The following is a 72,089-nucleotide window of genomic DNA, read 5'->3' as shown; positions in this document are numbered from 1 at the left end:
ACACATAATTGCAATATGTACTGACCAAAAAATAATGACAATATGAACATTCTCCTGTTGCAATGAAAAACACACAAAAGTACAAAGGACCTATAAACTATAAAGTGAGACATAAATATCCTCTTGAAACTGATCCACATTGATCATTTATCTGTTTTATATGACAGAAGTTGAACCACATAACCCTCATCCAATCACAACACCAGGATTTTACATTTCTCATCACCTTCTGCCATCCTACCACTCTAACTCCCATCCTACCACTCTACCTCCCACTCTAACTCCCATCCTACCACTCTACCTCCCATCCTACCACTCTACCTCCCATCCTACCACTCTAACTCCCATCCTACCACTCTAACTCCCATCCTACCACTCTACCTCCCATCCTACCACTCTAACTCCCATCCTACCACTCTAACTCCCATACTACCACTCTAACTCCCATCCTACCACTCTAACTCCCATCCTACCACTCTACCTCCCATCCTACCACTCTACCTCCCATCCTACCACTCTAACTCCCATCCTACCACTCTAACTCCCATCCTACCAATCTAACTCCCATCCTACCACTCTAACTCCTATGTAACAAATCTAACTGCCATCCTACCACTCTAACTCCTATCCTACCACTATAACTCCCATCCTACAGTGGTAAATGGTTTTGTTACATCCTACCAATGTAAAGGCAGCGTACTATACAGTACAGTGAACCGAGTGCCATTTTGGAAGCAGGCATGGTGAAGTTGGTGTGCGGTCGTTTAGATGAAATACAGTTGAAGTTGGAAGTTAACATACACCTTAGCATTTAAATACATTTAAATACATTTAAATTCAGTTTTTCACAACTCCTGACATTTAATCCTAGTGAAAATATTTGGTAGCATTGCCTTTAAATTGTTTAACTTGGGTCAAACGTTTCGGGTAGCCTTCCACAAGCTTCCACCAAAACGTTGGGTGAATTTTGGCCCATTCCTCCTGACAGAGCTGGTGTAACTGAGTCAGGTTTGTAGGCCTCCTTGCTTTTTCAGTTCTGCCCACAAATTTTCTATAGGATTGAGTCCAGGGCTTTGTGATGGCCACTCCAATACCTTGACTTTGTTGCACTAAGCCATTTTGCCACAACTTTGGAAGTATGCTTGGGGTCATTTGGAAGACCCATTTGCGACCAAGCTTTAACTTCCTGACTGATGTCTTGAGATGATGCCTCAATATATCCACATAATTCTCCTGCCTCATGATAGCATCTATTTTGTGAAGTGCACCAGTCCCACCTGCAGCAAAGCACCCCCACAACATGATGCTGCCACCCCCGAGCTTCACGGTTGGGATGGTGTTCTTCAGCTTGCAAGCCTCCCCTTTTTCCTCCAAACATAACAATGGTCATTATGGTTCCATTTTTGTTTCATCAGACCAGAGGACATTTCTCCAAAAAGTGCAGTTGCAAACCGTAGTCTGGCTTTTTTAAGGCAGTTTTGGAGCAGTGGCTTCTTCCTTACTGAGTGGCCTTTCGGGTTATGTCGATATAGGACTCGTTTTACTGTGGTTATAGATCGTTTTGTACCTGTTTTCTACAGCATCCAGCATCTGCTGTTGTTCTGGGATTGATTTGCACTTTTCGCACCAGTGTACGTTCATCTCTAGGAGACGGAACGCATCTCTTTCCTGAGCGGTATGACGGCTTCGTGGTCCCATGGTGTTTATACTTGCGTGCTATTGTTTGTACAGATGAACGTGGTACCTTCAGGCGTTTGGAAATTGCTCCCAAGGATGAACCAGACTTGCGGAGGTCTACAATTCTTTTTGAGGTCTTGACTGATTTCTTTTGATTTTCCCATCATGTCAAGCAAAGAGACATTGAGTTTGAAGGTAGGCCTTCAAATACATCCACAGGTACACCTCCAATTGACTCAAATTATGTCAATGAGCCTATCAGAAGCTTTTAAAGCCATGACATCATTTTCTGGAATTTTCCAAGCTATTTAAAGGCACAGTCAATGTGTTGTATGTAAACTTCTGACCCATTGGAATTGTGATACAGTGAATTATAAGTGAAATAATCTGTAAACGATTGTTGGAAAAATTACTTGTGTCATTCACAGAGTAGATGTCCTAAACGACTTGCCCAAACTATAGTTTGTTAACAAGAAATGTGTGGAGTGGTTTAAAAACAAGTTTTAATGACTCCAACCGAAGTGTCTGTAAACTTCCGACTTCAACTGTATGAAATGGATGTTGAGAGGGCTCTGCTCAGGGAGAGAGACTGAAGAGAGGAAGTGCTTGCTGCTCGACGCAATTATCTGCCCTGAGTGACACAAAGACTCGTTTTTATTTTCCGAGTTTATTCGCCACGTGCCACAGGATGCAACAGGTGTAAAACAGTACAGTCAAATTCTTACCTTGAGAGCTCTTTCCCAACAACGCAGTGATAACAATAATAACAATAATAATAACAATAATAATAATAATAATAACAATAATAATAACAATAATAATAATAGAGATAATAATATACAATTTAATTTTTAAAAATACAACATGATAATGCAATTATACATGTATACCAGTGTCAGTACCTTATTTAATGTGCAGGGGTACTAGAGGGGTTGGATATACAGGTCAGTACCAGTATCTTATTCAATGTTCAGGGGTACTAGAGGGGTTGTATATACAGGTCAGTACCAGTATCTTATTTAATGTTCAGGGGTACTAGAGGGGTTGGATATACAGGTCAGTACCAGTATCTTATTTAATGTTCAGGGGTACTAGAGGGGTTGGATATACAGGTCAGTACCAGTATCTTATTCAATGTTCAGGGGTACTGGTGGGGTTGTATATACAGGTCAGTACCAGTATCTTATTTAATGTTCAGGGGTACTAGAGGGGTTGTATATACAGGTCAGTACCAGTATCTTATTCAATGTTCAGGGGTACTGGTGGGGTTGTATATACAGGTCAGTACCAGTATCTTATTCAATGTTCAGGGGTACTGGAGCGGTTGAGGTGGGTATATGCATAACAAGTGTCTGGTAGTAGGAACATATAAATACTTATGGTAATATACTAATGAAAGGAGTAATTGCGACAAGTAGCAGGATAAATAAATAAACACTAATGATAATGGCAATCAATAATCAGGTAATAGCAGCATAACGGAAGATCAAATCAATAATAATTTTGTGCGTGTGTGAGTGCGTGCGTGTGTGAGTGCGTGCGTGCGTGTGTGCGTGTGTGTGAGTGAGTGAGTGAGTGAGTGGGTAGAGATCTGTGGATGATCATAGAGTCCGTGTGGATAGTCTGTGGGAGAGAGAGAGCAGGAGCTGCTAGCAGTTCTGTTTCTTATTTTACTCCTTCCTGTCCTCCCTTTCCTTCCTCCAGTATCCTGGAGACATCATTGGGGAGGCAGGGTAGCCTAGTGGTTACAGCGTTGGACTAGTAACCGAAAGGTTGTCGTTCTGCCCCTGAACAGGCAGTTAACCCACTGTTCCTAGGCCGTCATTGAAAATAAGGATTTGTTCTTAACTGACTTGCCTAGTAAAATCACATTTAAAAATCCTTTCCTCCTAATCTGGTGCCATCCTTTTCCTCTCGCCATCATCTCATGTAGCCCTGGAGCTGCCCTCTATAACATGCTACAGGAACCTGGAGCAGCCCTCTATAACATGCTACAGGGCCCTGGAGCTGCCCTCTATAACATGCTACAGGGCCCTGGAGCTGCCCTCTATAACATGCTACAGGGCCCTGGAGCTGCCCTCTATAACATGCTACAGGAACCTGGAGCTGCCCTCTATAACATGCTACAGGAACCTGGAGCTGCCCTCTATAACATGCTACAGGGTCCTGGAGCTGCCCTCTATAACATGCTACAGGGCCCTGGAGCTGCTATATATAACATGCTACAGGAACCTGGAGCTGCCCTCTATAACATGCTACAGGAACCTGGAGCTGCCCTCTATAACATGCTACAGGAACCTGGAGCTGCCCTCTATAACATGCTACAGGGCCCTGGAGCTGCCCTCTATAACATGCTACAGGAACCTGGAGCTGCCCTCTATAACATGCTACAGGGCCCTGGAGCTGCCCTCTATAACATGCTACAGGGCCCTGGAGCTGCCCTCTATAACATGCTACAGGGCCCTGGAGCTGCTATCTATAACATGCTACAGGTCCCTGGAGCTGTCCTCTATAACATGCTACAGGGCCCTGGAGCTGCTATCTATAACATGCTACAGGGCCCTGGAGCTGCCCTCTATAACATGCTACAGGGCCCTGGAGCTGCTATCTATAACATGCTACAGGGCCCTGGAGCTGCCCTCTATAACATGCTACAGGGCCCTGGAGCTGCCCTCTATAACATGCTACAGGGCCCTGGAGCTGCCCTCTATAACATGCTACAGGGCCCTGGAGCTGCCCTCTATAACATGCTACAGGGCCCTGGAGCTGCCCTCTATAACATGCTACCTGGAGCTGCCCTCTATAACATGCTACAGGGCCCTGGAGCTGCCCTCTATAACATGCTACAGGGCCCTGGAGCTGCCATCTATAACATGCTACAGGGCCCTGGAGCTGCTCTCTATAACATGCTACCTGGAGCTGCCCTCTATAACATGCTACAGGGCCCTGGAGCTGCTATCTATAACATGCTACCTGGATCTGCCCTCTATAACATGCTACAGGGCCCTGGAGCTGCTATCTATAACATGCTATCTGGAGCTGCCCTCTATAACATGCTACAGGGCCCTGGAGCTGCCCTCTATAACATGCTACAGGGCCCTGGAGCTGCCATCTATAACACGCTACCGGGCCCTGGATCTGCTCTCTATAACATGCTACCTGGAGCTGCCCTCTATAACATGCTACAGGGCCCTGGAGCTGCTATCTATAACATGCTACCTGGATCTGCCCTCTATAACATGCTACAGGGCCCTGGAGCTACAGGGCCCTGGAGATACCCTCTATAACATGCTACATGCTACCCTGCCACCCCAAATGAACCAACAGCATCACCTAGGACTATATGTTCTCTACCAGACTCATGGGTAGAAAGTTTAGCGTAGCATCAGGTCCATCCAGTATGCATAATAATACAGTCCACACTCAAAAGGCGATTACTCAAATGTGTTTCATTTTGGAGTATAGGCTAGACCAATTACGTACCAAAGACATATTTTTAAAATTTAAAATTAGGCTATCTATTATTTTAAGGGCACAATCATTATTATTTTTTTCGTTTTTTTTTTTTCGGTCTCCTATATAGGCTCTAATAGTACGGGTGTTTTGAATGAATCATCACCTTAGAAAGCGCTGTCCATTTTGTTGTGTGAGGCTTTGACACACCATCCACAACGACCATGTTTTACACTCAGTTTGGACCTGTGGTTGAACTTCTTTCTTCAAATTGATCAATCACAGTGAGGTGAGTTTTAAAAACATGATAATGTATTGATAAGTGTTTGATGTGATTTTCATTGATATCAGAGTGGTTAGAGGGACAATAGAGAGCTGAGTATCAGGCCATTAGTGACCTGATGGGTGTTAGCCAGTTGGGTACAACCACAGCATGTCCAGAGTGCATAAAAGGAGATTACCGTGACTCAACATTTAAAAAAATTGAAAAAAGTAACCGTGACTCAGCGGTCATGTGGAATCTTACTGCGGTCATGACTCATGACTGCCGGTGTGACGGTAATAGGTAACCGCAACAGCACTACTCTAGGATGAGTCAAAAGTCATGACAGGAACTAAAGATGAGTCAAACGTCATGATAGGAACTAAAGATGAGTCAAACGTCATGACAGGAACTAAAGATGAGTCAAACGTCATGACAGGAACTAAAGATGAGTCAAAAGTCATGACAGGAACTAAAGATGAGTCAAACGTCATGATAGGAACTAAAGATGAGTCAAAAGTCATGACAGGAACTAAAGATGAGTCGAATGTCATGACAGGAACTAAAGATGAGTCAAACGTCATGATAGGAACTAAAGATGAGTCAAAAGTCATGACAGGAACTAAAGATGAGTCAAAAGTCATGACAGGAACTAAAGATGAGTCGAATGTCATGACAGGAACTAAAGAGGAAGTCATGGGAGGTTCTCACTGAGACATTACATTTGACATTTTAGTAATTTAGCAGACTCTTTTCTCCAGAGCGACTTACAATTAGTTAAGCTATATTCTTCAAGAATCAATGGGTAAATATCAAGAACGGAAACAACCAAATTAACAGATACCCAAAACTCAGACTGTTTTTGCATCTAAAACGCTGTTTATGAATTTGAGATTGATTAGATTGCCTCACTTGCCCTCCGTTGTATCCTGTATCCTGTATCCTGTATCCTGTATCCTGTGCACTTAACAAATAAACGTTGAAACTTAAAAACATGTACACCAAAACAAGTGACGGGGCTGTCGTTTTGTGTTTTTCTTTTGTCCATATCCCAGACTGTAGCTTTAATGCAGCGAGACAGACAGACAGACAGACTCACAAAGCTCTATGGGATGAGTAAACGTGATATCGGAGACCAAACGGTAATGGGGAGGAGGATCTCGTTCCGCGGTTCCAAACAGCATCAAAACTCATTAATAATGAATGACGTCATGCATTAAACACAGGTTGTGGCATCTCAAATGGCACCCTATTCTCTATATAGTGCACTACTTCAAATGGCACCCTATTCCCTATATAGTGCACTACTTCAAATGGCACCCAATTCCCTATATAGTGCACTACTTCAAATGGCACCCAATTCCCTATACAGTGCACTACTTCAAATGGCACCCTATTCCCTATATAGTGCACTACTTCAAATGGCACCCTATTCCCTATATAGTGCACTACTTCAAATGGCACCCAATTCCCTATATAGTGCACTACTTCAAATGGCACCCAATTCCCTATACAGTGCACTACTTCAAATGGCACCCTATTCCCTATATAGTGCACTACTTCAAATGGCACCCTATTCCCTATATAGTGCACTACTTCAAATGGCACCCAATTCCCTATATAGTGCACTACTTCAAATGGCACCCAATTCCCTATATAGTGCACTACTTTTGAAGTAGCTACAGTCTACTTTTTAAGTAGTGCACAATATAGGGAATAGGGTGCCATTTGAAGTAGTGCACTATATATAGGGAATAGGGTGCCATTTGGGACGCGGTCATAATCGGTGCATCGTTCGGTTTGTAATCTCTGTTTTCCGGAGAGTCGTTGTTTGGCAAGACACAAAACAACTCATCTTCTTCATAAATTCTCCATGCCTTTTTGATAGGAGAATAAATTATCTATTATTCATCACAAGTTAAAGGGTGACGTCTTGATGTAGACGTGTCAGACGAAAGCACGGTGCGTTTGTAGTCAGTGGTACATCTGTTTCTCCTCACCCTCACAGAAACAGCCAACTCTTCAGTGATCTGTCATTGTAACATACACCCCAGGGCACCAAAGAAGAAGAAGCACTGTTCAAGTATAGAGATGGAGTCGTACATTAAAAAAGGATCTACAAATACTATTTTTCTTCTCTTTATATTCTTCTTATTCTTCTCGTTATATTCCAGATGTGTGTGTGTGTGTGTGTGTGTGTGTGTGTGTGTGTGTGTGTGTGTGTGTGTGTGTGTGTGTGTGTCAAGAGGGACTGTGCTTAACCAACAGTAGCACAGGAAGGACATTTTCATCATAGCACAGGAACCCCGGGGGGTGGTTGCTCAAATGATGATATGATATTGTGTGAAACACTAGTGTCCACTCACACGCAGGATAATATAATCCTCATTACCATATCCCATTCCAACATAATCATACAACGAATTGGGCCAAAATCACAGTCTATTCTTAAGAGACAAAAGATATTTGAATGAGGAAAAAGAATGTGTGGTGGTGTTACATGTAGAGTGGTGGTGTTAGATGTAGGGTGGTGGTGTTAGATGTAGGGTGGTGGTATTAGATGTAGGGTGGTGGTGTTAGATATAGGGTGGTGGTATTAGATGTAGGGTGGTGGTGTTAGATGTAGGGTGGTGGTGTTAGATGTAGGGGTGGTGTTTGATAAAGGTTGGGGTGATGTTAAATATAGGGTGGTGGTGTTAGATGTAGGGTGGTGGTATTAGATGTAGGGTGGTGGTGTTAGATATAGGGTGGTGGTATTAGATGTAGGGTGGTGGTGTTAGATGTAGGGTGGTGGTGTTAGATGTAGGGGTGGTGTTTGATAAAGGTTGGGGTGATGTTAAATATAGGGTGGTGGTGTTAGATGTAGGGTGGTGGTATTAGATGTAGGGTGGTGGTGTTAGATGTAGGGTGGTGGTGTTAGATGTAGGGTGGTGGTGTTAGATGTAGGGTGGGGGTGTTAGATGTAGGGTGGTGGTGTTAGATGTAGGGGTGGTGGTATTAGATGTAGGGGTGGTGGTATTACATATAGGGTGGTGGTGTTAATGTAGGGTGGTGGTGTTAGATGTAGGGGTGGTGGTATTAGATGTAGGGGTGGTGGTATTACATATAGGGTGGTGGTGTTAGATGTAGGGTGGGGGTGTTAGATGTAGGGGTGGTGGTATTAGATGTAGGGTGGTGGTGTTAGATATAGAGTGGTGGTGTTAGATGTAGGGTGGTGGTATTAGATGTAGGGTGGTGGTATTAGATGTAGGGTGGTGGTGTTAGATGTAGGGTGTTGGTGTTAGATGTAGGGTGGTGGTGTTAGATGTAGGGTGGGGGTGTTAGATGTAGGGTGGTGGTGTTAGATGTAGGGTGGTGGTATTAGATGTAGGGTGGTGGTGTTAGATGTAAGGTGGTGTTAGATATAGGGTGTGGGTGATGTTAAATATAGGGTGGTAGTGTTAGATGTAGGGTGGTGGTGTTAGATGTAGGGTGGTGGTGTTAGATGTATGGTGGTGGTGTTAGATGTAGGGTGGTGGTGTTAGATGTAGGGTGGTGGTGTTAGATGTAGGGTGGTGGTGTTAGCTGTAGGATGGTAGTGTTAGATGTAGGGTGGTGGTGTTAGATAAGGGTCATGGTGTTAGATGTAGGGGTGGTGTTTGATAAAGGTTGGGGTGATGTTAAATATAGGGTGGTGGTGTTAGATGTAGGGTGGTGGTATTAGATGTAGGGTTGTGGTGTTAGATGTAGGGTGGTGGTGTTAGATGTAGGGCGTGGGTGATGTTAAATATAGGGTGGTGGTGTTAGATGTAGGGTGGTGGTGTTAGATGTAGGGTGGGGGTGTTAGATGTAGGGTAGTGGTGTTAGATGTAGGGTGGTGGTATTAGATGTAGGGTGGTGGTGTTAGATGTAAGGTGGTGTTAGATATAGGGTGTGGGTGATGTTAAATATAGGGTGGTAGTGTTAGATGTAGGGTGGTGGTGTTAGATGTAGGGTGGTGGTGTTAGATGTATGGTGGTGGTGTTAGATGTAGGGTGGTGGTGTTAGATGTAGGGTGGTGGTGTTAGATGTAGGGTGGTGGTGTTAGCTGTAGGATGGTAGTGTTAGATGTAGGGTGGTGGTGTTAGATAAGGGTCATGGTGTTAGATGTAGGGGTGGTGTTTGATAAAGGTTGGGGTGATGTTAAATATAGGGTGGTGGTGTTAGATGTAGGGTGGTGGTATTAGATGTAGGGTTGTGGTGTTAGATGTAGGGTGGTGGTGTTAGATGTAGGGCGTGGGTGATGTTAAAAATAGGGTGGTGGTGTTAGATGTAGGGTGGTGGTGTTAGATGTAGGGTGGTGGTGTTAGGTGTAGGGTGGTGATGTTAAATATAGGGTGGTGGTGTTAGATGTAGGGTGGTGGTGTTAGATGTAGGGTGGTGGTATTACATGTAGAGTGGTGGTGTTAGATGTAGGGTGGTGGTGTTAGATGTAGGGTGGGGGTGTTAGATGTAGAGTGGTGGTGTTAGATGTAGGGTGGTGGTGTTAGATGTAGGGTGGTGGTGTTAGATGTAGGGGTGGTGGTGTTAGATATAGGGTGGTGGTGTTAGATATAAGGTGGTGGTGTTAGATGTAGGGGTGGTGGTGTTAGATATAGAGTGGTGGTGTTAGATGTAGAGTGGTGGTGTTAGATGTAGAGTGGTGATGTTAGATGTAGAGTGGTGGTGTTAGATGTAGGGGTGGTGGTGTTAGATGTAGAGTGGTGGTGTTAGATGTAGGGTGGTGGTGTTAGATGTAGGGTGGTGGTGTTAGATAAGGGTCATGGTGTTAGATGTAGGGTGGTGGTGTTAGATGTAGGGTGGTGATGTTAGATATAGGGTGGTGGTGTTAGATGTAGGGTGGTGGTGTTAGATATAGGGTGGTGGTGTTAGATGTAGAGTGGTGGTGTTAGATGTAGAGTGGTGGTGTTAGATAAGGGTCATGGTGTTAGATATAGGGTGGTGGTGTTAGATGTAGAGTGGTGGTGTTAGATAAGGGACATGGTGTTAGATATAGGGGTGGTGGTGTTAGATATAGGGGTGGTGGTGTTAGATGTAGGGTGGTGGTGTTAGATATAGGGTGGTGGTGTTAGATATAGGGTGGTGGTGTTAGATGTAGGGTGGTGGTGTTAGATATAGGGTGGTGGTGTTAGATATAGGGTGGTGGTGTTAGATGTAGAGTGGTGGTGTTAGATAAGGCTCATGGTGTTAGATAAGGGTCATGGTGTTAGATAAGGGTCATGGTGTTAGATATAGGGGTGGTGTTGTTAGATATAGGGGTGGTGGTGTTAGATAAGTGTCATGGTGTTAGATAAGGGTCATGGTGTTAGATAAGGGTCATGGTGTTAGATATAGGGGTGGCGTAATGCTGTTTGTGACCTAAATGGGATCCTATAACCTGGTGTTCTACTTCTGGCCAGGGCCCATAGGGATTTCTATATAGGGATTTCAATATAGGGAGTATGGAATACACAATGAGAATATGGGAATGAGGATATGGACAAAATGAAGTCGCTGTGATCTCAAGAGGACAGGGAGGGAAAGAGAAGATTGGACAGATCTTAGTGTAGAAGCTACCAGGATAACTTACAGTATAAGGTTTAAGGTATATTTAAGCAATAAGGCCCGCGCGGGGGGGGGGGGGGGGGGGGGGGGTTTATGGCCAATATAGCAGGGCTAAGGGCTGTTCTTAGTCACCATGCAACACGGAGCCATATTCCACAAACCCCCGAGGTGCCTTATTGCTATTATAAACTGGTTACCAACGTCATTAGTGCAGTAAAAATAAATGTTTTGTCATACCCGTAGTATATGGTCTGATATACCACGGTTGTCAGCCAATGAGCATTCAGGGCTCCAAACACTCAGTTTATAATAAGCTAAACGTCCTCTCACTGAAACTGCGTTTATTTTCAGCAAACTTAACATGTGTAAATATTTGTATGACCGTTTAACAAGATTCAACAACTGAGACATAAACTAAACAAGTTCCACAGACATGTGACTAATAGAATAATGTGTCCCTGAACAAAGGGGGGGGGGGGGTCAAAATCAAAAACAGTCAGTATCTGGTGTGGCCACCAGCTGCATTAAGTACTGCAGTGCATCTCCTCATGGACTGCACCAGATTTGCCCGTTCTTGCTGTGAGATGTTACCCAACTCTTCCACCAAGACACCTGCAAGTTCCTGGACATTTCTGGGGGGAATGGCCCTAGCCCTCACCCTCCGATCCAACAGCTCCCAGACGTGCTCAAAGGGATTGAGATCCGGGCTCGTCGCTGGACTTGGCAGAACACTGACATTCCTGTCTTGCAGGAAATCACGCACAGAACGAGCAGTATGGCTGGTGGCATTGTCATGCTGGAGGGTCATGTCAGGATGAGCCTGCAGGAAGGGTACCACATGAGGGAGGAGGATGTCTTCCCTGTAATGCACAGAGTTGAGATTACCTGCAATGACAACAAGCTCAGTCCGATGATGCTGTGATACACCACCCCAGACCATGACGGACCCTCCACCTCCAAATCGATCCCGCTCCAGAGTACAGGCCTCGGTGTAACGCTCATTCCTTTGACGATAAATGCAAATCCGACCATCACCCCTGGTGAGACAAAACCGCAACTCGTCAGTGAAGAGCACTTTCTGCCAGCCCTGTCTGGTCCAGCGACGGTGGGTTTGTGCCCTTAGGCAACGTTGTTGCAGATGATGTCTGGTGAGGACCTTCCTTACAACAGGCCTACAAGTCCTCAGTCCAGCCTCTCTCCGCCTATTGCGGACAGTCTGAGCACTGATGGAGGGATTGTGCTTTCTTGGTGTAACTCAGGCAGTTGTTATTGCCATCCTGTACCTGCAGGTGTGATGTTCGGATGTACCGATCCTGTGCAGGTGTTGTTACACTTTGTCTGCCACTGCGAGGACGATCAGCTATCCGTCCTGTCTCCCTGTAGCGCTGTCTTAGGCGTCTCACAGTACGGACATTGCAATTTATTGCCCAGGCTACATCTGTAGTCCTCATGCCTCCTTGCAGCATGCCTAAGGCACGTTCACGCAGATGAGCAGGGACCCTGGGCATCTTTCTTTTGGTGTTTTTCAGAGTGAGTAGAAAGGCCTCTTTAGTGTCCTAAATTTTCATAACTGTGACCTTAATTGCCTACCTTCTGTAAGCTGTTAGTGTCTTAACAACCGCTCCACAGGTGCATGTTCATTAATTGTTTATGGTTCATTGAACAAGTATGGGAAACAGTGTTTAAACCCTTTACAATGAAGATGTGAAGTTATTTGGATTTTTATTAATTATCTTTGAAAGACAGGGTCCTGAAAAAGGGACGTTTTTTGCTGAGTTTATATGGCTCTCCGCAACAGAGCACTAGAGGTAAAATAGGAAAGGAAAAACTCCAACCACTCAAATGTGAAATTATAGATCATATATGGAAGTTATTATATAGCATAACTATGGCTTAATTACTTAAAAGGCACATGAGACACACACAAGCAGACATCCTTGCAAACCATAGTATATTACAGTAACATTAGTACAACCAAACTATATGATAGAAGCCATAGTATTTTACAGTAACATTAGTACAACCCAACCATATGATAGAAGCCATTGTATTTTACAGTAACATTAGTACAACCCAACCATATGATAGAAGCCATAGTATTTTACAGTAACATTAGTACAACTCAACCATATGACAGATGCCATAGTATTTTATAGTAACATTAGTACAACTCAACCATATGATAGACGCCATAGTATTTTACAGTAACATTAGTACAACTCAACCATATGATAGATGCCATAGTATTTTACAGTAACATTAGTACAACTCAACCATATGATAGATGCCATTTTGCTGACATGAAAAAATAACAATCAAGCAATGGTTAGAGGACGAACGCTGACCAAACTTCAAACATCAAAAGCTTCACCTAATTGAATTCAGCATTTCTCTGAGGCATATCCTCTTTCAACTTGATCTCACGAGTATGTCTGTACTCTGTAAAATGTCTGTTTTGACCCAGAAAGAAGGACTCTGAGTGAGTGTACATCAGTAGACTGGAGGCAGCTATCCCAGTCATTGGTCCCTCGGCCTCGGACGTCTCTGGTCCTCTCCGTTAGTGGCTTTTCTTAGCTTCCCACTAATGACTGTTGACTTGAATTGAAAGGTCACAATACACATGAAATGTAACTACATAAACCCAAGCACTCACAACTAACAGTTACATTTCTGCTGACACAAAATCCTTTGCAAAGAGGAAGGGAAAACACGATCACTGGTACAAACACTCAAATCAAAAGGTTTATTGTGTTCAAAACAGAGTTTTGACAGGAGTTTTGACAGGAGTTTTGACAGGAGTTCTAACAGGAGTTCTAACAGGAGTTCTAACAGGAGTTCTAACAGGAGTTCTGACAGGAGTTTTACAGGAGTTTTGACAGGAGTTCTAACAGGAGTTCTAAGCAGTTGTGGGTGAACAGGGAATACAGGGGGGACGAAGGGTCTTGGGTGTTTGTGAGGAAACTGTTGATGTGAGCCACGACCAGCCTTTCAAAGCACTTCATGGCTACCGACGTGAGTGCCACAGGGCGGTAATCATTTAGGCAGGTTACCTTCACTTCCTTGGGCACAGGGACTATGGTGGTCTGCTTGAAACATGCAGGTATTACAAACTCAGTTAGGGAGTGCTTGAAAATGTCAGTGAAGACACTTGACCCGCACATGCCTTGAGTACATGCCCTGGTAATCCATCTGGCCCAGCGGCTTTGTGAATGTTGACCTGCTTGTTTGATGGATCGTCTGAGGGCAAAGCAGGATTTCTTATAAACGTTCGGATTAGTCTCCCGCTCCTTGAAAGCGGCAGCTCTAGCCTTTAACTCAATGCGGATGTTGCCTGTAATCCATGGCTTCTGGTTGGGATATGTACGTACAGTTACTGTGCGGACAACGTCATCAATGCACTTATTGATGAAGCTGATGACTGAGGTGGTGTACTCCTCAACGCCATTGGATGAATCCCAGAACATATTCCAGTTCTGATAAGAGTTCTGACAGGAGTTCTGATAAGAGTTCTGACAGGAGTTCTGATAAGAGTTCTGACAGGCTTTTGAATATGTGCTTCTACCAACACAACCTCCAACAAGATCCATGTCTATTTACTCTTGGGTCTGCTGAGCTCAGACATTAGATTCTCGTCAGAATAAATTATAGCTCCTTGACCATCACATCATTGGCATGTTGTTCTTCCTCCATGCATCTTCCCTTCCCACCGTGTACTATAACCAAATCCTTGTCAGTTAGGAAGGAAAAACACCTGGTCTCTCCATCAGACCTGGGTTCAAATATCCTTTATTTTTACAAGCTCAATCAAGCATAAAGCTAAAGAATTTGAAATAAAAAAATACTATATACTTTAAACACAGGTCTCCACAACATCCTAATGCCTCAATCAGAGACGGCCTGGGTTTATAGAGGATCATCAGTAGCCATTAGGGAGGGAGGCTTGTTGATGAATGGAGGGGCAACTATACACACCACCTCTCAACCCGTCCTCACTCCCCTAAACCACCTCTCAACCCGTCCTCACTCCCCTAAACCACCTCTCAACCCGTCCTCACTCCCCAAAACCACCTCTCAACCCGTCCTCACTCCCCAAGGATGCACAACTGACTGGGTTTGCTTGAGTTCCACCACGGCTGCCCAATATCTAATTCGTCCATAATTAGAAAATACGACTTTATCAACTTCCTGTTTTACTCCACGGAACCCAAGCCATTACTAACGATGTTTGGGAATATGTGTCTGTTCAATTAGAACTTGTTATTGGGACTAATTGGTTAGAATCATCCCCAAGAGCACGACTGTTCAATAGCCGTTAAACCTATAGCATTTTATTATCAACCCAGAGCCATTAGCAGTGGTGGTAGGTTCATGTCTAAATTCATCTCTAAATGGCCTCAGGGTAGGGGTTTACAGTGCCAGTCTAAAGTTTGGACACATCTACTAATTTATTTTTACTATTTTATACATTGTAGAATAATAGTGAAGACATCAAAACTATGAAATAACACATATGGAATCGTGTAGTAACCAAAAAAGTGTTAAACAAATCAAAATATATCATATATTTGTGATTCTTCAAAGTAGTCACCTTTTGCTTTGATGACAGCTTTGCACACTCTTGGCAGTCTCTCAACCAGCTTCATGAAGTAGTCACCTGGAATGCTAGGAGCTTCCACATATGCTGAGCACTTGTTGGCTGCTACTCCATCACTCTGGAGGTACAACTCATCCCAAACCATCTCAATTGGTTTGAGGTCAGGTGATTGTGAAGGCCAGGTCATCTGATGCAGCACTCCATCACTCTCTTTCTTTGTCAAATAGTCCTTACACAGCATGGAGGTGTGTGTTGTGTCATTGTCCTGTTTAAAAATAAAGTATAGTCCCAATAAGCGCAAACCAGATGGGATGGCATATGGCTGCAGAATGCTTTGGTAGCCATGCTGGTTAAATGTCCCTTGATTTCTAAATCACAGACAGTGTCACCAGCAAAGCCCCATCACACCTCCTCCATGCTTCACGGTGGGAACCACACATGCGGAGATCATCCGTTCACCTACTCTGCGTCTCACAAAGACACGGCGGTTGGAACCAAAAATATCAAATTTGGACTCATCAGACTAAAGGACAGATTTCCGCCCGTCTAATGTCCATTGCTCGCGTTTCTTGACCCAAACAAGTCTCTTCTTCTTATTGGTGTCCTTAATTATTATAACGTTATCATCCTAACATACACGCTTCAGACGTTACGAACTACGCGCAAAGACAACAAAAAAACCTAGCTAACACACCGTGGGATTGCCTTCACTCCAAAAGTGTGTTGCTATGATAATAATCCCTGTTACAACAGTTCTTAGCCACGTAGTTCCGTTTGTCTTACCATTTCCCCGCATAGCGAACACGTAAACAACGACACAGTCTGAAAGGGTAATTGCCAGTTACACTGTATATGTGACTCCATTATGGATTTTAATTTGATTTATCCTTTTTTAACTCGGCAAGTCAGTTAAGAACAAATTCTTATTTACAATGACGGCCTACACCGGCCCAACCTGGACGATGCTGGGCCAATTGTGTGAATTCGAACCAGGGACTGTAGTGATGCTTCTTGCACTGAGATGCAGTGCCTTAGACCGCTGGGCCACTCGGAAGCCCATTAATTATTTATTCATTATACCCAATCCCTAATACCCAATCACTAATACCCAATCACTAATCCCTAATACCCAATCACTAAAACCCAATCCCTAATACCCAATCACTAATCCCCAATCACTAATACCCAATCACTAATACCCAATCCCTAATACCCAATCACTAATACCCAATCACTAATACCCAATAGCCAATCACTAATACCCAATCACTAATCCCTAATACCCAATCCCTAATACCCAATCACTAATACCCAATAGCCAATCACTAATACCCAATCCCTAATACCTAATAGCCAATCACTAATACCCAATCACTAATACCCAATAGCCAATCACTAATACCCAATAGCCAATCACTAATACCAAATCCCTAATACACAATCACTAATACCCAATCACTAATGCCCAATCACTAATACCTAATAGCCAATCACTAATACCTAATAGCCAATCACTAATACCCAATCACTAATACTCAATCACTAATACCCAATCCCTAATACCCAATCACTAATACCCAATAGCCAATCACTAATACCCAATAGCCAATCACTAATACCCAATCCCTAATACACAATCACTAATACCCAATCACTAATACCCAATAGCCAATCACTAATACCCAATAGCCAATCACTAATACCCAATCACTAATCCCTAATACCCAATCACTAATACCTAATAGCCAATCACTAATACCCAATCACTAATACTCAATCCCTAATACCCAATCACTAATACCCTATCACTAATACCCAATCCATAATACCATTCCCTAATACCCAATCACTAATACCCAATCACTAATACCCAATAGCCAATCACTAATACCCAATCACTAATACCTAATTCCTAATACCTAATCCCTAATACCCAATCTCTAATACCCAATCACTAATACCCAATCCCAAATACCCAATCACTAATACCCAATAGCCAATCACTAATACCCAATCACTAATACCTAATCCGTAATACCCAATCACTAATACCCAATCTCTAATACCCAATCACTAATACCCAATCCCAAATACCCAATCACTAATACCCAATAGCCAATCACTAATACCCAATCACTAATCTCTAATACCCAATCTCTAATACCCAATCACTAATACCCAATCCCAAATACCCAATCACTAATACCCAAACACTAATACCCAATCACTAATACCTAATCCCTAATACCCAATCACTAATACCCAATCTCTAATACCCAATCACTAATACCCAATCACTAATACCCAATAGCCAATCACTAATACCCAATCACTAATACCCAATAGCCAATCACTAATACCCAATCACTAATACCCAATCACTAATACCCAATCACTAATACCCAATCACTAATACCTAATCCCTAATACCCAATCACTAATACCCAATCACTAATACCCAATCACTAATACCCAATCACTAATACCCAATAGCCAATCACTAATACCCAATCACTAATACCCAATAGCCAATCACTAATACCCAATCACTAATACCCAATCACTAATACCTAATCCCTAATACCCAATCACTAATACCCAATAGCCAATCACTAATACCCAATAGCCAATCACTAATACCCAATCACTAATACCCAATCACTAATACCCAATCACTAATACCCAATCACTAATACCCAATAGCCAATCACTAATACCCAATCACTAATACCCAATAGCCAATCACTAATACCCAATCACTAATACCTAATCCCTAATACCCAATCACTAATACCCAATAGCCAATCACTAATACCCAATCACTAATACCCAATAGCCAATCACTAATACCCAATCACTAATACCCAATCACTAATACCCAATCACTAATACCTAATCCCTAATACCCAATCACTAATACCCAATCTCTAATACCCAATCACTAATACCCAATCACTAATACCCAATAGCCAATCACTAATACCCAATCACTAATACCCAATAGCCAATCACTAATACCCAATCACTAATACCCAATCACTAATACCCAATCACTAATACCTAATCCCTAATACCCAATCACTAATACCCAATAGCCAATCACTAATACCCAATCACTAATACCCAATAGCCAATCACTAATACCCAATCACTAATACCCAATCACTAATACCCAATCACTAATACCCAATCACTAATACCCAATCACTAATACCCAATAGCCAATCACTAATACCCAATCACTAATACCCAATAGCCAATCACTAATACCCAATCACTAATACCTAATCCCTAATACCCAATCACTAATACCCAATAGCCAATCACTAATACCCAATCACTAATACCCAATAGCCAATCACTAATACCCAATCACTAATACCCAATCACTAATACCCAATCACTAATACCTAATCCCTAATACCCAATCACTAATACCCAATCTCTAATACCCAATCACTAATACCCAATCACTAATACCCAATAGCCAATCACTAATACCCAATCACTAATACCCAATAGCCAATCACTAATACCCAATCACTAATACCCAATCACTAATACCCAATCACTAATACCTAATCCCTAATACCCAATCACTAATACCCAATCACTAATACCCAATCACTAATACCCAATCACTAATACCCAATCACTAATACCCAATCACTAATACCCAATCACTAATACCCAATCACTAATACCCAATCACTAATACCTAATCCCTAATACCCAATCTCTAATACCCAAACACTAATACCCAATCTCTAATACCCAATCACTAATACCCAATCCCTAATACCCAATCAGTAATACCCAATCACTAATACCCAATCACTAATACCCAATCCCTAATACCCAATCACTAATACCCAATCAGTCATTTGTTTTCAGTTAGAAGCTTATTGTTTTGTATTTTAGTTGTTTCCTTTCTACCCTTCTCTCTAGTGTGTACTCTTTAATGGCCAATTGTGGATTTAAAAACTATTAGACGAGTGGGAAAGAATATGGTGAAACTTTCTCTACAGCTAAACCCATGAATGAGTACACATTTATCTGGGTAGAGAATGGGACTGCAGAGCCCAGTCTGTAGCAAGATAGATCCAGCTGGTGCCACCCAGAGCCCTGGGCATGGTGCATGCGTGGTTCAGACCCCAGTCCATCTGGCTGTCAGGAAGCAGAGGGCAGTGCCAGTTCATAGCAGAGCCAATGTGTCACCATGGGGCCTCATTTATCAATCAGGAAACAAAATCAGAGCGTAAATCATGCGTGGGAAAATGTCCGTGCAAAGTGTGAGATTTATCAATATGAACTGCTGCTTGCGAGTTTCAGTAAATTTGCACACGGCCTGTGACCATACGCACGTACGGTGCCAAGTGGTGGAACAAGGGAACTGCTTGTCAAGCATAGAATGGGGAAAATAAATGTTGAAAATGTCTGAAATTATCAGGGTAATAATTAAATACTTTTTCGATTTCATTGTATTTCCATTGCGAATTCAATCGACATATCTTGACAGGCATATATTTTGACCACATCAGTAAAAAAAAAAAATCTGATAATTATCTATATAAAGTATAGTCATTGGTAAAACTTGAGTGAAAGTGAAACTATTGTGTAAATACCATGAAAGACAGAGATGTTGAGAAATCGACTGAGAGGCTGATCTCAGCGTGTTTTTAGATACAGGTGGGACTTTTTGTTGTTACTGCAGAAAGTGAAGATTGTCTCATCAGATATCGTTTCCCAAAGCCAATCATATAGTATTTTTGCGAGGATTTAAGACCTACTTTTGAATGGCAAACACATGCCATTCCGGTGCACATCCAAGTGCTATCCACCCTTGAGTTTCTGGCAATAGGCACTTTTCAAAAGGAGCTTGCCGATCGGCATCTCACAGCCCTCGATGAGGGCAATGTTTTCGATGCAATCATCAGCATACACCATCGCACAACAGATTGAAGTCAAGAGGGGTTTCTTTGCCATGGGTTCCCAAATACGAACGGAGCAACAGACGACACCCATATCGTCATAAAAGCTCCATCCCAAAATGAGTTCAACTCTTGTCAACAGAAAATACTTCCACTCTTAATGTGCAGGTGATGCGGGAAAAACACTACATGACCAAAAGTATGTGGACACCTGCTCATCAAACATCTCATTCCAAAATCATGGAGTTGGTCCCCCCCTTTGCTGCTATAACAGCCTCAACTCTTCTGGGAAGGCTTTCCACTAGGGGACATATTTCCATTCAGCCACAAGAGCATTAGTGAGGTCAGGCACTGATGGTTGGCGATTAGGCCTGGCTCGCAGTCGGTGTTCCAATTCATTCCAAAGGTGTTCAATGTGGTTGACGTCAGGGCTCTTTGCAAGCCAGTCAAGTTCTTCCACACTGATCTCAACAAACTGTTTCTGTATGGACCTTGATTTGTGCACGGGAGCATGTCAATGTGTGTCTATGGAGATTGCATGGCTGTGTGCTCGAAATAGCCAAATCCACTAATCTGAAGACGGTGTCCACATACGCTGCTGAATGTGGTGGCTAGCTGGCCAGGTGGAACGCACGTTCATTCTGTTGAGGAGGGGTGGCTTATTGGTGAGGATGGATGGCTTATTGGTGAGGATGGATGGCTTATTGGTGAGGATGGATGGATGGCTTATTGGTGAGGATGGATGGCTTATTGGTGAGGATGGATGGCTTATTGGTGAGGATGGATGGCTTATTGGTGATGATGGATGGCTTATTGGTGAGGATGGATGGCTTATTGGTGAGGATGGATGGCTTATTGGTGAGGATGGATGGCTTATTGGTGATGATGGATGGATGGCTTATTGGTGATGATGGATGGCTTATTGGTGAGGATGGATGGCTTATTGGTGAGGATGGATGGCTTATTGGTGAGGATGGATGGCTTATTGGTGAGGATAAATGGCTTATTGGTGAGGATGGATGGCTTATTGGTGAGGATGGATGGCTTATTGGTGAGGATGGATGGCTTATTGGTGAGGATGGATGGCTTATTGGTGAGGATGGATGGCTTATTGGTGAGGATGGATGGCTTATTGGTGAGGATGGATGGCTTATTGGTGAGGATGGATGGCTTATTGGTGAGGATGGATGGCTTATTGGTGAGGATGAATGGATTATTGGTGAGGATGGATGGCTTATTGGTGAGGATGGATGGCTTATTGGTGAGGATGGATGGCTTATTGGTGAGGATGAATGGCTTATTGGTGAGGATGGATGGCTTATTGGTGAGGATGGATGGCTTATTGGTGAGGATGGATGGCTTATTGGTGAGGATGGATGGCTTATTGGTGAGGATGGATGGCTTATTGGTGAGGATGGATGGCTTATTGGTGAGGATGGATGGCTTATTGGTGAGGATGGATGGATTATTGGTGAGGATGGATGGATTATTGGTGAGGATGGATGGATTATTGGTGAGGATGGATGGATTATTGGTGAGGATGGATGGGTGGATTATTGGTGAGGATGGATGGATTATTGGTGAGGATGGATGGATTATTGGTGAGGATGGATGGCTTATTGGTGAGGATGGATGGATTATTGGTGAGGATGGATGGATGGCTTATTGGTGAGGATGGATGGCTTATTGGTGAGGATGGATGGATTATTGGTGAGGATGGATGGATTATTGGTGAGGATGGATGGATTATTGGTGAGGATGGATGGATTATTGGTGAGGATGGATGGGTGGATTATTGGTGAGGATGGATGGATTATTGGTGAGGATGGATGGATTATTGGTGAGGATGGATGGATTATTGGTGAGGATGGATGGATTATTGGTGAGGATGGATGGATTATTGGTGAGGATGGATGGATTATTGGTGAGGATGGGTGGATTATTGGTGAGGATGGATGGATTATTGGTGAGGATGGATGGGTGGATTATTGGTGAGGATGGATGGATTATTGGTGAGGATGGATGGATTATTGGTGAGGATGGATGGATTATTGGTGAGGATGGATGGATTATTGGTGAGGATGGATGGATTATTGGTGAGGATGGATGGATTATTGGTGAGGATGGATGGATTATTGGTGAGGATGGATGGATTATTGGTGAGGATGGGTGGATTATTGGTGAGGATGGATGGATTATTGGTGAGGATGGATGGGTGGATTATTGGTGAGGATGGATGGATTATTGGTGAGGATGGATGGATTATTGGTGAGGATGGATGGATTATTGGTGAGGATGGATGGATTATTGGTGAGGATGGATGGATTATTGGTGAGGATGGATGGATGGATTATTGGTGAGGATGGATGGATTATTGGTGAGGATGGATGGATTATTGGTGAGGATGGATGGATTATTGGTGAGGATGGATGGATGGATTATTGGTGAGGATGGATGGATTATTGGTGAGGATGGATGGATGGATTATTGGTGAGGATGGATGGATTATTGGTGAGGATGGGTGGATTATTGGTGAGGATGGATGGGTGGATTATTGGTGAGGATGGATGGATTATTGGTGAGGATGGATGGATTATTGGTGAGGATGGATGGATTATTGGTGAGGATGGATGGATTATTGGTGAGGATGGATGGATTATTGGTGAGGATGGATGGATTATTGGTGAGGATGGATGGATTATTGGTGAGGATGGATGGATTATTGGTGAGGATGGATGGATTATTGGTGAGGATGGATGGGTGGATTATTGGTGAGGATGGATGGATTATTGGTGAGGATGGATGGATTATTGGTGAGGATGGATGGATTATTGGTGAGGATGGATGGATTATTGGTGAGGATGGATGGATTATTGGTGAGGATGGATGGCTTATTGGTGAGGATGGATGGATTATTGGTGAGGATGGATGGATTATTGGTGAGGATGGATGGATTATTGGTGAGGATGGATGGATTATTGGTGAGGATGGATGGATTATTGGTGAGGATGGATGGGTGGATTATTGGTGAGGATGGATGGATTATTGGTGAGGATGGATGGATTATTGGTGAGGATGGATGGATTATTGGTGAGGATGGATGGATTATTGGTGAGGATGGATGGATTATTGGTGAGGATGGATGGATTATTGGTGAGGATGGATGGATTATTGGTGAGGATGGATGGATTATTGGTGAGGATGGATGGATTATTGGTGAGGATGGATGGATTATTGGTGAGGATGGATGGATTATTGGTGAGGATGGATGGATTATTGGTGAGGATGGATGGATTATTGGTGAGGATGGATGGATTATTGGTGAGGATGGGTGGATTATTGGTGAGGATGGATGGGTGGATTATTGGTGAGGATGGATGGGTGGATTATTGGTGAGGATGGATGGATGGATTATTGGTGAGGATGGATGGATTATTGGTGAGGATGGATGGATTATTGGTGAGGATGGATGGATTATTGGTGAGGATGGATGGATTATTGGTGAGGATGGATGGATTATTGGTGAGGATGGATGGATTATTGGTGAGGATGGATGGATTATTGGTGAGGATGGATGGATTATTGGTGAGGATGGATGGATTATTGGTGAGGATGGATGGATTATTGGTGAGGATGGATGGATTATTGGTGAGGATGGATGGATTATTGGTGAGGATGGATGGATTATTGGTGAGGATGGATGGCTTATTGGTGAGGATGGATGGATTATTGGTGAGGATGGATGGATTATTGGTGAGGATGGATGGATTATTGGTGAGGATGGATGGATTATTGGTGAGGATGGATGGATTATTGGTGAGGATGGATGGGTGGATTATTGGTGAGGATGGATGGATTATTGGTGAGGATGGATGGATTATTGGTGAGGATGGATGGATTATTGGTGAGGATGGATGGATTATTGGTGAGGATGGATGGATTATTGGTGAGGATGGATGGATTATTGGTGAGGATGGATGGATTATTGGTGAGGATGGATGGATTATTGGTGAGGATGGATGGATTATTGGTGAGGATGGATGGATTATTGGTGAGGATGGATGGATTATTGGTGAGGATGGATGGATTATTGGTGAGGATGGATGGATTATTGGTGAGGATGGATGGATTATTGGTGAGGATGGGTGGATTATTGGTGAGGATGGATGGATTATTGGTGAGGATGGATGGGTGGATTATTGGTGAGGATGGATGGGTGGATTATTGGTGAGGATGGATGGATTATTGGTGAGGATGGATGGATTATTGGTGAGGATGGATGGATTATTGGTGAGGATGGATGGATTATTGGTGAGGATGGATGGATTATTGGTGAGGATGGATGGATTATTGGTGAGGATGGATGGATTATTGGTGAGGATGGGTGGATTATTGGTGAGGATGGATGGATTATTGGTGAGGATGGATGGGTGGATTATTGGTGAGGATGGATGGATTATTGGTGAGGATGGATGGATTATTGGTGAGGATGGATGGATTATTGGTGAGGATGGATGGATTATTGGTGAGGATGGATGGATTATTGGTGAGGATGGATGGATTATTGGTGAGGATGGATGGATTATTGGTGAGGATGGATGGATTATTGGTGAGGATGGATGGATTATTGGTGAGGATGGATGGATTATTGGTGAGGATGGATGGATTATTGGTGAGGATGGATGGATTATTGGTGAGGATGGATGGATTATTGGTGAGGATGGATGGATTATTGGTGAGGATGGATGGATTATTGGTGAGGATGGATGGATTATTGGTGAGGATGGATGGATTATTGGTGAGGATGGATGGATTATTGGTGAGGATGGATGGATTATTGGTGAGGATGGATGGATTATTGGTGAGGATGGATGGCTTATTGGTGAGGATGGATGGATTATTGGTGAGGATGGATGGATTATTGGTGAGGATGGATGGATTATTGGTGAGGATGGATGGGTGGATTATTGGTGAGGATGGATGGATTATTGGTGAGGATGGATGGATTATTGGTGAGGATGGATGGATTATTGGTGAGGATGGATGGATTATTGGTGAGGATGGATGGCTTATTGGTGAGGATGGATGGATTATTGGTGAGGATGGATGGATTATTGGTGAGGATGGATGGATTATTGGTGAGGATGGATGGATTATTGGTGAGGATGGATGGATTATTGGTGAGGATGGATGGATTATTGGTGAGGATGGATGGATTATTGGTGAGGATGGATGGATTATTGGTGAGGATGGATGGATTATTGGTGAGGATGGATGGATTATTGGTGAGGATGGATGGATTATTGGTGAGGATGGATGGATTATTGGTGAGGATGGATGGATTATTGGTGAGGATGGATGGATTATTGGTGAGGATGGATGGATTATTGGTGAGGATGGATGGATTATTGGTGAGGATGGATGGATTATTGGTGAGGATGGATGGATTATTGGTGAGGATGGATGGATTATTGGTGAGGATGGATGGATTATTGGTGAGGATGGATGGATTATTGGTGAGGATGGATGGCTTATTGGTGAGGATGGATGGATTATTGGTGAGGATGGATGGATTATTGGTGAGGATGGATGGATTATTGGTGAGGATGGATGGATTATTGGTGAGGATGGATGGATTATTGGTGAGGATGGATGGATTATTGGTGAGGATGGATGGCTTATTGGTGAGGATGGATGGCTTATTGGTGAGGATGGATGGCTTATTGGTGAGGATGGATGGCTTATTGGTGAGGATGGATGGATTATTGGTGAGGATGGATGGATTATTGGTGAGGATGGATGGATTATTGGTGAGGATGGATGGATTATTGGTGAGGATGGATGGATTATTGGTGAGGATGGATGGATTATTGGTGAGGATGGGTGGATTATTGGTGAGGATGGATGGCTTATTGGTGAGGATGGATGGATTATTGGTGAGGATGGATGGATTATTGGTGAGGATGGATGGATTATTGGTGAGGATGGATGGATTATTGGTGAGGATGGATGGATTATTGGTGAGGATGGATGGATTATTGGTGAGGATGGATGGATTATTGGTGAGGATGGATGGATTATTGGTGAGGATGGATGGATTATTGGTGAGGATGGATGGATTATTGGTGAGGATGGATGGATTATTGGTCTTCTCTTTGGAGTGTGTTTTCATTTTTACTGGTCAAGCCACAACTGAGCGAGCCAAATAAAACCTTTAGGTTGAACTCAATCTCTGACAGTAGCAACTCTATTTCAGTCTGAGAAAAGAAAAACAAACTTAGCTTTGTTAGGTTGCGACGTTGTCTTTCATGGTACAGTGTTGTATATCCCCATAGGCTTTAAAGGGATGATTTTGACCATATATGGTTAATTAGGTGCATTTCTAAATGCAAATTGCCAAGGTCTTGTACAAGCACTGAGGCTGAGAACAATTGGTATTTATCAATGGTTATCTCCTACCGGTGTGCATGCTCGTAGGATTGTTGGATAAATCACACTTTTTCTATGCATACCAACATTTAAAAAATCTATTCGGAAGTATTTTAGAATGGTTTCTACACAATATTGATAAATGAGGCCCCAGAGCTGCTAGGGCCATCATGGCTGCTAGGGCCATCAGGGCTGCTAGGGCCATCAGGGCTGCTAGGGCCATCATGGCTGCTAGGGCCATCATGGCTGCTAGGGCCATCATGGCTGCTAGGGCCATCATGGCTGCTAGGGCCATCAGGGTTGTTTGAGAAATCAGGGTTGATAGGGGCATAGGGTTGCTAGGGACATCAGGGATATTAGGGCCATCAAGGCCATCAGGGTTGCTAGGGCCATCATGGTTGCTAGGAACATAGGGTTGCTAGGGACATCAGCGTTGCTAGGGCCATAGGGTTAGCTATGTAGAGGGGCACTGTGGACCATGTTGATCATTACTTTATCTATCCACAATGCACTGCACGTGTTTATCCCCTGGTCATGTATCCCTCCTCTATCCCCTGGTCATGTATCCCTCCTCTATCCCTGGTCATGTATCCCTCCTCTATCCCTGGTCATGTATCCCTCCTCTATCCCCTGGTCAGGTATCCCTCCTCTATCCCCTGGTCATCTATCCCTCCTCTCTCCCTGGTCATCTATCCATCTATCCCTCCTCTATCCCCTGGTCATGTATCCCTCCTCTATCCATCTATCCCTCCTCTATCCATGTATCCCTCCTCTATCCCCTGGTTAGGTATCCCTCCTCTATCCCTGGTCATGTATCCCTCCTCTATCCCTGGTCATGTATCCCTCCTCTATCCATCTATCCCTCCTCTATCCATGTATCCCTCCTCTATCCCCTGGTTAGGTATCCCTCCTCTATCCCTGGTCATGTATCCCTCCTCTATCCCTGGTCATGTATCCCTCCTCTATCCCCTGGTCAGGTATCCCTCCTCTATCCCCTGGTCATCTATCCCTCCTCTCTCCCTGGTCATCTATCCATCTATCCCTCCTCTATCCCCTGGTCATGTATCCCTCCTCTATCCATCTATCCCTCCTCTATCCATGTATCCCTCCTCTATCCCCTGGTTAGGTATCCCTCCTCTATCCCTGGTCATGTATCCCTCCTCTATCCCTGGTCATGTATCCCTCCTCTATCCATCTATCCCTCCTCTATCCATGTATCCCTCCTCTATCCCCTGGTCAGGTATCCCTCCTCTATCCCCTGGTCATGTATCCCTCCTCTATCCCTGGTCATGTATCCCTCCTCTATCCATCTATCCCTCCTCTATCCATGTATCCCTCCTCTATCCCTGGTCATGTATCCCTCCTCTATCCCCTGGTCAGGTATCCCTCCTCTATCCCCTGGTCATGTATCCCTCCTCTATCCCCTGGTCAGGTATCCCTCCTCTATCCCCTGGTCATGTATCCCTCCTCTATCCCCTGGTCAGGTATCCCTCCTCTATCACCTGGTCAGGTATCGCTCCTCTATCCCCTGGTCATGTATCCCTCCTCTATCCCCTGGTCATGTATCCCTCCTCTATCCCCTGGTCAGGTATCCCTCCTCTATCCCCTGGTCAGGTATCCCTCCTCTATCCCCTGGTCATGTATCCCTCCTCTATCCCCTGGTCAGGTATCCCTCCTCTATCCCCTGGTCAGGTATCCCTCCTCTATCCCCTGGTCAGGTATCCCTCCTCTATCCCCTGGTCAGGTATCCCTCCTCTATCCCCTGGTCATGTATCCCTCCTCTATCCCCTGGTCATGTATCCCTCCTCTATCCCCTGGTCAGGTATCCCTCCTCTATCCCCTGGTCATGTATCCCTCCTCTATCCCCTGGTCAGGTATCCCTCCTCTATCCCCTGGTCAGGTATCCCTCCTCTATCCCCTGGTCAGGTATCCCTCCTCTATCCCCTGGTCAGGTATCCCTCCTCTATCCCCTGGTCAGGTATCCCTCCTCTATCACCTGGTCAGGTATCCCTCCTCTATCCCCTGGTCAGGTATCCCTCCTCTATCCCCTGGTCAGGTATCCCTCCTCTATCCCCTGGTCAGGTATCCCTCCTCTATCCCCTGGTCAGGTATCCCTCCTCTATCCCCTGGTCAGGTATCCCTCCTCTATCCCCTGGTCAGGTATCCCTCCTCTATCCCCTGGTCATGTATCCCTCCTCTATCCCCTGGTCAGGTATCCCTCCTCTATCCCCTGGTCAGGTATCCCTCCTCTATCCCCTGGTCAGGTATCCCTCCTCTATCCCCTGGTCAGGTATCCCTCCTCTATCCCCTGGTCAGGTATCCCTCCTCTATCCCCTGGTCAGGTATCCCTCCTCTATACCCTGGTCAGGTATCCCTCCTCTATACCCTGGTCAGGTATCCCTCCTCTATCCCCTGGTCATGTATCCCTCCTCTATCCCCTGGTCATGTATCCCTCCTCTATCCCCTGGTCAGGTATCCCTCCTCTATCCCCTGGTCAGGTATCCCTCCTCTATCCCCTGGTCAGGTATCCCTCCTCTATCCCCTGGTCAGGTATCCCTCCTCTATCCCCTGGTCAGGTATCCCTCCTCTATCCCCTGGTCAGGTATCCCTCCTCTATCCCCTGGTCAGGTATCCCTCCTCTATCCCCTGGTCAGGTATCCCTCCTCTATCCCCTACAAAAAAAAAGACCAAAATGTCCTTACGTTGATTACCTTTTGCAAATCCAATCCGTTTTCCATGTTGATTTAATGTCATCGCATTGATTTTTTTGTGGTTGGGTAGAGGGTAGCTATCCCAGTGGGGAGTAGGGAGGGAGCCCTGGAGGGAGCCCTGGAGGGAGCCCTGGAGGAGAGGAAGAATCAGAACACAATTTGGTCACGTGGAAAGGATTCACAGGCCTTAAGACATATGGAGGACTATGGCGACTTCCTGTAACTATTAACATTGGCACCGACTATATCACACCCATGCGGAGAACCATGTACATTCACAAGCTGGCGAATAACCAACGTTCCACCAAAAGGTCACAGATAACTGACCAGTTCCATCAGCTGTAAATCTGGTGAGGAATATTCTACTGAATATCTACTGTATCATATGGAGAGTCATTCAGATCAATTATCTGACAGCAGGTTTCCCATTTTTTTTTTTTTTTTTTTTCATATACTGTGTCTGAAATGGCACCCTGTTCTCTAATATAGCACAATGCTTTTGACCTGACCCCTATAGGTCATAGTCAAAAGTTGTGCACTGTATAGGGGACAGGGTGCTATTTCAGACACAACCATCTTGAGAGGATTTGACTCATCGGATTTGAATATTATCATAATTACCAGGGCTTTTATTTTGATTATTCTATTCTGTATTTTTAATTTGTTTTGTGAATATTCATGTGAGATCATAGCCGGATCAATCTGCTGATTAGGTGAGGTCATCATTACGACTCGGACACCAGTGGTTAAATGGTAAAGGCTAGTAGTACAGCTTAAAACAAGTCTTCGTACACACACACACACACACAAACACAGGCACGGGTGCGTGCACACACACACACACACAAACACAGGCACGGGTGCGTGCACACACACACACACACACACACACAGGCACGGGCACGTGCCCACACACACACACACACACACACGGGGGAGCACACACACACAGGCACGGGGGAGCACACACACACACAGCACACATATTATAAATACTTTATCTGAATCCACAAATCATACTCGAGAAGGATTTCCAAGGTCTTTGTATGCATGGACAGAGAAACCATCAAATATCCAGGCTACCCATAATACACACCGACACCGAGAGTGGTAAAACAGCTTAATGAAGTGGTTGTTTTTTTTTGCTGAGGGCTATAACAGTAGCGTAATGTTTACCTGTCTGTGTCGGGGCCTCTACATCTCTCGCTCCTCCTGTTATGTGTTCTAGACGATTTACACTGGAGCCTGTCGCGTCACCTCGCTCACTGTATCATTCATTACATCAGTGCTGCCAATGCTTAAAGGAAAACTCTACCCAAAAACGATATTTTGGTATTCGTTTCATTGGTCCAAAAACTTTCCAAAAGATTAGTTTTGAGGTGGAATTTCCCTTTAAATAGATAGACAATCATACAGACGGACATGTTTTTCCAGTGACATTTCACCTGAAAGAACAACTAAGATTATCGCACTGCACAGCACCAATGGCTTCTTCTTAGACGGACAGTGTGTGGGGGAAAAACGTCATGCCGCATTTCATTTTTATGGGACTTCCTACGCTAGGCTAATGTCTGTGTTCAAAAGATAATTGCCATCTTTCTCATTCCCCCCGCATCCATTTGTGCTGTATCAGTTTCCGTCTCGTCTTTGAACTCCCATGTTGTTATTTTGCCTTTCCACTAAGCCGCTGTGTGGCCTTCAGAAAGCATGACTCATCATTGCAATGCAAAACGCCAACCAAGCAGCAACAGTAGCAACTAGCAAAAACAAAAACAAAATGGCCACCTATAGAGAACCACATCCTGCAAGGTCAAGAGTCAAAGAGGCTCCTTATCCTTCATCACACAGCCCACACAGTATAATGCATTCCTCTCTCTCTCTCTCTCTCTCTCTCTCTCTAATGTACCTCAGCCTACTGTTATTGCTTTAGGAGGGAGGATTTAATTGTGTACCTATTGGCCATGGCGATAACTCATCTCCTCTATGCAATGAATGGTTGTATAAGGACGATCTCAATGGCGCATGTTTATTCACGGTAGTCCGTGAGGGCGAGAGAGAACAGTTAGAGACCCAGCTTTTACAACTGGAGGAAAGAAATGACAGTGATGTGAAAAAGTACCCAATTGTCATACATGAGTAAAAGTAAAGACGCCTTAATAGAAAATGACTCAAGTAAAAGTCACCCAGTAAAATACTACTTGAGTAAAAGTCTAAAAGTAGCCTGATTTTAAAATGTACTTGAGTACAGTGGTGGAAAAAGTACCCAATTGTCATACTTGAGAAAAAGATATACATCAGAGTGTATTATTTTAAGTCTGCTTAGTAAGTACGCAGGGAAATTGTATGGGAGTAAAAAGGAAATATTTTATTTAGGAATGTAGTTGAGTAAAAGTCGAATCAAAATATAAATAGTCAGAAAGTTAAGTACAGATAGCACATAAAACGACTTAAGTAGTACTTAAAAGTATTTTTTTTACCAAAGTACGTTATACCACTGAGAAAGAGACTGACTGTCAAGGATCTTCTTGTTGGGAACACACGGTTCAGTCTTTAGTACAACATCTGAATGAATAAGCAGACACAGAGTTTCAGGGCGTAGGGTTGAAAAAGATCAACCCACTTGGTTAATTAACGCTAATACACAAAGCTATGGAGCAGCCTTCGGCGGTCTGGATGGCTGTGTTGGAGCCTGCAGATGGAGACCGGACACACAATTCAACATCTGAATGAATATGCAGCTCAGAGAGATTCAGAGGGTTGGAATGGTCCAAGAGAACGACTTCACTGACGTACCTGGTTAAATAATGGCAATACATAGAGAAGTGGTAGCAGCCTTTCAGACGGTGGCACACAACATCTGAACGTACATTTTAAATAAGATTTAACACGTGTCTTGGTGACACTAGTATGGTTTCATAACTCCCATCCTCGCCCCCCCCCCCCCAAGGTTGTGTTCTTTTTCCTACTCCGGCACTAGTTATCTGAATCAACTGTTCAGTTTATGAGACGCTTGAATCACGTCTTGTTACTGCTGTGATAGAATAAAACACGTGGAATCTGATGAGAGGCACTCTACCATTTGTTTCAACTGTGCGCTCTAAGTCCAACACGAGAATTTAAAGAAAATATCCAAAATCCATTTAGTGCTTTTAATATTTCTGAATTCATAACAGCTTTTAAGTGTTCTAAGCATCCTGTCAGGCAACTGAGAATTCTATATGTTATCAGCCTGAGGTATTTCACAAGGACCTTTCCACTGTAAACTTGGCTGCTTGGCTGTTAATTGGTGTTTAGCGGTCATTGAGTTATTTCATTGCTCTAAACAACTTATATCTCACTGAAACACATTTCCTCCGGGTTGTAGTATACAAAGCCTTCCGCTTTCAGAAAATTACGCAAATTATGTTCTGAATCTGTCTGCAAAATCGTAATCCAACTTTCTTGGAAACCGGAGGCTTGTATGTATTTTGGTTCCAGGAACGGTTGTGACTGAGGAAAACATGAGTGATTTTAATCTGGTTCTTATTTATTTCAGTTCAGTTCAGGGCTCAGACACAAACCAATCATCAAACAGCTTGACTCCTTACGTTTCCCGGAGTTGACTTTCAGGGTGACGCTCAATGAAGCGCAACAGCGCCATCTAGCAGACCGTTTGTGGAATTGCTGCATGTGTCAGCAATTCCACAAACGGTCTCCTAGGTGGCGCTATTGCGCTGCATTGCTTTTTTTTCTCACTTTACTCGAGCAGAGGTCTACGTCGCAAAAAACACAGCAATTTAGTATTGATCAGCCATTAAAGCACTAGAAGGCAGATGAGTAAGATATGCTGATACCAAAGCACTGTGTGCAGTCTCTCTATCTTTATCCCTCTTACTGACAGTTGTGGCTGCTTCATGTGATGTATTGTTGTCCTCTACCTTCTTGCCCTTTGTGCTGTTGTCTGTGACCAATAATGTTTTGTACCCTGTTTTGTGCTGCTACCATGTTGTGTTGCTACCATGCTGTGTTGTCATGTGTTCTATATTTGTATTTAATTTATTAGTATCTTTATTCCCAGCCCCCGTCCCCACAGGAGGCCTTTTGACTTGCCTAGTTAAATAAAGTAAATAAAAAGATATCCTGACACTGACCACAAGCAGGCCTAGCTCATGAGGACCTGCTCAACAGTAGGGTTAGAACCAAAACCTGCACACACAGAGCTCCCCAGGAGAAGGGCCAGCCCTGCTTAAGGCTACACAATGAAAGTGAATGTGTTCCCACTGTCCAGATACTCCATGAACTTCATCAACGCTCCAACAAGATCTGGGACAGATATATATATAACCACCATATATCTCCCTCTCTCTCCCTCCCTCAGTGAACATCCATCTCTCACCCTCCCTCAGTGAACACCCACTTCTTTCTCTCTCCCTCGTTCCCCCTCAGTGAACCCCCATCTCTCCCTCCCCCCTCAGTGAACCCCCATCTCTCCCTCCCCCTCAGTGAACCCCCATCTATCCCTCCCCCTCAGTGAACCCCCATCTCTCCCTCCCCCTCAGTGAACCCCCATCTCTCCCTCCCCCTCAGTGAACCCCCATCTCTCCCTCCCCCTCAGTGAACCCCCATCTTTCCCTCCCCCTCAGTGAACCCCCATCTATCCCTCCCCCTCAGTGAACCCCCATCTTTCCCTCCCCCTCAGTGAACCCCCATCTCTCCCTCCCCCTCAGTGAACCCTCATCCCTCCCTCCCCCTCAGTGAACCCCCATCTCTCCCTCCCCCTCAGTGAACCCTCATCCCTCCCTCCCCCTCAGTGAACCCCCATCTCTCCCTCCCCCTCAGTGAACCCCCATCTCTCCCTAGCCAAAATGAGCACATTTGTTTTTGTGACAGAGGGATGTCCTCCATCCTGGTGCTGTCTCCTTTATAAACTCCATGGCAGCTGCATGGTGTCCAGTGTGAGCGTGTGTCACCGTCATTACTAATTTATCCCATCTTTCCATACAGAGTCCTGACAAGCCACCTTTGCCACTTGTTCACTCGATATACCCAACATATCGGGTTCCTCCACCAAGATCCTATTCCAGTTTCTCCCACCTCTGCCATCATCCCAGGGCTGTGGTGACAGGACTTTGCTCTTGTTTTTCTACTTATTTGTATTGTCATTGGCTTTGTAATCCTATTTGAAGTGTGACAACAACAACATGACTTTTAGGATGGATATACTCTTTTATTTACTGTTGGTTGTCGGCAAGGCTGTTTCTAAGAAAGGTGAGCTTTTTCCATTTAATATATATATAACATTTGCCTCAGCAAATTCAGTTACAACGCTCACAGAGCCTTCGGGAAGTATTCAGACCTCTTAACTTTTTCACATTCTTTTTTTTTTTTACATTACAGCCTTATTCGAAAATAGATTTAAAAAAAAACACACATATATATATATATATATATATATATATATATATATATATATATATATATATATATATATATATCAGCAATCGACACAATATACCCCATAATGACAAAGCGAAAAACATGTTTTTTTAAAAAAAAACATCTTTGCAAATGTGTTACAAATTAAAACCAGAAATACCTTATTTACATAAGTATTCAGATCCTTTGCTATGAGACTCGAAATTGATCTCAGATGCATCCTGTTTCCATTGATCGTCCTTGAGATGTTTCTACAACTTGATTGGAGTCCTCCTGTGGTAAATTCAATTGATTGGACATGATTTGGAAAGGCACACACCTGTCTATATAAGGTCCCACATTTGACATTGCATGTCAGAGCAAAAACCAAGCCATGAGGTCAAAGGAATTGTCTGTAGAGCTCCGAGACAGGGTTGTGTCGAGGCACAGATCTGGGGAAGGTTACCAAAAACATTTATGCAGCATTGAAGGTCTCCCTCGGGGGAGAAGGGCCTTAGTCGGGGAGGTGACCAAGAACACGATGGTCACTGTGACAGAGCTCTATAGTTCCTCTGTGGAGATGGGAGAACCTTCCAGAAGGACAGCCATCTCTGCTGCACTCCACCAATCAGGCCTTTATGGTAGAGTGGCCAGACAGAAGCCACTCCTCAGTAAATGGCGCTTGACAGCCCGCTTGGAGTTTGCCAAAAGGCAACCAAAGACGCTCAGACCATGAGAAACAAGATTCTCTGGTCTGATGAAACCAAGATTGAACTCTTTAGCCTGAATGCCAAGCGTCAAGTCTAGAAGAAACCTGGCATGATCCCTACGGTGAAGCATGGTGGCGGCAGAATCATGCTGTGGGGATATTTTTCAGCGACAGGGACTGGGAGACCAGTCAGGATTGTGGCAAAGATGAACAGAGCAAAGTACAGAGAGATCATTGATGAAAACCTTTGGGACACATCTCTGAATGTCCTTTAGTGGCCCCGCCAGAGCCCGGACTTGAACCCGATTTGAACATTTCTGGAGAGACCTGAAAATAGCTGTGCAGCAACGCTCCCCATCCAACCTGACAGAGCTTGAGAGGATCAGCAGAGATGAATGGGAGAAACTCCCCAAATACAGGTGTTCGAAGCTTGTAGTGTCATACCCAAGAAGACTTGAGGCTGTAATCGCTGCCAAAGGTGCTTCAACAATGTTCTGAGTAAAGGGTCTGAATACTTATGTAAATGTGATTTTTTTTTTTTGAGATTTTGAAAAATGTATAAAAACCTGTTTTTCTTTTGTCATTATGGGGTATTGTGATGTCATTATGGGGTATTGTGATGTCATTATGGGGTATTGTGATGTCATTATGGGGTATTGTGTGTAGATGGATGAGGGGAAAATATTATTTAAATCCATTTTAGAATACGGTTGTAACGTAACAATGTGGAAAAAGTCAAGGGGTCTGAATACTTTCTGAATGCACTGTATATGTGTGTTGTAAGTAACTGTTACTAATGTGTAAATTATAAACTAATACATAACAGTAAACTAATTACAAAACCCTCAGTCTACACTATATATAAAAAATATATAATCTATAAACTACACCTTTTACTCATCTAACTTATATTTCACCAAGGGGTGAAATGTGGTGGGATCCTCTCTGCCTCTTCCGGCAACATCTCCAGCCCCAACTACCCAGGTCTGTACCCGTACAACATGGAGTGTGTGTGGCTGATTGTAGTGGCCGAGGGGTCCTCTGTCCTGCTCACCTTCCACGACTTTGAGTTGGAGTATCACGTCACCTGCTCCTATGACCACATCAAGATCTATAACGGTGTATCCGAGGATGAGGGGAACCTACTGGGGACGTTCTGTGGTGTCATGTCCCCTCCTCAGTTCACCTCCTCCTGGAATGTGATGTCGATCATTTTCCACTCCGATCGTCATGTGACTCACAGAGGGTTCTCTGTGAGCTACAGGAAAGGTGAGCTTTTACTTTCTCACACAGGATAACCAAAGCCATTGATATGCATGTATGGCTTTGCTGAGTACAGCCACTCAAACCTCACAGTACCCACAACTAGGAACAAGACAAGGTCTTGAGTAGTTGAATCAGGTGTTTTAACTTAGAGCTGGGCTGGAACAAAATCCTGCACACCCTGTCTCTCTCTCTCTCTCTCCCACCAGACATGTGTGGTGGGGTCCTAACCGGTCTGTCTGGCATCATCTCCAGCCCCGGCTACAGTCCAGATACCCTGTACAGCAACAACGCCGACTGTTCCTGGACGGTCCATGTATCCAACCGCAGCGTGGTCAGTCTGGTCTTCCTCGACTTCCAGGTACGTTCTCTAACATGTAAAGACAATCGATGTATCCCAAATGGTACCCAATTTAATCTATATAGTTCACTACTTTGGGCCAGAGCCCGTGCACTATATGGGGAATAAGGAGCCAATTGGGATGCACATACTGGAAGTTTCTAAGTATCCCGACTGGGTCATAAATATGACAAAATGAAAATGTAATTCATTCCCTCCAGCTGGAGAACAACGAGGGCTGTAACTTTGACTTCGTGGCTCTCTTCGACGGCCCCACCATCACTCACAGACACCTGGGGAACTACTGTGGAGGGGAGACACCTCCTAAAATTGTTACTACCTCCAACCAGCTGCTGGTGGTGTTCAAGTCTGACTTCAACATCGGGGGACGAGGGTTCAAGGCTTACTACTACTCAGGTAGGTAGGAAGCTGGAAGTCGTATACTACGGGTTTACAGATCACTAAATCACTCCCTCGTGGCTAAAATCACTCCCTCGTGGCTAAAATCACTCCCTCGTGACTAAAATCACTCCCTCGTGACTAAAATCACTCCCTCGTGACTAAAATCACTCCCTCGTGACTAAAATCACTCCCTCGTGACTAAAATCACTCCCTCGTGGCTAAAATCACTCCCGCGTGGCTAAAATCACTCCCGCGTGGCTAAAATCACTCCCGCGTGGCTAAATCACTCCCTCGTGGCTAAATCACTCCCTCGTGGCTAAATCACTCCCTCGTGGCTAAATCACTCCCTCGTGGCTAAATCACTCCCTCATGGCTGTCCTGTACTATACTGAGGTCCACGGGGAGGGATTAAACTGTCCTGTACTATACTGAGGTCCACGGAGAGGGATTAAACTGTCCTGTACTATACTGAGGTCCACAGGGAGGGATTAAACTGTCCTGTACTATACTGAGGTCCACGGAGAGGGATTAAACTGTCCTGTACTATACTGAGGTCCACGGGGAGGGATTAAACTGTCCTGTACTATACTGAGGTCCACGGGGAGGGATTAAACTGTCCTGTACTATACCGAGGTCCACGGGGAGGGATTAAACTGTCCTGTACTATACTGAGGTCCACGGGGAGGGATTAAACTGTCCTGTACTATACTGAGGTCCACGGAGAGGGATTAAACTGTCCTGTACTATACTGAGGTCCACGGGGAGGGATTAAACTGTCCTGTACTATACTGAGGTCCACGGGGAGGGATTAAACTGTCCTGTACTATACTGAGGTCCACGGAGAGGGATTAAACTGTCCTGTACTATACCGAGGTCCACGGATAGGGATTAAACTGTCCTGTACTATACTGAGGTCCACGGGGAGGGATTAAACTGTCCTGTACTATACTGAGGTCCACGGGGAGGGATTAAACTGTCCTGTACTATACTGAGGTCCACGGAGAGGGATTAAACTGTCCTGTACTATACTGAGGTCCACGGAGAGGGATTAAACTGTCCTGTACTATACTGAGGTCCACGGAGAGGGATTAAACTGTCCTGTACTATACTGAGGTCCACGGGGAGGGATTAAACTGTCCTGTACTATACTGAGGTCCACGGGGAGGGATTAAACTGTCCTGTACTATACTGAGGTCCACGGGAGGGATTAAACTGTCCTGTACTATACTGAGGTCCACGGGGAGGGATTAAACTGTCCTGTACTATACTGAGGTCCACGGAGAGGGATTAAACTGTCCTGTACTATACTGAGGTCCACGGGGAGGGATTAAACTGTCCTGTACTATACTGAGGTCCACGGGGAGGGATTAAACTGTCCTGTACTATACTGAGGTCCACGGAGAGGGATTAAACTGTCCTGTACTATACTGAGGTCCACGGAGAGGGATTAAACTGTCCTGTACTATACTGAGGTCCACGGAGAGGGATTAAACTGTCCTGTACTATACTGAGGTCCATGGGGAGGGATTAAGCTGTCCTGTACTATACTGAGGTCCACGGGGAGGGATTAAACTGTCCTGTACTATACTGAGGTCCCCGGGAGGGATTAAACTGTCCTGTACTATACTGAGGTCCACGGGGAGGGATTAAACTGTCCTGTACTATACTGAGGTCCACGGAGAGGGATTAAACTGTCCTGTACTATACTGAGGTCCACGGGGAGGGATTAAACTGTCCTGTACTATACTGAAGTCCATGGGGAGGGATTAAACTGTCCTGTACTATACTGAGGCCCACGGGGCGGGATTAAACTGTCCTGTACTATACTGAGGTCCACGGGGAGGGATTAAACTGTCCTGTACTATACTGAGGTCCACGGGGAGGGATTAAACTGCACATTCACTGACACCAGGACTGTATTCGGTAGGGAGAAAATGTTTTGAAACAGGAAGGTACTAGCAACACATTTTTTGTTACATTTTGGCTACTGTGTGACCTACTTAAGACAACCCTGTTTTGCCTCGTATGTCCATCTGACAGGTGAATGCCAGCAGGTGCTGTCTGTACCAAGTGCGAATTTCACCAGCCCCCACTACCCTAACATCTACCCAAACAACATCAACTGTCACTGGACCATCAACCTGGCCGGGGGCTACCGCATCAAACTGTTCTTCAACGCTATGGAGCTTGAGGACAGGAACAGCCTATCAGACGAGTGTGACTATGACTCTGTAGCAGTGCATGATGGGAGCAGGGAGACAGCCCCATTGCTAGGGCGATGGTGTGGCTCGGAACAACCCGGGTCTTTGATTTCTAAGAGCAACAACATGCTGGTGGTCCTCAGTACAGACAGGAATTATGCTTATAAAGGGTTCTCTGCTTCCTATGTTGGAGGTGAGTGTCTGAACTGAAGCACGGCTGGCCGAAAGCTATCCAAACTATCAAGTTTATACTTGTTTAAATCATTCAAGAGACAAATGCAATTACAAACGTGTGTGTGTTCGTGCTTGTGTTACGTCTCCACCTCAATCCCAGTGGTACCAGTTAACATCAGCTGTACGAGGACAGAGTTTACCATCCACATCTCCCAGCAGTCACTGCCTGGGCTGGAACGTGAGAGCATCTATCTGGGGGACCGCTCATGTCCCGCCCAGCTGACACCTACCACCTATAAGATACTGGCACGTTTCGAAAAATGTGGCACTGCAGGCCAGGTAACTAAATACCCACTGGTTGATTCAAATTGTTTCCATTTTAATTCAATTGCATTGAGCCAACGTGGAATAGACGTTGAATTGTCATCTGTGCCTAGTGGGTAGAGACGCATGATGATGATGACGTCAGTTTATAGCGGTTAAAATTTTTCTTCTTAATTTGTCAATTTTATTGAAGCAACAGGACAGTGTGTAAGGGAATTAAGGATACTAGAGGATGTGACAAAATAGCAGTGGGACCGGGATTTGATCCCACACGGTCACAAGCATATGTTGTCTGTTTGTTGTCCATCTGTATAACCCTTAACCTCTAACCCCTGACCAGCCACGGCGTAACATCACCATGCTGGTGAACACGCTCTACATCGACTTCTCCGACGGGAAGGGGAGGAGCATCCAGGAGTACGAGGTACAGTGCGACGCCCAGCGCAAGATGGCCACCATTCACATCGTCTCGGCCGAGGAGCGCCAGAGGATGAACGAGCTGGCCCGACGCCAAGCAGAGGGGTCTGGGGGAGGGGGAGGGAAGGAGGCAGACCCAGAGCCTCACGACCCCAGTGATATAGTGTTTATTAGCATCTGTGTGCTGGCTGTTGTACTGATGGTGATCGCTGTAATCTGGCTGGTACTGCTTTAGTAGAGATGGGGGTACGAGGAGAGAGAAGAGGGCAGAGGTGGGCGACGCAGTCTGTGAGCCAGGACACGTTGAGGTTTATAATGAAAACTGACAGATATATTTTTCTAATAAAATGTCTATATTGCTCATTTCAATTGTACCAAAACAATTATTTAATATTGTCGCCGCTCTTGGCATTCATAACGACATTCAATAAAAACACAGGCAGAGATCAACATTTGATTTACTTCAATATATAAAATCTAAGATGAATACAAAACAGCTCAATTAAAAGAGGTAGGCCTAATTCATACGATTAATAACCGTGTGCTCCAACTGTCTTTCACCATTTTATAAAAAGGCACCAGTCCAGTATTTGCCAGAATGTCCCAGGTTTCCAGACAGGTGTTCGGGGCTAAGTGGCCAGCTATATATATATATATATATATATATATATATATATATATATATATATATATATATACACATACAGTACCAGTGAAACGTTTGGACACTACTCATTCAAAGGTTATTCTTAATTTTTTACTATTTTCTACATTGTAGAATAATATTGAAGACTTCAAAAGCATGAAATAACACATTGAATCATGTAGTAACCAAAAAAGGTGTTAAATATAAGATTCTTCAAAGTAGCCACCCTTTGCCTTGGTGACAGCTTTGCACACTCTTGGCATTCTCTCAACCAGCTTCATTCTCAACCAGCACCTGGAATGCATTTCAAATAACAGGTGTGCCTTGTTAAAAGTTGATTTGTGGAATTTCTTTCCTTAATGTGTTTGAGACAAGGTAGGGGTGGTATACAGAAGATGGTCTTTTACCAAATAGGGACAAGTCCATATTATGGCAAATAAGCAAAGAGAAACTACAGAAATTAATTACTTTAAGACATGAAGGTCAGTCAAGACGAAAAATGTCAAGAACTTTGAAAGTTTCTTCAAGTGCAGTCGCAAAAACCATCAAGCACTATGATGAAACTGGCTCTCATGAGGAACAGGAAAGGAAGACCCAGATGTATCTCTGCTGCAGAGGATATGTTCATCAGAGTTAACTGCACCTCAGATTGCAGCCCAAATAAATGCTTCACAGAGTTCAAGTAACAGACACATCTCAACATCAACTGTTCAGCGGAGAGTGTGTGAATCAGGCCTTCGTGGTCGAATTGCTGCAAAGAAACCACTACTAAAGGAAACCAATAAGAAGAGACTTGCGTCGGCCAAGAAACACGAGCAATAGCCATTAGACCGGTGGAAATCTGTCCTTTGGTCTGATAAATCCAAACTTGAGATTTTTGGTTTCAACCGCCATGTTTTTGTGAGACGCAGAGTAGATGAACGGATGATCTCCGCATGCGTGGTTCGCACCGTGAAGCATGGAGGAGGAGGTGTGATGCTTTGCTGGTCAGTAATTTATTCAGAATTCTTATCCAGCATGGCTACCACAGCATTCTGTAGAGATACGCCCTCCCATCTGGTTTGCGCTTAGTGGGACTTTAATTTGTTTTTCAACAGGACCCAACAGACCTCCAGGCTGTGTAAGGGCTATTTGACCAAGAAGGAGAGTGATGCATCAGATGACCTGGCCTTCACAATCACAATCACTTCTCAACCCAATTGAGACGGTTTTGGCATTTGTTTTTTTACCTTTATTTAACTAGGCAGGTCAGTTAAGAACAAATTATTATTTACAATGACGGCCTAGGAACAGGGGCAACATGGGCTTTGTTAAGGGGCAGAATGACAGATTTTTACCTTGTCAGCTCGGGGATTCGACCTAGCAACCTTTCGGTTACTGGCCCAACGCTCTAACCACTAGGCTACCTGCCATCCCAAAATGAGTTGGACCGCAGAGTGAAGGAAAAGCAGCCAACTAGTGCTCAGCATATGTGGGAACTTCTTCAAGACTGTTGGAAAAGCATTCCTCATGAAGCTGGTTGAGAGAATGCCAAGAGTGTACAAAGCTGCCATCAAGGCAAAGGTTGGCTACTTTGAAGAATCAAAATATATTATTTTGATTTGTTTAACACTTTTTTTGTTACATGATTTCATGTGTTATTTCATAGTTTTGATGTCTCCACTATTATTCTACAATATAAATAAAAACCCTGAAATGTGTAGGTGTGTCCAAACATTCGACCGGTACAGTGTGTGTGTGTGTGTGTGTGTGTGTGTGTGTGTGTGTGTGTGTGTATATATATATATATAGTTCTAGGTGGAACCCTTTCACCCACAAAGAACCCTTTAATATATTTTTTCCACAGAGAAGGTTCTGAACAGAGTGCATTTACTTCTTGTGGGTGGACACCAGCTGGTTTACTGGGATCTTACTCTCCTTGACTTGACCCCTGACCTCTGGCTGGTGTTTGAGGGCGAAGACCAGCTTCCTGATAGTTCGCCTGTAGGAGCCGCTGACCAGCCGAGAACTCTGGTGGAACACCTCTCTCTCTATGTTCTCCACCAGACCACTGTCTGTCTAATAGATCACATATAATGAGAGGGAGATTACTATATTGTCCAATGTTCTAGAATGTCCAACAGAAATTTGTGTTCTGTGAGTATGTGTTCTGTGTATGTGTTCTCCCAAAGACAGAGCATGAGACACCGAGACAGAGGGAGAGACCAAGGGATAGAGCAAGAGACACAGGCAGAGAGAGCGAGACAGAGAAAGGAAGAGAGACAAAGAGACAGAAAGGAAGAGAGACAACGAGACAGTGAGAGAAAGAGAGAGATTGGTGTATTGACAATCCCAACACACAGTAAAAGCCCCCTCACCTCCACTTCCAGAGCTTCAGACAACATTCTCCTGCCGTTGTTCCTCAGTCCCTCAGTCTGCTTGTCACAGCGTACTTCTATGGAGGGCTTGTTGGAATGCTCTTCAATGAAGCGCCTCCATACAGTGTACACTTCAGCCGCTAGGGAACTCACCTCAGGGTCGGGGTGATGCTTACGCATCTTGTTAACAGTGTGGCCTAAGAGGGAAAGAGACGAGCGGAGTTATCTGTGAGTGTGTGTGTGTTGACTGTGTTTGGTCGTATTTGTGTACCAGAATGAGATGAACTGAACATAGAAGACAAACTTTTAACAGGTGTAGGTTTTGAGGAAATGAATGAATACACTACTAGACTGTTTTGATAGATGAAGTGAATGGGGAGGGGAGGGAAGCAATGCCATGATCCAAGTTCACAGACAGTGTGCTAAAAGACAACTAAGGAATGACTCTCCTTCCAGTTTGTGTGATTACCTCAAGTGAAGCGTCCCAAATGGCAACAGGGTTGTTGGACTTTTGCCTTACCTATTCTGGTTGACTTGAGCACCTCCTTGGACGGCATCTTCTTGTTGAGCTCTGCCAGGGCTAGTAGCAGATTCTCCTTGGTCTGGCCAGGCAGTTCCAGCATGGACTTGTACCTTTCAATGTCTTCAATCACCACCACTCTCTGGTAGGAAAGGAAGACAGATCATATATGTGTTATGCACGCATGCTTATTAGGCAGGCCTAAGTGCACAATATCATATCATGTTTGACTTGAGAAGCGGTTGGTAACAAACACTTACGCGTAGAGACTCAATAGTTGCTTGTCGATACACCTTTTCTTTACCCTTCGTTTCCTTGGGTACTTCCCCGTTTGGTAGACGCACCACGAATTTGTCCATTTTCCAAGGTGTCTTGGATTTATTTATGGATGGGGGGGGGATCGATCATCGATATAGTATTTTATTTGTAATCATTATGAATAGTTCGTAAACGAACAGGGAAAACAACTCTTCCAAATACTTGTTCTCCTGCGAAGAAAGCGAGTTTTTTGTTCGGTTGACAAGCGTCTTAACTAAGCGGCGCGAGTTCACGTACTACCTACCGGTAGATCGATTTCAGTGGCATTGACAATGCGTAAATAGCTCCAAATTCAGAGTGTTTTCTAGTAATATCCCCGTATGGTGTAAAAATAAAAAAAAAACGCTTCAAGAAGATTGGTGGACTTTTATTTTCTCTTTGAAATCTGCGCCGCTAGGGACTAGTTGTAACATCCACGACCTAAACATCCCGAATCATGGTTTTATTCTCGCGAGATTTCCACGAACGAGGAAGAAGAAGGAGCACTCGCTTGTTGTTTGTTGGGATTTTTCGCAGCAGGCTAAAATGAGGGCATTGAAGTCCTTTCGTGTGTTTGTGAGTCTGTGCTTCGTGCTCGCATACACCTCGGCAACTGCCGATGTTTTTGATGGAGTTTTGGGAAATACTGCGTCTTGCCATAAGACATGTCAAATGACTTACAGTTTGCACACATATCCTCGGGTGAGTTGCTGCAAGCTAGCTAGTAACGTTAGCCGTTTTGCTAGCTAAGCAAGTCTACTAACCCCCAAAAAAGCTGGATAAGCTAAACTGTCATTCAGCAACCGAAAAAGGACTCTGTGGCACCTACAGTGTATTGGGCTGTTGTAGACTTCTGTCCTGTGCATGGCTGTAATGAGTGATTCAGATTGGAGGTGCCGAGTGGGCTTTTTTCCCCCCTCGTTTGTTTGTATCTTAACGTTACATTTTTAGTACGACATTTTTTAGAAGTACGTAGCGACCGTGACGGGAGTAACGTTTAAAATGTAGATTACAGTAGTTGCTCAGCGAAATGAACGTACTTTTGACGTAACTCTTGCGGAGCTGGTAAATGGGAGTTTGAATCGGAGCTTTCTGAGCGTTAGAGAGAGAGAACACAAAGATACTGGTTCAGTCTTGTCCATGACTGTGTTCGTTTGTGTTTGTAGGAGGAGGAACTGTACGCCTGCCAGAGAGGTTGTCGCCTGTTCTCCATTTGCCAGTTCGTGGGCGACAGCGAGGATCTGAACCAAACTAAAGTCGAGTGTGACTCCAGTAAGATTCTCATGCAATGTCTTCAAAACAGATAGCTAGCAACATGACCAGTACTACGTATATAGACTCATGTGCAGAAAACAGATAACACTATTGTAAAGGCAGTTTACAGTTGAACCAAAAGCTTTATTACAAGATTTCAAGGAGGGAGAAAGAAGGCAGAGGCAAATAAAATGTCTAACGGGCCTCTTGGAAACAGGCCCTTTATATTCTAATCAGAAAGTACCAAATGTCCCCTAAACATCAGCTTGAGAGGCTTGTACGAAGTCAAACCAAAAGACAGTGACTTTTCTAGCTGCTACAGAATCAGTGTTCGTAATGTCATCAATACAATAATAATCAGGGTGTCCTTGTCGAAGAATCTAAACCTTTTTTTTTTTAAATGGCATGGCATGGGGGCCCACATTGATTTTGTTATCATCTTAGTTACTCAGATAGCCTAAACACGGCATAAGCCATAACAAAATGTTTAGAATGGCAGGAAATTAGCTTTAAAACTATAAAATTCTCTCTCTGCCCCCCCCCCCAAAATGTGTCTGGGCCAAGAGGACAGTGCCATTGGCCACGCCCACTACCCCATTTTGATTCAGAAAACAACATAGTGACAAGTTACAACGTACATTGAGTATACCAAACGTTAGGAACACCTTTCCTACAATTGAATTGCTTTTTACCCCCAGAACAGCCTCAATCGATTTGAATTCGTCATGATATACCCAATCATGTGTCCTTGCAATGTCTGACTAAATTATAGAAAACCACCTATACAGTTCTTCACTCAAATTAGTTAAAATTACACCATTTAGACAGTCTTCTGGTTCCACGAGACAAGTGTTATCTGATCTGTCTGTAACCCGTTTTATTTTATTTTTTTAACTTCCTGATTCTCCCCAGCTTGTCATGAAGCGTACAGCCAGTCAGAGGAGCAGTATGCCTGTAACCTGGGCTGCCAGAGTCAGCTACCGTTTGCTGAACAAAGACAAGAGCAGGTAGTGTTCTACACCGCTCCCTCAAACAAACTCAAGTGACTGCCATTGTTTTGTTGAAGACTGATATTGACAACAGAAATATTGTTGGTGAACTGGGTGATATGCAGGAAAATAAACTGGAGACAACCTATTGGAATAGAAATGTTGTTAACCAAGTGTGAGTGAGGAGCCTGGTCCCAGATCTGTTTGTGTTATATAGCCAAGTCTTGCACCATTGACCATAACATTTGTCCAAAAAAAAGCACAAACATTTCCTGGTCCCAGATATGTGATTCCTACCTGACCCCATGAACAAGGGATGTGTGTTTGACCCTTGACCCCATAATACTGTCATCCTCCAGTTGCTGGCCATGATGCCCCGTATCCACCTGCTGTACCCTTTGACTCTGGTGAGAGGGTTCTGGGATGATGTCATGAGTCAGGCCCACAGCTTAATCTCCTCCTCTTGGACCTTCTACCTCCAGGCTGACGACGGGAAGCTGGTCATCTTCCAGGTAGTGTTTTTTTTTTTTTGTGTGTGTGTGTGGAGTGACTTCATCCCTATTCATCCAAACTGGCACTCCTTTAGGATTGTTTTTCACTTCCTGTTGCACATTGCCACTAATTGACTAACGGAACTTATTTTTTTATTTTTTTTATTTTGTATTTAACCTTTATTTAACTAGGCAAGTCATAAACATAAGTTACCAAACAATTGACCTTTTATCAAAGTAATTGTTGGGTAACTTGAGTATGTCATTTTGTTTTTTGACAGACTGAACCACAGATCCAGTTTATTCCTGAGTTTGAGCTCCAGAAAGACGATGTCAGGGGAGAACCACAGAAGAGATGTAAGTCCTCTTTATCATATTCACAGTTACTAGCCGGCTACCATCCGCTACTCTACCCTGAACCCTAGAGACTGCTGCCCTATGTACATAAGCCCTGGGTGTACAAAACCATTAGGACACCTTCCTAATAGTTGAACTCCCTTAAGAACAGCCTCAATTCATCGGTGCATGGACACTATATAAGGTGTCGAAAGCGTCTATGCTGGCCCATGTTGATTCCAATGCTTCCCGCAGTTGAATCAAGTTTGTTGGATGTCCTTTGTGTGGTGGACCATTCTTGATACACACAGGAAACAAGTGACATCAATAAGGGATCGTAGCTTTCACCTAAGTCAGTCTATGTTATGAAAAGAGCAGGTGTTCCTAATGTGTTGTACACTCCGTGTACATGTACATAGTCATTGGACACAAGTCACTTCAATAATGTTTACATACTGTTTTACCCACTTCATATGTATATACTGTATTCTAGTCAAGGTTCATCCTATATAGCTACTACTGTACACACCTATTTTATATTAATATACTGTATATACACATCATTATCTATATCATGAACGAATTAGGTGGACGCCTACTTGTTGAACATCTCATCCCAGAATCATGGGCATTAATATGGAGTTGGTCCCACCTTTTCTGCTATAACAGCCTCCACTCTTCTGGGTAGGTTTTCCACTAGAGGTTGGAACATTGCTGCGGGGACCTGCTTCCATTCAGCCACAAGCTTTAGTGAGGTCAGGGACTGTTGGGTGATTAGGCCTGGCTCACAGTCGGCAATCCAATTAATCCCAAAGGTGTTCGATGGGGTTGAGGTCAGGGCTCTGTGCAGGCCAGTCAAGTTCTTCCACACTGATCTCGATAAACCATTTCTGTATGGACCTCGCTTTGTGCATGGGGGTATTGTCATGCTGAAACAGGAAAGGGCCTTCCCCAAACTGTTGCCACAAAGATGGAAGCACAGAATGGTCTAGATTAGAATGTCATTGTATGCTGTAGTGTTAAGATTTTCCTTCACTGGAACTAAGGGGCCAAAACCATGAAAAACAGCCCAAGACCATTATTCCTCCTCCACCAAACTTTTAATGTTGGCAGTATGCATTGGAGCAGGTAACGTTCTCCTGGCATCCGCCAAACCCATATTTGTCTGTTGGACTGCCAGATGGTGAAGCGTGATTCATCACTCCAGAGAATGCGTGTCCAATGGCACCACTCCAGCCGAAGCTTGGCATTGCGCATGGCGATCTTAGGCTTGTGTGCAGCTGTTCGGCCATGGAAACCCATGAAACTCCCGACGAACAGTTATTGTGCTGCCAGAGGCAGTTTGGAATTCGGTAGTGAGTGTTGCAACTGAGGACAGACAATTTTTAGCACTTGGCTTCAGCACTTGGCGTTCCCGTTCTGTGAGCTTGTGTGGCCTACCACTTTGGGACTGAGCCGTTGTTGCTCCTAGACGTTTCCATGTCACAATAACAGCACTTACAGTTGACCGGGGACAGCTCTTGCAGGGCAGAAATTGAACAAACTGACTTGTTGGAAAGGTGGCAACCCAAGACGGTACCACATTGAATGTCACTGAGCTAGTCAGTAAGGCCAATGTTTGTCTATGGAGATTGCATGGCGGTGTGCTCGATTTTATACACCTGTCAACAACGGGTGTGGCTGAAGTAGCCGAATCCACTAATTTGAAGGGGTGTATATATGCAGCAATATTCCAACATCTAGTGGAAAACCTTCCCAGAAGAGTGGATGCTGTTATAGCAGCGGTGGGGGGCAAATCCATATTAATGCACATGATTCTGCAATGAGGTGTTTGACAGAGCAGGTGTCCACATACTTTTTGCCATGTGGTGTTCTGGACTGACATGGCTTGTTCTGATATTTCTTAATTTTGGGGATTTGTGTGTATTGTTAGGTATGCTGCCCGGTTGGTGCTAGAAACATAAGCATTTCACTACACCTGCGATAACATTTGCAAAATATGTGTACTCTGCTGATTTTAAAATTTGATTAAAAAATATATATATTTATCAAATTGACAAACTGGAAAAACAAACTAAATGCTTTGTGTGCATTTAGTATTTACGTATGAACTGTTACACAATCACGATGTTTACTGTGTAATGCACACAAAAAAAAACACAATCGATAAGGAAACATGTCCGTCTCTCCGGCTCCAGATCCTGGCCTTGGTAGCCCGGTCTACAAGGACTACCAGCGTAGTTTTGTCCAGGAGAGGGACAGGGACATGTATGTGGACCGCAGCATCAACGAGGACAACTACAACCTCTTCAGCTGTCTCTCCAGGTCAGTGACAGAAGGACACGCCTTGTACACAAACTATTAGGTTTAGATGGGTAGGTTAATCAGGCAATACAGCTGAGGAAGCAGGAGGCAAAAGTTCAGGGTGCTAAAATAGAGTCCATGGTTTATATACTGAAGATTAAGATGTCAAGAAGGAATTGTTTATGGAAAAACACTGAGCTCCTGATTTGAATGACTCATGGATGTGTATCTGACATCCCTCTCTCTCCAGGAACCCCTGGCTCCCAGGCTGGATCCTGACCACCACTCTGATCCTGTCTATTCTGGTTCTCATCTGGATCTGCTGTGCTACTGTGGCGACCGCTGTTGACCAATATGTCCCAGCTGAGGTAACTCTTCCCTCTAGGTCAAAAATGAAGGAATATTCTAAAATCCCATAAATCTTTGCAGAAATGCAAAAAAAAGAAATAAAGGGACGATCTAGCAACGACACTGGTCCCACGAATCCCACTTAACCTGGGTACAGATCTTAATTTGTCACAGGAGGATTTGATTGAATATTTAGAATCGCCACAGGGGGGCAGCTGGCAGAGGTGTTTTGTAGGCTACACAATGCAGTACCTACCGTACCATAGTTTCTAAACCCAGGGGCGCAACATAGCAAGACTTCCAGGAATGCTTGTCAAGCAGATCACGCCAGGGTTTGGTGTTTCAGATGTCAATAAGGGAAGTTATTATTTATATATATTTTTTATCATTCGTTAATTTTCTCTCAATTTTGAAAGGCGCAACCTAGATTCGAGCCAATTTCTTAAGTAGTTGAACATGTTATTATTCAAACCTAGTGGAAGTGACAAACTGACACGGTGTATCCTATAACTCAAATACATAGGTAGGATATGCTACAGTTAACACCATCTGCTATAAAATTCACTCACTTTAGGCAACGTCATTCCAAACAACAATGTAGGCTACTTTAAACACTATAATTAAACCAGATCTAAAGGCATATCCCCATGAAACTGACTGACGTCAAATGGTTACTATGCAGATGTTGAATAATTATCATTCCCGATTGAATGTGCTGGTGTTTTTGTCTTACAGTAGCGCTATGCTATTTGGTTCTGTTTGGTGGAATACTGAGATGGTTGTGATCTTGCAGACATTGATTCAGCTTTGATCAAACGAGCACCATTCGTCGGGGTAAAATATCCCTGGACTGACCGTATTTGAAATGTGTTACTAAATCTAGTCAATCGGGGGATTGAGTTGTTTGAGCCAGAAGGGCGTGGGTCGGAATTTAACCTTCACCGTCAAGCTGAAGGCAGCTTGGGTTGAATTTAATAATTCTAATTCCCTTCTCCCCTCTGCCAATCGCCATTCTCCGAAGCACCTCTCACTCGCGTGGCTCTCTCTCGGATATCTCAATTTTTATTCGCCAATGTCCGTCACGTGATCGAGGTCCTTCTCACAGGCATCTCGGCTCTGAAGTAGGCTACGAGTGAAGACGGACACATCAGGGACGTAACTGTGTGCGTCCTTATCGAATTCCAGGTCACATATTGAAGATCTTAGGAGTACTGTCTACAGCCTCTCCTATCCTCCCCCTATATCAATCTCCTATCCCCCCCCCCCTATATCAATCTCCTATCCCCCCCCCTATATCAATCTCCTATCCCCCCCAATATATCAATCTCCTATCCCCCCCCTATATCAATCTCCTATCCCCCCCCCCTATATCAATCTCCTATCCCCCCCCTATATCAATCTCCTATCCCCCCCCCTATATCAATCTCCTATCCCCCCCCTATATCAATCTCCTACCCCCCTATATCAATCTCCTACCCCCCCCCTATATCAATCTCCTACCCCCCTATATCAATCTCCTATCCCCCCCCTATATCAATCTCCTACCCCCCTATATCAATCTCCTACCCCCCCTATCAATCTCCTACCCCCCCTATATCAATCTCCTATCCCACTATATCAATCTCCTACCCCCCTATATCAATCTCCTACCCCCCCTATATCAATCTCCTACCCCCCTATATCAATCTCCTACCCCCCTATATCAATCTCCTATCCCACTATATCAATCTCCTACCCCCCTATATCAATCTCCTACCCCCCCTATATCAATCTCCTACCCCCCTTATATCAATCTCCTACCCCCCTATATCAATCTCCTACCCCCCCTATATCAATCTCCTACCCCCCTATATCAATCTCCTACCCCCCCTATATCAATCTCCTACCCCCCCCCCCCCCCCCCCCAGATCAATTTCCAACCCCCCCTGTACCCGTCTCCTATCCTCCCCGACACTGCAGCCTGTACCCGTCTCCTATCCCCCCCCGACACTGCAGTCTACCCGTCTCCTATCCTCCCCGACACTGCAGTCTGTACCCGTCTCCTATCCCCCCCGACACTGCAGCCTGTACCTATTCTGTTGGTCAACTTGTCCTTCTGTGCGATAAATAAATATTCCAAACAGTTGTGGGATGCGATAGATCCCAAATGAATACAACCACTAGCATTTTAAAAATAAATAATAATGATTGAAGCAGCGAGGCGGACGCAAAATGTTGATCAACTATTAGTTTCTTCACATTATAAGCGCAGCAATGTCACAGTAGGCTATTATCGCGAATGTTACAAAATGCAATCAATTAGCATTTGAGAACCGTGTTATCCTGCTGTCATTCATGTAATAATGCTTTATTATTGGGGTGAAAGTTGTCTTCACTAACGCGCTGCCTATGTTTGCCAGTTAGGCTCTACACCGGTTGTAAAGTTATTTGGCCACTTTAGTTGTGATACAAACCGTATCACAACATAGATAAGCCTTGGCTAGGCTACATGAGGTGTGCGACTATGATTTTGGAAAAAGTCCCCCCCCCCCCCCAAAAAAAGGCATGCACTGTTTCTTGCCTTTACTGCACAGAAGCTGGGCGTCATTCACAAGTGATAGACTAATATTGTCACCCATATCAGACTTCTTGATTTTAATCTTGTCTTTTTATAAATACTAAATAATATACTGTATGTAAAATTAAGTTTTGATTTAGCCTGGACCGTTTTCCTTCACCTGTCTCGGGAAACAGACGCTGGAGAAAATACACTTAAATAGCGAACGGAAGACACTTCTGCAGGGGTTTATTTTCATGCCATCTAGGTAGGCTATAATACTGCTGTTGTAAAGCGACGCAATGTGATTCATCAAATTGTATTTGTCACATGCGCCGAATACCACAGTTGTCGACGTTACAGTGAAATGCTTAGTTACAAGCCCTTTAACCAACAATGCAGGTTTAAGAAAATATTTAATAAAATAAAGTTGGGAAAAAAAGTAACACAATAAGATAACAATGGGGGTATGTATATACAGGGGGTACAGGTTAGTTAAGGTAATGTGTACATGTAGGTAGGGGGTAAAGTGACTATGCATAGATAATAAATGGCGAGTAGCAGCAGTGTAAAAACAAAGTGGGGGGGGGGGGGGGTCGACGTAAATAGTTTGCGATGCCATTTGATTAATTGTTCAGCAGTCTTATGGCTTGGGGGGGTAGAAGCTGTTAAGGAGCCTTTTGGATCTAGACTTGGTGCTCTGGTACCGCTTGCCGTGCGGTAGCAGAGAGAACAGTCTGACTTGGGTGACTGGAGTCTTTGACAATATAGTATATGGGTTCTGGATGACAGGAAGCTTGGCCCCAGTGATGTACTGAGCTTTACGCATTGCCCTCTGTAGTGTCTTGCGGTCGGGTCAGGATGCTCTCGATGGTGCAGCTATATAACTTTTTGAGGATCTGGGGACCCATGTCAAATCTTTCCAGTCTTCTGGGGGTGCGGGAGGCGGGCGTTGTCGTGCACTCTTCGTGACTTTCTTGGTGTGTTTGGACGATGATAGTTTGTTGGTGATGTGGACACCAAGGAACTTGAAACTCTCGACCGACTCCACTACAGCCCGGTCGATGTGGTTGGAGGCGTGTTCGGTCCACCTTTTCCTGTAGTCCACGATCATCTCCTTTGTCTTGCTAAATATTAGGAAAGTTGATCATAATAGTGGGCCTAGCCTATGGAAAGCTGATGGGATCCTCTCTTTAAGAGGGCATCAACTTTGTTTTCTCACAATTGCATAGCTCATGGGCTCTCATGCAGTGTTGGATTATATTTGCAATGATGTCAGAGTGATTAGAGGGACAATAGAGTGCTGAGTACCAGGCGGTTAGCCAGTTTGGTAGGTTACTAAGGACCATCAGCAGCATCGGAGCTTGGAAGAAGCCTAGTTACCTTGACTACACGGTCACATGGCATTCGACTGCCTCCATGACTCGTGACCGCCAGTGTGGCGGGTAATATAGTCACCGCAATAGCCTTAGTCCAGGTAGCTACTTGGTTAACTACACTGCTCAAAAAAATAAAGGGAACACTTAAACAACACAATGTAACTCCAAGTCAAACTGTCCACTTAGGAAGCAACACTGATTGACAATACATTTCACATGCTGTTGTGCAAATGGAATAGACAACAGGTGGAAATTATAGGCAATTAGCAAGACACCCCCCAATAAAGGAGTGGTTCTGCAGGTGGTGACCACAGATCACTTCTCAGTTCCTATGCTTCCTGGCTGATGTTTTGGTCACTTTTGAATGCTGGCGGTGCTTTCACTCTAGTGGTAGCATGAGACGGAGTCTACAACCCACACAAGTGGCTCAGGTAGTGCAGCTCATCCAGGATGGCACATCAATGTGAGCTGTGGCAAGAAGGTTTGCTGTGTCTGTCAGCGTAGTGTCCAGAGCATGGAGGCGCTACCAGGAGACAGGCCAGTACATCAGGAGACGTGGAGGAGGCTGTAGGAGGGCAACAATCCAGCAGCAGGACCGCTACCTCCGCCTTTGTGCAAGGAGGAGCACTGCCAGAGCCCTGCAAAATGACCTCCAGCAGGCAACAATTGTGCATGTGTCTGCTCAAACGGTCAGAAACAGACTCCATGAGGGTGGCATGAGGGCCCGACGTCCACAGGTGGGGGTTATGCTTACAGCCCAACACCGTGCAGGACGTTTGGCATTTGCCAGAGAACACCAAGATTGGCAAATTTGCCACTGGCGCCCTGTGCTCTTCACAGATGAAAGCAGGTTCACACTGAGCACATGTGACAGACGTGACAGAGTCTGGAGACGCCGTGGAGAACGTTCTGCTGCCTACAACATCCTCCAGCATGACCGGTTTGGCCGTGGGTCAGTCATGGTGTGGGGTGGCATTTCTTTGGGGGGCCTCCAGAGGTAGCCTGACTGCCATTAGGTACCGAGATGAGATCCTCAGACCCCTTGTGAGACCATATGCTGGTGCGGTTGGCCCTGGGTTCCTCCTAATGCAATACATTATTAAAGTGGAAAACCACACTACAGGCTGATCCAACTTTGATGTAATGTCCTTAAAACAAGTCAAAATGAGGCTCAGTAGTGTGTGTGGCCTCCACGTGCCTGTATGACCTCCCTACAACGCCTGGGCATGCTCCTGATGAGGTGGCGGATGGTCTCCTGAGGGATCTCCTCCCAGACCTGGACTAAAGCATCCGCCAACTCCTGGACAGTCTGTGGTGCAACGTGGCGTTGGTGGATGGAGCGAGACGTGATGTCCCAGATGTGCTCAATTGGATTCAGGTCTGGGGAATGGGCGGGCCAGTCCATAGCATCAATGCCTTCCTCTTGCAGGAACTGCTGACACACTCCAGCCACAAGAGGTTCCCTTTATGTTTTAAGGACATTACATCAAAGTTGGATCAGCCTGTAGTGTGGTTTTCCACTTTAATTTTGAGTGTGACCCCAAATCCAGACCTCCATGGGTTGATACATTTGATTTCCATTGATAATTTTTGCGTGATTTTTTGTTCAGCACATTCAACTATGTGAAGAAAAAAGTATTTAATAAGAATATTTCATTCAGATCTAGGATGTGTTATTTTAGTGTTCCCTTTATTTTTTTGAGCAGTGTATTTATCAGTCTTATGGCTTGAGGGTAGACGCTGTTCAGGGTCCTGTTGGTTCAACTGACTGGTTTTAGTGAAAGGGTACTTAACAGTGGTTTATTAACACACGATAGCAATCAAGACAGAACTAAAATCTCCCTATCAATATTGAAAATCAAACTTTTACGTCTTTTGTCTTTGTAGAAACTGAGTATCTATGGAGACATGGAGTACGCCAAGGACCAGAAACTGCTGACCCCTTACCCAGCATCCTCTCTGGTCATCATCACCACCTCTGGGCAGGAGGAGGAGGCTGGACCCCTCCCTTCCAAAGTTAACCTGGACCAGTCCAACATCTAAACATCAAACCAGCTAGCCTGGGCACCAGTCGGTTTGTGCTATCTTTCCGCTTCTTGCCACTGGCAAGGACACAACCCGACCTTTACCCAGGCTACAAACCAACAGGGGGGAGATGATGATTAAGAGTAAAAGGCCTTTTTATGGAGATTTTCAAGACCTCGATTAATCTGGGTCCGGACTAGTGAATTGAAACATGATTGTGCAGGTTGAGGAAGGAAATCTAAGAAGATTTATGAAAAAGCATGCTAAATTAGGTGTTTTTCAGTCCAGGACTAGGTTTAATCTGGGTCTGCAAACTGAAGCTGGCCCTTGTTTTTTTTTGTTCAGAAAGCCCAAGTCAGTCTTACTTTTTCACACTGTTTAGAACCCGTTTTAGTCTAAAACTGCTTCCAGCACATTAGTTTTTGTATTGGCTGTTGTCTTGTCCCTCTCTCAAACTCTAGAGATTGGCATAAGAATTGGGGGGTGTTTGTTGTTGTTCTGTGAATTGGCATAGAGTGATGCACTATCACGACGATGGCAGCGCAGTTACATCAGCTTCTTTTTAAGACTTTCTTTGTTGGTGTGTGTATTCCAGACCCTCATTTGATGTGTTATTGAATAATAATTATTGTGTTTGAATTCTCTTCATGAGTCCCCAATGGCCCCCTATTCCCTAGATAGTGTTGTCAAAGAATACTGCACTATAAAGGAAATGGGGAGCCATTGGGGGATGTAGCACAAGTTTTATGTGCCGATTTTCATTTGGAATGTAGAAACCCTAAATACATTTTGGTGAAATGACACGGGTCAGTAACGGGCTATGTGCATCTACCACTACCGCTGTATCTATCCCTTTCACTTGTTGTGGTTGTGTTTAATCTGTAGTGGTTGGGTGGAGGTTTTCTGTTTTATAAGCAGCTCTTTGTCACAACAGAGATTTTGTTTTCAAATATGATACAATTTAACGCTGATAAACGTGACTTCAGATTTGCTTTAGACATGACAGCGCTGTGGGTAGTTGTAACTTTACTTTTCTCCTGATGAGGAATGGTTTTGAAATAAACAAGATTGAAGCGGCTGTTTGTCTAGATGTTATTTTGACAGCGTGATACTTCGTATTCTTTAACTTGTAGTTATGTTTACCATATTGACCGTTTAGGTCTGTCCTAAATCCTCTAAATCACAGCAACATGGCAAAAAGAGAACTTTGGAAGGAAGGGGTGTAAGTATCCAAGAAGTGCCTGCGTCACCCACAAATGATTTCCCTGTCCTCCTCCCTCCCTCTCTGTCTCTTCACTCTCATTAGTCTGGGCCTCTCCTTCTTCCTCCTCCTCCCTCCCTCTCTCTGTCTCTTCACTCTCATTAGTCTGGGCCTCTCCTTCCTCCTCCTCCCTCCCTCCCTCTCTCTTCACTCTCATTAGTCTGGGCCTCCTTCCTCCTCCCTCCCTCCCTCTCTCTGTCTCTTCACTCTCATTAGTCTGGGCCTCTCCTTCCTCCTCCCTCCCTCTCTCTCTCTTCACTCTCATTAGTCTGGGCCTCCCTCCTCCTCCTCCCTCCCTCTCTCTCTCTTCACACTCATTCGTCTGGGCCTCTCCCTCCCCCTGTCTCTTCACTCTCATTAGTCTGGGCCTCTCCTTCCTCCCTCTCTGTCTCTTCACTCTCATTAGTCTGGGCCTCTCCTTCCTCCTCCTCCCTCCCTCTCAATTCAATTCAAGGGCTTTATTGGCATGGGAAACATGTGTTAACATTGCCAAAGCAAGTGAGATAGACAACATACAAAGTGAATATATAAAGTGAAAAACAACAAAAATTAACAGTAAACATTACACATACAGAGGTTTCAAAACAGTAAAGACCTCTCTCTGTCTCTTCACTCTCATTAGTCTGGGCCTCTCCTTCCTCCTCCCTCTCTCTCTCTTCACACTCATTAGTCTGGGCCTCTCCCTCCTCCTCCTCCCTCCCTCTCCACACTCATTAGTCTGGGCCTCTCCCTCCTCCCTCCCTCCCTCTCTCTCTCTCCACTCTCATTAGTCTGGGCCTCTCCTTCCTCCTCCCTCCTTCTCTCTCTCTTCACTCTCATTAGTCTGGGCCTCTCCTTCCTCCTCCCTCCCTCTCCCTGTCTCTTCACTCTCATTAGTCTGGGCCTCTCCTTCCTCCTCCCTCCCTCTCTCTTCACTCTCATTAGTCTGGGCCTCTCCTTCCTCCTCCCTCCCTCATTAAACGTACGCTTAAGGGAAGAAGGGAAACGAAGTCTATCGAAAATCAACGTTTGAGTATCTATAGGGATGTTTGAGCTCCAGAAAGAGGAATCACAGTTTATTTTTATTTAACTAGGCAAGTCAGTTACGAACAAATTCTTATTTACAACGACGTCCTACTGGGGAACAATGAGTTAACTGCCTTGTTCAGGGGCAGAAAGACAGATTTTTTTTTTCAACATTGTCAGCGATTCGATCAAGCAAGCTTTCGGTTACTGACCCAACGCTCTAACCACTAGACTACCTGCTCGTAAGGCCTCACTGTACCATTGTCCACACAAGATCAGAGACATTATCTAATAAATCATGACAATGTTGTATCGCAACAATTTGGATTTACTTAGTATGAATCTTCACTGAATGAAGTGAAACACAATTTTGATTAAAACGTTTCCATCTCCTACCACAATTCCAGGCTTGAGAAGCCGGTGTACAAGGACAACCAGTGTAGTTTTGTCCAGGAGAGGAACAGGGACATGTATGTGGACCGGAGCATCAACGAGGACAACTACAACCTCTTCAGCTGTCTCTCCAGGCCAATTCTCACAGGACACGTATTCTGCCATTGGGCCTTTGAGCAAAGCACTTAACCCCTGAAACTGCTCCAGGGGTACTGCAAACTAGCTGATCCTGCTCTTTCAATCTCTGTGTGTTTTCTGTTCTCAACCAGTAAAGCAGGGGTTGGAACCAAATACTGGGGGATTTTTTTTTTTTTTTAGAGAAACAGAATTAGAACCAGGAACAAATGTGTTCTATCCTGTTCCAGAACAGAACCGTTATTTAAAAAAGCATGGGAACCGGTTAATAACTTGATTTTACATTCCAGCCATTTTTTTTTCAGTCCCATAAAAAAATGCAGTGGGGTGCCAATTCTTCATCTTCACTAGGAACCACTGACTTCACTAGGAACCACTGACTTCACTAGGAACCACTGACTTCACTAGGAACCACTGACTTCACTAGGAACCACTGGCTACACTAGGAACCACTGACTTCACTAGGAACCACTGACTTTACTAGGAACCACTGACTTCACTAGGAACCACTGACTTCACTAGGAACCACTGACTTCACTAGGAACCACTAACTTCACTAGGAACCACTGACTTCACTAGGAACCACTGACTTCACTAGGAACCACTGACTTCACTAGGAACCACTGGCTTCACTAGGAACCACTGACTTCACTAGGAACCACTGACTTCACTAGGAACCACTGGCTTCACTAGGAACCACTGGCTTCACTAGGAACCACTGACTTCACTAGGAACCACTGGCTTCACTAGGAACCACTGGCTTCACTAGGAACCACTGACTTCACTAGGAACCACTGGCTTCACTAGGAACCACTGGCTACACTAGGAACCACTGGCTTCACTAGGAACCACTGACTTCACTAGGAACCACTGGCTTCACTAGGAACCACTGGCTTCACTAGGAACCACTGGCTACACTAGGAACCACTGGCTTCACTAGGAACCACTGGCTTCACTAGGAACCACTGGCTTCACTAGGAACCACTGGCTTCACTAGGAACCACTGGCTTCACTAGGAACCACTGGCTACACTAGGAACCACTGACTTCACTAGGAACCACTGACTTCACTAGGAACCACTGACTTCACTAGGAACCACTGACTTCACTAGGAACCACTGACTTCACTAGGAACCACTGGCTTCACTAGGAACCACTGGCTTCACTAGGAACCACTGGCTTCACTAGGAACCACTGGCTTCACTAGGAACCACTGACTTCACTAGGAACCACTGGCTTCACTAGGAACCACTGGCTTCACTAGGAATCACTGGCTTCACTAGGAACCACTGGCTACACTAGGAACCACTGACTTCACTAGGAACCACTGACTTCACTAGGAACCACTGGCTTCACTGGGAACCACTGACTTCACTAGGAACCACTGGCTTCACTAGGAACCACTGGCTTCACTAGGAACCACTGACTTCACTAGGAACCACTGACTTCACTAGGAACCACTGGCTTCCCTAGGAACCACTGGCTACACTAGGAACCACTGACTTCACTAGGAACCACTGGCTTCACTAGGAACCACTGACTTCACTAGGAACCACTGGCTTCACTAGGAATCACTGGCTTCACTAGGAACCACTGGCTTCACTAGGAATCACTGGCTCGCACAATGGATCTTTCTGATCCTGTCTTTTCTGACTCTCATCTGGATCTGCTGTGATACCATGGCAACTGCTGTAGTTCAATACATCCCAGCTGAGGTAAGTCTTCTCCTAGGCCAAAAATATAAGTGTTAGTATTCTAATATCCCATAACTCTTTGCATAAAAATAAAAAAATGGATATGAACAAACAAAATTGAAAATGTTTCTGTTGTCTTTGTAGAAACTGAGTATCTATTTCTATTTATTATGGATCCCCATTAGTTCCTGTCAAGGCAGCAGCTACTCTTCCTGGGGTTTATTATGGATCCCCATTAGTTCCTGCCAAGGCAGCAGCTACTCTCCCTGGGGTTTATTATGGATCCCCATTAGTTCCTGCCAAGGCAGCAGCTACTCTTCCTGGTGTTTATTGTGGATCCCCATTAGTTCCTGCCAAGGCAGCAGCTACTCTTCCTGGTGTTTATTGTGGATCCCCATTAGTTCCTGCCAAGGCAGCAGCTACTCTTCCTGGTGTTTATTGTGGATCCCCATTAGTTCCTGCCAAGGCAGCAGCTACTCTTCCTGGGGTTTATTGTGGATCCCCATTAGTTCCTGCCAAGGCAGCAGCTACTCTTCCTGGGGTTTATTATGGATCCCCATTAGTTCCTGCCAAGGCAGCAGCTACTCTTCCTGGGGTTTATTATGGATCCCCATTAGTTCATGTCAAGGCAGCAGCTACTCTTCCTGGGGTTTATTATGGATCCCCATTAGTTCCTGTCAAGGCAGCAGCTACTCTTCCTGGGGTTTATTATGGATCCCCATTAGTTCCTGTCAAGGCAGCAGCTACTCTTCCTGGGGTTTATTATGGATCCCCATTAGTTCCTGCCAAGGCAGCAGCTACTCTTCCTGGGGTCCAGCAAAATTAAGGCAGTTTATACAATTTTAAAAACATTACAATATATTCACAGATTTCCCAACACACTGTGTGCCCTCAGGCCCCTTCTCCACCACCATATATCTACAGTACTAAATCCATGTGTATGTATAGTGCATATGTTATCGTGTATGTGCCAATGTTTTTGTTGCTTCACAGTCCCCGCTGTTCCATAAGGTGTTTTTTTATCTGTTTTTTAATTCAAATTTTATTGCTGGCATGAGTTACTTGATGTGGAATAGAGTTCCATGTAGTCATGGCTCTATGTAGTACTGTGGAATAGAGTTCCATGTAGTCATGGCTCTATGTAGTACTGTGCACCTCCCATAGTCTGTTCTGGACTTGGGGACTGTGACTTCTCCCCATCTTAGCTACTACTGCATCAATATGTTTTGACCATGACAGTTTACAATCTAGGGTTACTCCAAGCAGTTTAGTCATCTCAACTTGCTCAATTTCCACATGATTTATTACAAGATTTAGTTGAGGTTTAGGGTTTAGTGAGTGTTTTGTCCCAAATACAACGCTTTTAGTTTTGGAAATATTTAGGAGTAACTTATTCCTTGCCACCCACTCTGAAACTAACTGCAGCTCTTTGTTAAGTGTTGCAGTCATTTCAGTCACTGTAGTAGTTGACGTGTAAAGTATTGAGTCATCCGCATACATAGACACTCTGGCTTTACTCAAAGTCAGCGGCATGTCGTATAAATTTTAAAAAGCAAGGGGCCTAAACAGCTACCCTGGGGAATTCCTGATTCTAACGGGATTATATTTGAGAGGCTTCCATTAAAGAACCCCCTCTGTGTTCTGTTAGACAAGTAACTCTTTATCCACAGTACAGCAGGGGGTGTAAAGCCATAACACATATGTTTTTCCAGCAGCAGACTATGATCGATAATGTCAAAAGCTGCGCTGAAGTCACCACAATCTTTTTATCATCAATTTCTCTCAGCCAATCATCAGTCATTTGTGTAAGTGCTATGCTTGTTCAGTGTCCTTCCCAATAAGCGTGCTGAAATTCTGTTTATTCTGTCAATTTATTTACTGTGAAATAGCATTGTATCTGGTCAAACAGCATTTTTCCCAGATGTTTACAAAGTGTTGGTAACAGGCTACTTGGTCGGCTATTTGAGACAGTAAAGGGGGCTTTACTATTCCTGGGTAGCAGAGTGACTTTAGCTTCCCTCCAGACCTGAGGGCAAACGCTCTAGTAGGCTTATATTGAAGATGTGGCAAATAGGAGTAGCAACATCGTCTGCTATTATCCTCAGCAATTTTCCATCCAGATTGTCAGACCCTGGTGGCTTGTCATTGTTGACAACCATTTTTTTCACCTCTTCCACACTGACTTTAACGGAATTCAAAAGTACTATTCTAGTCTTTCATAATTTGGTCAGATATACTTCAGATATACTTGGATGGGTAGTGTCAGTGTTTGTTGCTGGCATGTTATCCCTAAGGTTGCTAATCTTGCCAATGAAAAAGTAATTAAAGTAGTTTGCAATCTATGGAGATATGAAGGAACCAGAGTCATTCCAATATTGAAAATAAAGCTTTTCCGTCTTTGTAGAAACTGAGTATCAATGGATACATGGAGTACGCCAAGGACCACAAGCTGCTGACCCCTTACCCAGCATCCTCTCTGGTCATCCCCTCCAAGCCGGATGGAAGAGGCTGGACCAGTCTAACATCTAAACATCTAGGGGCCAAACCAACATGGTGGAGATCAGAGTTGGGCTCAACTCCATTTCAATGCCAGTCAATTCAGGAAGGATACTGAAAATCCAATTCCAATTCTCTGTTAATGCTCGTCTAAAATGTATTTTGATAGTGATACCTCCAATACCTAGCATTTCCTTTAAAGCCGTATTCCCGTATTGACTGTTAGGTCAACCGTAAACACTCAAACACACAGTAGCTATGGCAAAGAACAATTCAAAGGCTTTTAAGTTTCTAAGTGACTATAAACAAACCACTAAAACTGATTTAGAACTATTTCCCTATTCAGACTTCAGTCCATTGAGCCTTGGTGCCCAGTTTATGATTGACTGTTTAAGGATAGTCTGTTTACCTTTGTCACTGTGGGCATGTCTGAGCTGGTGTGAGGTGACTGAGGGGAAACTGTTGTTTCCACAATGCCTCAATGGTTACCAAGTAACTATCACTGAACCTATCAACCTACCTATAATTACCTACCATAATGGTATTATGCGACTAGTTTAGCTGTGCTTTAGTAGTGCTTAGATATGTTGAATAGGGAATATTGAAGAGCTATGAATACTAACCGGACCCACCCACAGCAGGTAATGTCTCAGAAGTGTCCGTTGGAACGGAATTTGGAACAATAGTGGGGTTTTTTTTTGTAAACATCCATGGAATCATTTTAATTTCATCAATACGGAAACAACGATTTCCTCCATGTTGGAAAATATTTCCTGGGACTTAAAATGTATCATTTTTCTATTCCATGTCAGAGACTGTTTGATGACCGTTCATTGGGGTCACCTGATGAAGGTAAGACAAATCATTTTGTCTGTCATCACCTAGAAATTGTGTGCTTTAATGTGTGGTACACGTTATGGTACACGTTATGGTACACGGTATGATAAACACAGGGCCTCCCAAGGAATCCCAAAAATACAGGGCTCTGGCCAAAATAAGTGTACTAAATGGAGCATAGGATGCCATTTGAGAAATAACTATAGACGTGTACAGGATCTGTCGCTGGACTGTGGTCTTTCTCCCGTCTGTCTGTCCACAGACTGCTGTGGAGAGTGCTGTCGGTGCTGCAGCAGACGAGCGGTCTGTCTCTCCAGTATAATACTAACTGTAGGAACAGTCCTGGCTGTAGTAGGGGTTATACTCACTCTGGTCTTTGGGATCCCCAAATCACCTCCTGGTAAGATAAATAAACACACGGGTCTTTCTCTGCTGGATCACAATTATTTAGGAGGGGACTGTGGATATGTCTCCGTACATTAGTCACACACGACGATATCTCAGACAGCAATAGCATGATTCTGGCGAAACTTGGGTGAATGGTGCATGTTTTACAAAATTACACTGATTGGCCAGATGGTGGCACTTTAATTAAGCAATAGGTCCCGGGGGAGTGTGGTATATGGCCAATATACCACGGCTAAGGGCTGTTCTTATACACGACGCAACGCTGAGTGCATGGATACAGCCCTTAGCCGTGGTATATTGGACATATATCACAAACCCCCCCCGAGATGCCTTATTGCTATTACAAACCGGTTACCAACGTAATTAGAGCAGAAAAAACAAGTGTTTTGTCATACCCGTGGTATACTGATATACTGATATACTGATATACTGATATACTGATATACCACGGCTGTCAGCCAATCAGCATTCAGGGCTTGAACCACCCAGTTCATAACAAGAGATTGAAAATGCTAACTTTGAAAGGTCACACCACTCACCCCGTTTGAGTCATGAAATACCGTACATAAGTCCCTCTCCTCATAAGGAACACATTTGACTCAGGGACCCATAAAGGTCCGCCATTGATGGATTTTCGCCATTTAGAATTTTGTAAAAAAAACACTTAAAAACGCTACTCTTTCTGGCACCGAATGTCCGATCTGCACGAAACTTGATATGTGGCGCCTATGGACGAAGGTCTCTCAACGCAATATTTTCCAGACTAGTACTTAAAACAACATTCACGTTGGCATGGTCTGGCACATAAAAAAAGTCAAGGATATTCATATTGTAAATACATTTTGGTACACATGTTGCATACACTGTCAAGAACATTCATATCAACCACACGGTGGCGCTATAACAAGCACGTGTTTATATCTCTTGATGTGTTTGACTCAGAGTGTTGAAATTTGGCGCACATGCTTAGGGAAACGAGACTAGCTAACCCATGTGATATCTCAGACACCACTGGCCTGGTTTAGACAACTTTGGTGAATGATGAGTCTTGCAATAGAGATCTGTCAGTTACAAAATTACAGTGATTGGCCCAGGGGGGGGGGGGGGGGGGGGGCTGCATCATTCGTAGGGGACGACATGTTTACTGTTGTCTTGTTTATCCATGTAATGGAGTGCTATTGTATGCAGTTACTGATATCTGACACAAGATGGCAGTAAATACTACCTTTCAGTGATATCCTGGGTTTGAAGGCCTATTTGTTGTGAAGACTTGGGGCCCTGTTCATAAAGCATCTCAGAGTAAGAGTGCTGATGTAAGATCAGCGCTCCCCCATTCTTTCATTATGGTCTGAAAGGTATAACTGATCCTAGATCAGTGATCCTACTCTGATGCTTTGTGGATACTGATCCCCAGTTCTAGTAATGAGGGTTTGTAAATGTCCCCTTGTAGTAAACCGTGTCTGCAGGACAGCGGACAATGCGACAGGCTTCCTGTGTGACGACAGACTGACCTGTATCCCGCCCTCTGACCTCTGTAACGGGGACGTGACCTGCCCCAAAGGAGCCGACGAGGACACACACATGTGCAGTTAGTCACTGTTCCAATAAAGTTCTTATTTATTTTCCATTTTAGTAATTAATTTTTATTTAACCTTTATTTTTGAAATTTTAGCAAACACGATCATAAAAAAAATACATTCATGGTAATAAGTGATGTGATGCACCGATATGACGTTTTCGGTCGATATCCAATATTCTTCTTGACAAAAAAAAACCCAGATACCAATAACCGATATTTAACATTTTAGCGGCCTTTTAAGCATTCTAGTACAGTTACATTAGTTAAAACACACACGTACGCAGCAGTCTAAGGCACTGCATCTCAGTGCAAGAGGCGTCATTACAGTCCCTGGTTCGAATCCAGGCTGTATCACATCCGGCCGTGATTGGGAGTCCCACAGGGTGGCGCACAATTGGCCCAGCGTCGTCCGGGTTTGGCCAGGGTAGGCCGTCATTGTAAATAAAAATTGGGTCTTAACGGACTTGCCTGGTTAAATAAAAATAAACATTGTTTGCATCCATGAGCTAGCTAGCTTTTTTTTTTGACAAGCACTATAGGTGCGCGAGACAACGTTACTACGCGTGATAGTGTAATCAATGTGTAATAACTACGTAAAAAAAACATATGAACGCGTTAAATTCTGTGAATATTTACATGAAAATCTGTCGCCAATTGGATGTAAACCTAGCTATTGTAAGTTAAACCTTTCCTCAGTAAAGCAGCTATTAGCAAAACCAATGCTATTCATTTTCCTAAGAACCTTGGGGGGACTAGAACCCCAGGTTGAGAACCTCAGGGGGACTAGAACCCCAGGTTGAGAACCCCAGGGGGACTAGAACCCCAGGTTGAGAACCCCAGGGGGACTAGAACCCCAGGTTGAGAACCTCAGGGGGACTAGAACCCCAGGTTGAGAACCTCAGGTTGAGAACCTCAGGGGGACTAGAACCCCAGGTTGAGAACCTCAGGTTGAGAACCTCTGGGGGACTAGAACCCCAGGTTGAGAACCTTTGCTCTAAGTAAACATGCCCATACTTTTCCTTTCAGGTGATCTCCCCAACAACCTTCCAGGTGGTCTTGTGTTTCGATGTGGAAACCCTCAGTCCTGGGTCTTTACTGACAAGAAGTGTAACAACTTCAATGACTGTGGGGACTGCTCTGATGAGATTGGGCCTTGTGAGTTGTATTATTCAAATTTCCGAGTCAAGTTTAATGCTGTTTTCTTCGCCTACAGATTACCGTCATATTTATTTAACTAGGCAAGTCAGTTAAGTACAAATTCTTATTTACAAAATGACGGCCTACCCCGGGCCAATTATGCGCCGCTCTATAAGACTCTCGATCATGGCCGGTTGTGATACAGCCCGGGATCGAACCAGGGTCTGTAGTGACGCCTCTAGCACTGCAATACTAGGCAAGAACGGTTAGAAATAGGGTAGTAATTATTTAGGTCACAAGGGTCACCACCTTTGTGAAGGGGGGAGTACATGGGCCCCCTTCCAAACCTTGGGGATAGTACCAGATTTATTTATTTATTTATTTCTATATATATATATATATATATATATATATATATATATATATATATATATATATATATATATATATATATATATATATATAAATTGCCAGGTTAGCGGGAGTACATGTTACGTTCTAAATGGAACAAAAATGCTTGAGTTGAATGGTGCTACTCACTGGTTGTTTCCCCTGCTGTCCAGTAACCTCTTTGTACACAAAGGAGTGATTCTTTATCGTCTCCTTGGCAACCAAGCTGAACTCTTGTTCTGTCTGTTTAGACTGTCACCATCGTATAACACTGCTATCTTAAGACACATGGGCTATGAAAACTGGTTCCAACCTGCTTTTATTTGTTTCAATGCTTTAAAAAAGGGAGTACAGCGAAGGAACCCTTATCGCTCACGTAAGCAGTTCTTTGTGTAGGTGATGTATATAAATGACTAGGTCATAAGCAGTTCTTTGTGTAGGTGATGTATATAAATGACTAGGTCGTAAGCAGTTCTTTGTGTAGGTGATGTATATAAATGACTAGGTCATAAGCAGTACTTTGTATAGGTGATGTATATAAATGACTAGGTCGTAAGCAGTACTTTGTGTAAGTGATGTATATAAATGACTAGGTCATAAGCAGTACTTTGTATAGGTGATGTATATAAATGACTAGGTCATAAGCAGTTCTTTGTGTAGGTGATGTATATAAATGACTAGGTCATAAGCAGTTCTTTGTGTAGGTGATGTATATAAATGACTAGGTACTTTTATGTTCCTCCCCAGTACATCTGGAGAGTTAACTTCCTTGCAATTGCTTGAATAAACTCTTTAAAAACAAATGGAAAATTATCTATATCTGATCCTTGGAATAAGTTTTTATTCAACAAGACATTATTTCAGTATCAAATTGTATGTAATAGACTGTGTTTACCAACCTCCTATATTCAGACACACACAGTGACGGAGAGGTGGCCTGTGCTTCTCATCTCCCCTCTACAGATGCTGGCTGTGCCCCCTGTGGTGTGTACTGGTGGCCCTGCATACCAGTGGACTTCCAGTACTGTTCCTGCATCCCTCGCTGTCTATGCCGTGATGGACGCCAGCACTGCTACGACTGGTCTGACGAGTACACCTGCCCCAAAAGTTTAACCTGCTAGACTAAGGTGACCAGATTTCGGAAATGAAAACCGGGGACATTTCCAGCTCTGCGGTCAATATATCATTAAAATATCCAATGTTATTATATATTATATATAATATCAATATATCATTAAAATATCCAATGTTATTATCTATAAAATAAAAAAGGGGAACAATTCCGGTTTCATATATTTAGTCTAACAGGCACACTGTGATAGAGAAAACAACTATACTACAGAACCACTACAGACAAGACAGAACTGTCCGATCTGAACAGCCATTCAGTGGTCCTGCTAGTCTGGGTAGAACTGATCTGAACAGCCATTCAGTGGTCCTGGTAGTCTGGGTAGAACTGATCTGAACAGCCATTCAGTGGTCCTTGTAGTCTGGGTAGAACTGATCTGAACAGCCATTCAGTGGTCCTGCTAGTCTGGGTAGAACTGATCTGAACAGCCATTCAGTGGTCCTGCTAGTCTGGGTAGAACTGATCTGAACAGCCATTCAGTGGTCCTGCTAGTCTGGGTAGAACTGATCTGAACAGCCATTCAGTGGTCCTGCTAGTCTGGGTAGAACTGATCTGAACAGCCATTCAGTGGTCCTGGTAGTCTGGGTAGAACTGATCTGAACAGCCATTCAGTGGTCCTGCTAGTCTGGGTAGAACTGATCTGAACAGCCATTCAGTGGTCCTGCTAGTCTGGGTAGAACTGATCTGAACAGCCATTCAGTGGTCCTGGTAGTCTGGGTAGAACTGATCTGAACAGCCATTCAGTGGTCCTGGTAGTCTGGGTAGAACTGATCTGAACAGCCATTCAGTGGTCCTGGTAGTCTGGGTAGAACTGATCTGAACAGCCATTCAGTGGTCCTGGTAGTCTGGGTAGAACTGATCTGAACAGCCATTCAGTGGTCCTGCTAGTCTGGGTAGAACTGATCTGAACAGCCATTCAGTGGTCCTGGTAGTCTGGGTAGAACTGATCTGAACAGCCATTCAGTGGTCCTGGTAGTCTGGGTAGAACTGATCTGAACAGCCATTCAGTGGTCCTGGTAGTCTGGGTAGAACTGATCTGAACAGCCATTCAGTGGTCCTGGTAGTCTGGGTAGAACTGATCTGAACAGCCATTCAGTGGTCCTGCTAGTCTGGGTAGAACTGATCTGAACAGCCATTCAGTGGTCCTGGTAGTCTGGGTAGAACTGATCTGAACAGCCATTCAGTGGTCCTGCTAGTCTGGGTAGAACTGATCTGAACAGCCATTCAGTGGTCCTGGTAGTCTGGGTAGAACTGATCTGAACAGCCATTCAGTGGTCCTGCTAGTCTGGGTAGAACTGATCTGAACAGCCATTCAGTGGTCCTGCTAGTCTGGGTAGAACTGATCTGAACAGCCATTCAGTGGTCCTGCTAGTCTGGGTAGAACTGATCTGAACAGCCATTCAGTGGTCCTGGTAGTCTGGGTAGAACTGATCTGAACAGCCATTCAGTGGTCCTGGTAGTCTGGGTAGAACTGATCTGAACAGCCAATCAGTGGTCCTGGTAGTCTGGGTAGAACTGATCTGAACAGCCATTCAGTGGTCCTGGTAGTCTGGGTAGAACTGATCTGAACAGCCATTCAGTGGTCCTGGTAGTCTGGGTAGAACTGATCTGAACAGCCATTCAGTGGTCCTGGTAGTCTGGGTAGAACTGATCTGAACAGCCATTCTGTGGTCCTGCTAGTCTGGGTAGAATAAGAGTAGAATAAAACATGAGCAAAGTTGAAAAAAAAAAACAAGACAATAGTATATGTGAAATAGTTAACAACATAATAAAGAAATAAGATGAAGAGATTGGTAACTACATAATATACTTATACTAACCTAATCTGTATATTTCTCAGAAGAATGTATCTTCTTCAGGATTGCTCTGTCTTTGGCCAGCTTCTCCATGAACTCCTGGCAGGGGAGGTTAAAGTTTGTCTTCACAATAAGCATGGCCTTGATGGTAGGAACAGTGAATCTATTTATTGCTGCTGTCCATAGAGCATTCATTTGGGAGAACACTCTCTCGACTGGTGCATTACTTCAATCAATCAATCAAATCAATCAAATTTATTTTATATAGCCCTTCGTACATCAGCTGATATCTCAAAGTGCTGTACAGAAACCCAGCCTAAAACCCCAAACAGCAAGCAATGCAGGTGAAGAAGCACGGTGGCTAGGAAAAACTCCCTAGAAAGGCCAAAACCTAGGAAGAAACCTAGAGAGGAACCAGGCTATGTGGGGTGGCCAGTCCTCTTCTGGCTGTGCCGGGTGGAGATTATAACAAAACATGGTCAAGATGTTCAAATGTTCATAAATGACCAGCATGGTCGAATAATAATAAGGCAGAATAGTTGAAACTGGAGCAGCAACACAGTCAGGTGGACTGGGGACATCAAGGAGTCATCATGTCAGGTATTCCTGGGGCATGGTCCTAGGGCTCAGGTCCTCCGAGAGAGAGAAAGAAAGAGAGAATTAGAGAGAGCATATGTGGGATGGCCAGTCCTCTTCTGGCTGTGCCGGGTGGAGATTATAACAGAACATGGCCAAGATGTTCAAATGTTCATAAATGATCAGCATGGTCGAATAATAATAAGGCAGAACAGTTGAAACTGGAGCAGCAGCACAGCCAGGTGGACTGGGGACAGCAAGGAGTCATCATGTCAGGTAGTCCTGGGGCATGGTCCTAGGGCTCAGGTCCTCCGAGAGAGAGAAAGAGAGAAGGAGAGAATTAGAGAACGCACACTTAGATTCACACAGGACACCGAATAGGACAGAAGAAGTACTCCAGATATAACAAACTGACCCTAGCCCCCCGACACATAAACTACTGCAGCATAAATACTGGAGGCTGAGACAGGAGGGGTCAGGAGACACTGTGGCCCACTCCGAGGACACCCCCGGACAGGGCCAAACAGGAAGGATATAACCCCACCCACTTTGCCAAAGCACAGCCCCCACACCACTAGAGGGATATCTTCAACCACCAACATACCATCCTGAGACAAGGCTGAGTATAGCCCACAAAGACCTCCGCCACGGCACAACTTAAGGGGGGGGGGGGGGGGGGCGCCAACCCAGACAGGATGACCACATCAGTGACTCAACCCACTCAGGTGACGCACCCCCTCCAGGGACGGCATGAGAGAGCCCCAGTAAAGCCAGTGACTCAGCCCCTGTAATAGGGTTAGAGGCAGAGAATCCCAGTGGAAAGAGGGGAACCGGCCAGGCAGAGACAGCAAGGGTGGTTCGTTGCTCCAGAGCCTTTCCGTTCACCCTCCCACTCCTGGGCCAGACTACACTCAATCATATGACCCACT

At 44.3% G+C, this 72,089-nt stretch overlaps 4 protein-coding genes across 5 annotated transcripts; 3 read left to right on the top strand and 1 right to left on the bottom strand.

Moving 5' to 3' along the window:
- Positions 1–29,610: 29,610 nt before the first annotated feature.
- On the bottom strand, positions 29,611–45,122 carry tceanc2 (transcription elongation factor A (SII) N-terminal and central domain containing 2). 2 transcript variants are annotated; one of them, XM_090182890.1, is made up of 5 exons: positions 44,627–44,995; positions 44,367–44,508; positions 43,847–44,043; positions 43,363–43,547; positions 29,611–29,749 (listed from the first exon to the last, which is right to left on the bottom strand). In XM_090182890.1, the coding sequence occupies exons 1-5, from the start codon at positions 44,723–44,725 to the stop codon at positions 29,659–29,661; spliced, it is 714 nt and encodes a 237-aa protein (XP_090039016.1). In that variant the 5' UTR covers positions 44,726–44,995; the 3' UTR covers positions 29,611–29,658. The 2 variants fall into 2 exon arrangements, with proteins under 2 accessions (XP_090039016.1, XP_021469776.3); XM_021614101.3 differs by lacking the exon at positions 29,611–29,749 and having other exon boundaries at positions 41,207–43,547; positions 44,627–45,122.
- Positions 34,800–41,212, top strand: cdcp2 (CUB domain containing protein 2). The gene is made up of 7 exons (XM_021614304.3): positions 34,800–34,866; positions 36,644–36,991; positions 37,195–37,346; positions 37,547–37,742; positions 39,768–40,121; positions 40,263–40,441; positions 40,767–41,212. Exons 1-7 carry the CDS (start codon positions 34,800–34,802, stop codon positions 41,076–41,078), a joined length of 1,608 nt encoding a protein of 535 aa, XP_021469979.3. The 3' UTR covers positions 41,079–41,212.
- tmem59 (transmembrane protein 59) lies at positions 45,098–57,403 on the top strand. The gene is made up of 8 exons (XM_021614100.3): positions 45,098–45,365; positions 45,830–45,935; positions 46,830–46,924; positions 47,266–47,418; positions 47,679–47,754; positions 49,932–50,058; positions 50,288–50,405; positions 56,188–57,403. The coding sequence occupies exons 1-8, from the start codon at positions 45,210–45,212 to the stop codon at positions 56,341–56,343; spliced, it is 987 nt and encodes a 328-aa protein (XP_021469775.2). The 5' UTR covers positions 45,098–45,209; the 3' UTR covers positions 56,344–57,403.
- A 6,684-nt stretch (positions 57,404–64,087) lies between these two features.
- LOC110530817 (low-density lipoprotein receptor class A domain-containing protein 1) lies at positions 64,088–68,894 on the top strand. Its single transcript, XM_036986570.2, has 4 exons — positions 64,088–64,545; positions 66,004–66,141; positions 67,159–67,287; positions 68,623–68,894. The coding sequence occupies exons 1-4, from the start codon at positions 64,209–64,211 to the stop codon at positions 68,778–68,780; spliced, it is 762 nt and encodes a 253-aa protein (XP_036842465.2). The 5' UTR covers positions 64,088–64,208; the 3' UTR covers positions 68,781–68,894.
- Positions 68,895–72,089: the final 3,195 nt, after the last annotated feature.

The sequence above is a fragment of the Oncorhynchus mykiss genome, chromosome 8, assembly GCF_057628025.1.
Source record: "Oncorhynchus mykiss isolate SJ-2025 chromosome 8, ASM5762802v1, whole genome shotgun sequence".
Classification (NCBI taxonomy): Eukaryota; Metazoa; Chordata; class Actinopteri; order Salmoniformes; family Salmonidae; genus Oncorhynchus; species Oncorhynchus mykiss.
Note: the sequence above shows the minus strand (reverse complement) of the source record. Positions and strands in the feature narration are given on the sequence as shown.

Excerpts from the sequence above, each read along its gene's own strand:
- cdcp2 (XM_021614304.3), top strand. The coding sequence starts at position 34,800 with ATGACTTTTAGGATGGATATACTCTTTTATTTACTGTTGGTTGTCGGC. Across the intron at positions 37,347-37,546 it reads TGGTCTTCCTCGACTTCCAG|CTGGAGAACAACGAGGGCTG; the intron begins GTACGTTCTCTA and ends CATTCCCTCCAG. Across the intron at positions 37,743-39,767 it reads CAAGGCTTACTACTACTCAG|GTGAATGCCAGCAGGTGCTG; the intron begins GTAGGTAGGAAG and ends TCCATCTGACAG.
- tceanc2 (XM_090182890.1), bottom strand. The coding sequence starts at position 44,725 with ATGGACAAATTCGTGGTGCGTCTACCAAACGGGGAAGTACCCAAGGAA. Across the intron at positions 43,548-43,846 it reads CTGAAGCTCTGGAAGTGGAG|ACAGACAGTGGTCTGGTGGA; the intron begins GTGAGGGGGCTT and ends GTGATCTATTAG. Across the intron at positions 29,750-43,362 it reads CTGGTGTCCACCCACAAGAA|GGCTCCCTCCAGGGCTCCCT; the intron begins GTAAATGCACTC and ends CCTCTCCTCCAG.
- tmem59 (XM_021614100.3), top strand. The coding sequence starts at position 45,210 with ATGAGGGCATTGAAGTCCTTTCGTGTGTTTGTGAGTCTGTGCTTCGTG. Across the intron at positions 46,925-47,265 it reads CTGAACAAAGACAAGAGCAG|TTGCTGGCCATGATGCCCCG; the intron begins GTAGTGTTCTAC and ends GTCATCCTCCAG. Across the intron at positions 50,059-50,287 it reads CTCTTCAGCTGTCTCTCCAG|GAACCCCTGGCTCCCAGGCT; the intron begins GTCAGTGACAGA and ends CTCTCTCTCCAG.
- LOC110530817 (XM_036986570.2), top strand. The coding sequence starts at position 64,209 with ATGTGTGGTACACGTTATGGTACACGTTATGGTACACGGTATGATAAA. Across the intron at positions 66,142-67,158 it reads CGAGGACACACACATGTGCA|GTGATCTCCCCAACAACCTT; the intron begins GTTAGTCACTGT and ends TTTTCCTTTCAG. Across the intron at positions 67,288-68,622 it reads CTCTGATGAGATTGGGCCTT|ATGCTGGCTGTGCCCCCTGT; the intron begins GTGAGTTGTATT and ends TCCCCTCTACAG.